Below are 72,089 nucleotides of genomic sequence, written 5' to 3'. Positions count from 1 at the left end.
CAGGTGTCTTCTTCCTAAATCGCCAAGATCATCCTCCCTAGAGGGCATCCCTGAGTCCTTTTGCTCGTTTAAGTTTACCTAAGTGCCCATTCAGGGCTTTGACTCTGCTATAGGTGAGTTGTGCTTTTAATTCATACCCCCGGGCTACCTACTACTTTCTTATCATAGCCAATCTCCAAACTATCTGGTAAACTACACTGAATCCACAAAACAAGCCTGGACAAGCAGGATTCTTAGACAATGTTCAGAAATCATCATATGTTGCTATAAGTAAATAATTTGCAAGGAAAGTGGTCATTTCTCTGTATCAGCCTTTTTTTTTTTTTTTCCACTCCGTAGGATACAGCTGTGCTATTAGTAGATACCAACTAGCAGATATCAGTTCTAGAAACTTCTGTTCTGCAGATTCAGAGAGATGCCTTTCAGAGATAATGGCTTATCTGCCATTATCTGCCACTTCAAACTAGCTAACTAGCAGTTTTAAATGTAAATAGGTCATCAGTGACCTTAGATATGATTGTACAGACACTTCAGGTGAATGTCAGCATTGGCTGCTAGAAGAGGAGTACTACCACCCACCCCCTCTTAGCAGTGAGCCTCCCTCCTGCTGCTGTGGCTGCTGTGGGGTACACAAGCACAACATGCCACTGTCCAAGTGCTCGTGTTGTCACATGGGAGGTAACGGCCTTATGTCATTAGATTGACAGGAAAGAGTCAAACCTCCCCTCTGGTGACCCTGATTTTGTCCAAGTGAAGGGACCATGCAATGATTACAGACATCAGATGTGACATAGCAGCAGCAAAATCCAAGGGAATCTGCAGGTTAAAAGCAGATGGTCAGTTATAACACCTGTAAGGAAAGTGTCTAGGAATGAATGTTAGTCAACCTTATTTTACAAGGATTATGTAGATTGTGACAGGCTTTCAAGTCAGCATCTTTGCTAAATCCACCAATTTTAGTATTCTGGAGTGATGTGAAATTTAGTTTCAAAATGATCTTCCTCAAACAAACCTCTTTCGATGCCAGTGAGGATCAAAAAGGAACATTCTGAGCAGATGATTTCTCTCTGTCTCATGAAGTGTCTATCATGGTGATGACAGTTCTGTAAGAAACATGGCTATAGTTAATGAAAGTGCACTGGAAATTTCTGCACTTCTGGCCCAGTCGAGTCCCATCATTCAATAACTCACAAGAGACTTGCTGCTCATAATTTGACAATATCTGAAAAATATGTCGGCTCTCATGTAACTGTTGTGAGTGAAACAAAACTATCATTACACCCCAGGGCAAACCCACATTGACAGTAAGAGCCAGAAAAATAGTATTTCTAGGTGGAGAAGTTTCACAAAACCACCACACCATTTCCAAGCTTTCTGTCCTCTTCCCCCAGGAGCCTTTAAAACACTTTCAGAAGAGAAGAAGCATTAAAAAAAATGACCTTGGTAAGGCCGTAACTTTGGCAGGAAATGCAAATGTGTGCCAACTCCACAGCTGTGTTACCTGTTTTGATCATGTCAAATCCCAAGATGTGCAAGCCACAGAGAAATTTGCTACTGACACACTGCAGCAGGAAGGTGTTAACGCTCTCGTACATGTGAGATGTGAAGAGAGACGGTACAGTATCTCTACTTTGCTTTTCTGAAGAACTAGTACTGGTTACTAAAGATCTTGTGGCAAATTTGATACATACAGCTTGATGCTATTTTTAGCCTCCTGGTTTCCTGGCAATATTCCAGTTCTGGTAATTACACATTTTTGTTGAAAATATTCCTGCATTTTCTCCTGGATCTTCCATTCCTAGTGTATCCTGTTACCTTTACGACATTTCAGCATAGTAACATTATCCTTATGACTAATGAAAGGATTAGTTTTGTTTGTATCACATATTACTCAATTGAAAGCTAGAAACAGTATTATGAATCAGTAAGTAACAATAAGAGCTTTTACTAACGCTTTTTAAAATTTTTCCAGTGGAAGAACTGAGCTCATGGTTAGCTCTTTAGAAGCATTACTGCTAAAGAGGTTCCTGTCCCTGCAATACCTTTGCATAAGACTTTCGTCACAAGGTGAATCAAATGGGGAAACTGATCTACCTGATAAGTAATCCAGAAAGAAAAATCCATGAGATTTTGCAACCAAGTTAAGTTCTTTCCTTCATTCCAGACACAAACACTAAGTAAGCTTCTATAGATACACATTTGTCATTATACTTTTAGATATAATGCTGTTTAGATTAACTGAAAATAAACATCCTTGTAATTGAGAAAGAAAACTGGGAATATTTACATAATATTACCAGTGAGCAGTGTTTTATTTTACAGAAAACTTTGCTGCCATGTTCTGCTGCGTGCAGAACAGGTTTATGCTAACATAATGAGTGCACATTTAAGCATATTCTAGTCCTGCAGTAGGCAGCATGGCTGGAAACCGTTACAGCTATACGTAACGTAAAGACTCTGCAGTATCAGTCATCTCTGATTAACTCTGATACCTGATGCTGTTTGTGTTTATTAGCTGGGCTGTTACACAAATTTCTCTGCAAAGTCAATAATACAGGCACACCTCACAGTTTTTATAAGCTTTGCCGACACACAAACACAAGAACGCTAACGTTTATTATCAGTGATAGTCCTGCAAACTCCTACTACAGCTGTGTCTTCCTGTCCTGGAATACGTCTTCTTAACAAATCTACACCTCATCACAGTGTAGTCTGCCTAACAAAAATACTTAAACCCTACACAGGACTCTTCAGTTTATCAAGTTCACAAAAACCTTCCAGTCACACAAAAAGAAAACCCCAAACTGTAAGGATTAGCAAACAAGAGTGGACTTAAATTGCTTGCTTTTCAGTCCGAAAGCAGGAAACTTACCTGCTGTGAGCTTTACCTCAGTTTGATGGTCCAAAAATCTCTCAGACCTCAACAAGCAATATTATTACTGTACAACACAAATTGTACAAGCCGTATTAGTGCAGTTATTTTAAAAGTTATAGGATTTTATTAAGTGTTGAAATTGTAAACTCGGCTAGGCTCATTCCTTTTTTTTTTTTTTTTTAGCGTTAGGTAAGACTACTTTATAAAACTGGTATTAAAAGCACTGTACGCAGCCAAAATGACTGAGATGGCCACCTCTGTCCTCTGCCACTTCCTTAAGCTTTACCAACTCACGCACACCGACCAAAGAAACCGCTGCCAGGACGGGTGGCTTGTATCCCTAAATAACTTGTGGTGGCACGTCTGTTTCCGGAGACCATCCGAGACGCTGCTTATTCCCCTCTGGGGATGAATTTATGGCCGGGGACCGTATCAATCGTTCAGGCGCTGCCCAGCACGGGGCTCTGCACCCTCTTTCAGTAGGGAAGCGCCTCCGTCCAGCGGGACGCTCTCCCAGGGCTCGGTGCCCGCCTGCAGAATCAGCCCCGCAGCAACGCGTCCGGCTGCGCGACAGCCGCTCCGGCCGCTGGTCCACACCGGCCGCGCCGCAAGGCAGGGTCGCTCGCGGCCTCCTCCGCGCCGCTGCTCGGAGGCGGAGCGCGGCCGGGCACCGACCCGCTCCCCGGCTCCCCACCTCGCAGCCCGACTGCCGTCAGCCCAGCGACCGGGCGAGCTCCGAGCCGGAGACGTGACCGCGCCGGGTCTCGCCGAGTCAGGCTTCCCCAACGCCGAGACACCCTGCCACGACCCCGCGCGTGCACGGCCCCCGGCGGCCGAAGACCCCCGCCCCGCTCGGTGGCGCAGCCGCCGCCATTTCCTCCCCGAGCGGAGCGGGGTGAGTTGAGGCGAGGTAAGCCGAGGTCAGGGAGGCGCAGCGCGCACTGCGCCTGCGCGGGCGCCCCCGTGCCCAGTTGCCGCCGGCCCGGCCGGCTCCCTGCGGGAGGGCGCGCATGCGCGGAGAAGCGGGTGGAGAGGGGATCCCCACCCCGGCCGCCGCTGCCGCGTTTGCGCATGCGCGGCGGCAGCGGCCCCGCGCGAGGGGCCGGGGAGCTGCGGGTTGCAGTGCGCCTCAGCGCACGCGCGGTGGCGCGAGGCGCCGCGGCTGCCGGCGGCGGGCTCGGGCGGCGCAGGCGCGGCCGGCGGGAGGGACTCCCGGGCCCGGCTGCTGGTGCTGCCGCTGGAAGAGGCTCTGTGCCGGCGGCGGCGGGCTCGGGGCTGCGCGCAGGGAGCGGCTCTCGCCGGGAGAGGTCGGGCGGGCAGCGGCCGTGCGGTGCAGGGTAAGGAGCGCGCGGGGCGGGGCGGCCGGCTCCGCCAGGCCCGGCTGCGGCGGCGGCAGCGGCGGCGGCGGCGGCGGGGGGGAGCGGGGACGGCGCGGAGACGGCGCGGGGGGGAGTCGGTAAAGTTTGACAGCGCCGGCGGGTCCCCCGCCGTCAGGGCAGTGGCGGCGCGCGGGGCGGGCAGCAGCTGCCCTTGGGCAGGGCGCGGGCGGGGGTGGCCGGGGGCGGGGGGCGCTCGCGGGGCACCCGCTAGGCCCGGTGACCCACTTTGCTCCTGTCACAACTCCTGGGCACGTTTGGAGCCCTGCCCGCCTGGCCCAGCGCCCGCCCGCGCCGCTCCCGCCCCCTCCGCCCGGGCTGCGCGCAGGCAGGGCTGCCGCGGCACTGCCCGGCATCCCCCGCCGCCGGGCCGAGCCGTGCCGAGCCGCTGCCGCCGGCCCCTCGGCCGTGGGGCGGGTAGAGCCGCGGGCGGCGCCTCCCCTCGGGGCACGTCCGCCGCCGCTCCCCTCCGTGGGCCGGCTCGTCTGGCGGGTGCCGGAGGGGCACGGCAGCCCCCGCTGCCCCACGCGTGGGGGAGCTTCTCCACGGCGGCTCCACACAGCGCAGTGAGCGGGGGGGGGGGGGGGGGGGGGGCGGTGTTTACGCGGCAGGCAGGAGGGGGCCGCGGCGGTAGGTGCCCGCCCGGCGGCTGGGCCGTGAGGAGACGGCCGGGCCCTCCCCGCGGCGGGACGGCTATGTGGGGCCCGGGGCTCCGGGCGCTTGGAGGGTGCCCGGCGCTCCTGCGGCGCCCAATCTCCCTGCGGCAGGTGGACTGGAGCTGCGGGATACGGGCTTGAATACGCGCTTCGTGCACTTATTTTGTTTTTTCCTACCGATAACTTTATTGCGGTGCCTACAATGCGTTCGTGCTCCTAAACGTGAGGACTTTCGGGTAGCCCCCGGTCCTCTCCTGGCTTACGTGCATCCTTAAAATGTGTCAGATACTCCATGCGTGTGTGAAATATGACCAAGTGAGCGACTGGAAATCCGTGGTACTTCATTTTTGTGTTTCTGTTAAGGCAGATTGGGATTTTCGGTTGGCTTCACTTTCAAATTCCTGGTACTTCAGGCGTGGATATAAATTCGAATTTTTTTTTTTTTTTCATGAGGAGTGCTTGTAAACGAATCAAATGTATTTGTAGGGAGATTTTTATAAGGCTGTTGTTTTCATGTACATGTTAAAAGCTGACCTACTAAAAGTCAAAAAGAAAGTCAGATATAGTTCTAACTGGGATTTGAAGTGGCATTTAGAAGCGGAGTGACTGATCAGAGATCCTGATCCTTTAAATCCTTAAAGTAAGTGTTTTTTTGATGACATAGTTTGACAAGCAGTGCTTTTGGTGGTGGTGTTGACTTAAACAGGCCTGACTGTTCCTTGCTCCCAGCTCTCACCTCTTTGCTGCCACCCTCGGCTGTGCCAACACAAGGTCCATGGAACCTTGTGCCACAACTGGGTTGGGGAAATGGTCCAGGTTAAAATTAACTACTTTTTTTTTTTTTATGTAGTTATATTTAACCTAGATCATTTCTCTGGGTGACAGGTGTGCCAGAAGGCAAAAGGATTGTATAAGCAAATACTCTGATAAAAGAAGTACTTGAGAAATACACCTCAACTGTGGTAGCTCTGGCAAAGTTCAATATGAGCAGTTGCAGTTTTTTCATACTGTTCAATCTTACAGGAATAAAGTTGATTTTGTCTATGAATACCTGTGGGGTTTGGCCTGTTATTTGAAATTAGACACTATTTGATTTGTTATAATAAATCTACTTGACAGGACAAGTAACTGCAAATATTTTCTTTAATAAACTACTAATTTTCATATATATTTGTTTAAGATACTTTCTCAAAACTGTTACAGACAGTGCTTTCAGATTACCAAGCATTACATGTTTGGGTTGGGGTTTTTTTTGGTTCAATGTGGGTGTTAGTGTTTTTAAGGTCTGGGAATTTTGTTGGTTAGGCAAGAGTTACCCCTTCTTAAGAAACAGTCCAAACAGGAAAAAAATAACTTCTGGGTTGATATTTAATAGTTTAAGATGTCATTCAGCCATGTCTTGTTCTTTATTTCTTCCGCTTTGTGTTCTTGCATAGAAAAACTTAGCACACATGGGTAAGTTAAAAGGATGCAAGGAAAGCAGAATTTGTGTTCTTTAATAATGCTCTAAGGACTCCATAAACTCTCTGTTGTAGCTAATTTTACTATTTTTGTACTCAGCAATTTAAAAACTGAGTGGTAATTACTTTAAATTTAATTTGTAATGTTGGTTAATTATCTTGTTAGTATAGAATTTCACCGAAGTCATGAATCTTCATGGATGGATTGGTCTTACCAAGGAAGTTGCTGCTTTCAAGATCTTTGAGCCTTTGCTATTTTTTTTGGCCCTATTCTAAATTTGTGTGAAAAGTTGAAGATATAAATTAGTAGTAGAGATATCGACTCCCATCTTCCCCACATGTTCTTTATATGAAATGTTTCTATCAACTTGAAAAGTTGTGAATTTTTTACTAAAAATAATGGACTTGTGTTGAGAATAGTTGTGAATTTCTTCTCTAGGTAATTTCATTATTTGAAAACAGTTCCTTTTTTAGCTATGCATCCCTTCAGGAGATACATATAATTTTCTGTCTAAAGCCTCACAGCTTCAGCCCAATATTGCAGATTGAAGAATATGGATAGTTCTTCTCTTAGAACAGAAAATTAGTACCCTAATACAGTTTTTAATACAAAACACATAATATAATTGGGAAGAAGTGGAATTACAGCTAATGTGCCTTCCTTTTCATTGCATTGTAATGAGTTAGTTTTTCTTGAGGAAAAGACTTTGGTAGATGTTTGAAGAAAAGTGCATTTTAGTGTTTCAGCCTAAGTACTAGTTTCCATATGACTGCTAGAAATTGTAAAGGCTGGATGATAAAGCAGATCTAGAAATGTTTCTGAGGATAAATTGTATTAGTAGACAGTTATGTAGCAGATAGTAGTAGTTGTTCATGCCATTCTTCTATTTATTTATTCTGCAAAGTGTTTTTAACCTTTCTACATTAATTGAGCTGGTTCATCCTTGTAAAAAGCTATACTGGCACAAGAAGGGGTGGCACAAGAACAGTAGAGAGTCACCAGTCTGCTGGGAGAGCAGTAGCTGCTTTAAGGTAGCTTTATCTCCGGAAGGGAAAAAAATATCTGAGACTACAGAGTGGCCAAACCATTCAACTCTCTCTCTCATTTTCTACTAATACTGAATTATTAGAAGTATTTGCATTATTATTTTGCATTTAGTGGTCTTTCAGAATAAAGAGATACAGGAAACACACCTTCAGTCACCTAGCCGAGTCTGAAATGAAAGATTCCAGCGTCTCAATGTAACTGGCACAAGCAAATTCAGCTATATCCATGGGGAGGGTATCTCATTCACATCTGTGTGTGGTCCACCTGGGGAAAACACCTTATTACTGCAGTTGGTTATTTTAACTCAGTTAATGAGGGTCTGTAATAGTTTGAAACTATTTGTTGCACATTCCCCTGTTCATTTCTTGCAGGAGTTAAAGATGTGAAATGCAAAATCACGGAAGAGGAAGGAGACTCATGGTTAATGCAGCTGTGTGCTGCCCTGAAGGATTGAATTCTCAACCCCTACTGCTGCCACAAAATTCCTTTGTAATGCAAAAGCCACTTTAATTTTGGCATACCTCATCCCTGAGTGTTTAATTTTATAGTCTTAATATTCTCTTACCGTACTTTCTGTGTATAATATAAATTCTTAAGTATAGCTGCTTTCAGAATATGTAATCATATGTCAAATGTTTCAGTGCTCTGTGGTTGTCGTATATTTTTTATTATGTGGAAGCAACAAGGCTTCTCAGATTCTTTCAGCAGTTTAGTGTTGCACACTTTGGACTCTTTCCAGCTGTTACATTTTGCCATTAAAATCACTGAAATAGTTTACTTATTTTGCACTGATGTTCTGAGGAGCATTGCAGAATACGTCATAAAATCGTCATTATTAGTATTAATATTTTATTTAATACAGATCCTTAAAAATTAGATATACCTATGAGACTGAAGACAAATAAAGACATATTTAGAGAGTGAAATTTATAAAGTTTAATAGATACTATGGGCATTACTCATCTTCATGATAAAAATGTAGCAAATTAGACATAAATGTGCCTACTTAAATGCTTAAAAGTATGTGAGAAAGCTTTGGATTTGAAGCTAGTATCCTTTTACCCATAATGACAGCCTGGAACCACAAGATAAATGGTGCTAGACTATTATGCTTACGTTGAAACAGAAGAAAACAGTTCCTGGAGTAAGATCAATTTAAAGTGGATTTTTAAAATAAATATATGTGGCCTTGTTCTTCTATAGACGTCCTTTTAGAGTTCCATTAAAAAGGATATCTGCAGTATCTCTGAGAAGGTTTCTGATGTATGTTATTTTGATGTTATATGGCCAGATCCATAGAATAATAGAGGAGTCAAAACTGTGATTTACATGGATTTTGGGTGTCTAGCCCCAGTTAAAATTGTCACTATATGTTGACTAAATTTTACAGGCCTCTAGGTTTTCACTAGTAAAGTTTTCCAAGTGTCTTAAAGTTTTGTTCTTACTCGGATCTTCTGTAATCTTGTCACAACTGAACATCTTGGCATCTAAATCTGTTTACTATTCATAAATTAGGCAATCTGTAGATTAGGCATTTGGTTGTCCAAAGGCATGTTCAAACCACACCTCAGGCACACCTATGGAATTGGGCTGAGATCAAAACCCTGTGGTGACTCTCCCTTTTGTTCAGAAACACAAAGGGGTGAGAAGGAAGAGGCTTTGTTGATGTCTTCTTTAAAAAAACCCCAAGCCCTAAAAATCCACTTTTCCTTTTGTGTGAGATGATTAATGTCTAACTGGGCCAAAGAGAGACACTAGGCCGGTTATTGGAGAAAAAGGAGGCGAGTACCTGTGTTCTGGCCTGTGATCCAAAAACTATTTCGTATTTTCTTCCATTTAAAATTTTAAATGCCATTAGGGAACTGGAAAGCAGGACTCTTGTCTCTCATTTGGGTGCCCTTCTCCCTAGAGAAGCATGCACACTGCTGGTTCTGCTCTGCTTTTTTTTTTTTTTCTCCCCCTGCTCTGAAGATTGCCACTGAAATTAGAAATTATGAGTGGATCCATCTTCCCAGTGCAGCATGGAGCCTGCTGAGAGATTATGGTTTGGACCCCTTCTGGCAGACTATAGATTGGCTTCCAGATTTCTCTGTTCCAGTTTACTGTGCTGTAACCCTGTGCTGCTGGACAAAATGAGAGCACATCTGTGTCCTTCTGCTGGCATGTTAAAAGAATGTATTACTGCTGTTTTGATGGAAAAAGCTTAGTTGTGTATGTCAAGTACAGGGACCAGGATTGTGAGGACTAATGTTGCTTGTGTCGTAGGCCTTCAGAAACAGATGAAGGTATAATATTGTGTTCACTGGTTACCTTTATGTTTTTCATCTCTACTAACTTTTTCAAAAGTCTTGCTGAGCAGTTCAACTCTCCCTGGCTTTGGTACTTTAGCATTGTGGATCCTGTTGTATGAAATCCCCTTTTTGTGCCATGCTGATAATCTGTTTTAGTGAAGACTATACTTTGGGGTAGTATTGCCTATTACAGCCAGAGCAGGCAGCAGAACTTAATTGCTAACTCATTGCATGGTAGTGGTGTTGCTGTGGGACATTTGGAAGAGAAGGAGTAACTGGGAACAGACTGATCATCCAAGCATGATGTCTGAATTTTAAGTGCTTTATAGGAGGATATAGTGTTGCTAACAGCATTCTCTACAAGAGTTTTTAGTTTGCAGCTCCGCAGGTTTGTGAGTATATCTCAACCTATCCTGCAGAAGGATGATCTCAGATCCCATACGCATTTCATTATCTGCTGAACTGGTAGATATCCAGAAAGTTACAGCACTTTCTTTTAAGTATCATCAGGGCAAGCTTTTGTGAACGTAAGAAGAGGCAGGCCAGCCTGTAGCAAGTGGCTCTTGTAGGAGGGAGGAAAGTTAATGTGTGAATTTCCTAACATGTACATTAAAAGTCTTGAGGAAATATTTATTCTTACATATTAAATTATGATCTTAGAGAATGAGAGTACGAGATACTAAGCTACCTAATAAAAAAGAATACTTCGAAGTAAATTGTGTTAATATAGCTGATTTTGTATTTCCAATTTTGAGAATGCTGCTGCTGTTGTAAATAAAGCATAAGTCACCATTTTTACGTTTGACTAAAGTTTTTAATGACACAGTAAATACTAGTTTCTGGCATTTAAGAGCATTCGATGTGTTTGGCTATTTCATTGCATGTTTAATATAATTAAACATGCCAGAGTTTAAAAAAAATATGAATCCAGATACTGTCTTTTGCCTTTTGAGTTGTGGCTGTTACTGACATGTACCCTGACAGAATAATACTTTATCAGTTTGGTATCTGCTGGTGAGAAGGTAGTTGTGAATTCAGAGGGGGTAAACTCCTGCTGGTGTGGTAAAGTAGAAGGTTTGTAAATTTTCTAATGAATGTTGTTAGGAAAGTGTCAAAGGTTTGGATTTTCATCAGTCATCCAAAAGCTTCAAGATAGATTAGGGGGAGTAACTTTCCTAGTCCTTAGTCCGCTAAAGATATATTTGAAACCTAAGTGTGAAGTTGTAAAAAGTCACAGAAATTGGAAAATGTTTTGCCAAAATCTGCTTATTTCCCTTGGCTCAGTAAACAACCATGACATTTTCTCCATTAAAAGCTGTAGAGAGTTGCCTTTTTTAAGCCTGATTTCCTAAGAAAACGTGATTTATGCTTTTTCCCTTGTTTTCTCTCATTCTTTCCTTACGTATTCGCCAGTAGCTTTTGAAATCATTGACCAATTGCGACCACATTTGTAGGAGGGATAGAAATCTCAAAGACTCTAATGTTCCTACAGGTTTTGGGAAAATAGACAAACTGGGTAGAGAGAAACATGTGTCACTATGCTTTCTTCAGAGAGAGAGAGAATGCAATGTGAGTTTGATACTGACCTGTTTTTTTCAGCACATGCTGGGTCTGTGTTGGATAGGACAACAGGACATGGTTGGATGTGCCAGCGGGGCTTGAGGAGACAGGCAGAACATTGGACTGTTTTGGAAGGGGCTGGGGACTAAGAGTATTGTGTGAGTCAGCCGGATGACAGGAGGGAAGTTGGCTTCTCATGGTGGGAGAGAGGAAAGCTATCAGGAATGTGCTTTACTGCCCACTGAAGAACTTGCTAATGACAAGCTGATAAAAGATATTTTGACCATTAATTAGGGAATTACTGTCCTGATTGGAATTAGATGATACTATATTTTGCTGACTGCAGGGTTGCCTGACTCTTAGTTTGGTTTAGTATGTAAAATAAATCCTGAAGTTAAAAGAATAGCTTTAAGCTGTGATTTAATATTTTCCCGTTGTTATGGAGAAAAAAAATGCTTTCGGTGTATGTCTTTGAAAAGACTAGAACTTAGACCTGGCTTTCAGTAGTAAAGAGTAAAAGAAATTATAATTTAAGCTTAAGAAATTGGACTTTTCCTTTTAAAGGCCATGGTGAGTAAGTGTTTTTAAATAGTGAAGAGATAAAGCTGAAAGGGTGCCATCTAAAGATTTCTGTTTATACCAGTTACTGTATGAAATATGTCCACTAATAGCCAAAGAATAAGATTTTTCTCTCATCATAAGAACAAAAGATGGTATCTCCTGTAAGCTCACTCCTCTCTCTTGTAACATGGAGTTATTAATTAAAAAGCAGGAGGAGCTGGACTTCTGTCTAGAATGACATTTCTCTGTTCCTTTCCTGTCTTGCCTATATTTGTGTTACCTGTTAGTTGTGATAAACATCAGACTGAAATTTGCCTCATTATGTTCAACTTGTAAGATTTTATCAACTCTCCGTGGGGAATTGTGGTGTGTCTTGCTGATAGGTTTAGAGAAACTTCCCATAGACTTAGTAATGGTGAAAGTGAAGAAACTTCACTAGCTTGCTACTTTTGTTTCTGGAGAATTCCTTACTTAATAACATCAAATATACTTTTCAAGCCTTCAGTAACCAACATAATCAACACGTTACAGTAATCAGAAATTTTCATTTATTAACTTCAAGTATTAAAATACTTCATGTTTAAAATACCATAATGGGCTGCAAAATACTTAGGTGACTTTGACTTGTGCTTATTTTAAAGTAGTTTTCATAGTAACAACAAATATTCTAAAGGAAACAGGATTTTCCTCTGACTGTGAGTAGAAAAGCAAGTAGCAGCATGAATCACAGCTTCCAAGAACTGTCAGAATAGGAATGCAGATTCTCCCACACACACATACACACTTTCCTTGCTGCCAATTTTAATGTAGTAATGTGATTTAATAGTTTTTCTTGCCATCCACAGGAGCAACATTCATTATATGTAATCAAGCTACTACTAGCAGTTGCATGGTTGAGGATGAAACTAGAGTTTGGAGCTAGTATGGTAGTTCCAATGATAACTCTCTATCTAACATCTCAGCATTTTTGCTTAAAATATGTTTTCTGAACATGTTTTTGTTGTTAAAATACTGTACTTCAGTGTTTTTCTTTTTTTTTTTTCCATCTCAGAAGCATTAGTTAAACATGTTGTGCTGCACTAAAGCTTTTCATGCTGTTTCATAGATAATAAGATACAGTTCCAGCCTTGAAGAGCTTATGATCTGAATTTCACTGACACAGAAAATGAGAATGACCTCAGAAAGGGGGACAAGGATTCAAATGAATAAGTGAGTCATAGTGATTGAGTTAAACAAGTTGTCATTTCTAAGAACAGAATAAGGTAATCAGCAAGGAAGAAGATGAGAATATGGAAGCGAAAGACAGCACAAAGGAAGTCCAAATAGTATAGGGATTTGAAGGAAAAGAGGGAAAATTTGTTACTTTGCAGGATCTGGAAAGCATCATAAAATCAGAGTAGTCTGAATCAAGGTGAAGAGTAACTAGAAGGTGTTAGAAAATGGAGCAGGAAACAGATATGTAGAAACTTACAAATTATGTTGGTGGGTTTCGCTTTTATGAAAGATGAGACAGGAAAAGTATTTGAGAATGTGCTGGTTTGATTGGTTTGACAGGATAATCAGGACACAAATTCTAGTACTGAGAAATTTTTTTAACCCCTTAAGAAATTTAGCTGTTGATTTAACTTACTTTTAAAGGCAAAACAACAGGCAACTGTAGCTGAAAATTCAGTCTCAGGCATTCCTGTTGCTTTGTTGCTACCCCCTATTACAACCAGTTTCTGTATAAACTGGAGGATTCTTTATGAGCTTCAGCACAATAGAGGTGGGGCTATAGAAGCCTCCAACATCAGAGGTAATTGAGCTACTACCACTTTAAGTCAAAAAGATCACAAACTTTTTTGCATTAAAATAACTGAAATTGCTTTTCTGAAGTATTTTAGTTAAGCTAATACCTTTACATGGATAATTAAATTTGCCGTTGATTTGTATTATGTTTATCTCTGTATTGCTGGCATAAGAAATGAAAAATAATCTCTCATAAACTTCTATATTGCTTTTTAAAATGGCACCTAGACACTTTTGCTGCTCCATAGAGTATAGTTTGCAATTTCTTATCTATATACTAGTATTTCATTCAAACCTTTCATTTCTAACATCAGGATAGTTCATTTCACTGTATAGAAAAATAGAGAAGTAGATGATAGCGGTCTCCCTTTCTTATCCCAGTTAGGCTTGTCCAGTAGACCACCTTCAAACATTGGCATTCTTCTTCCCCAGCTTGACAGCTGCTTCTTTCTATGTTGTATTACTGAGGGACAAGGTGGTAAAGGACAGGGGTTTTGAAGTTCCTTTTTAAAAATTATCTTATGTCAAAGGAAATCTTAACTATCCTTGCATATGATTTATGGAAATAGATTTATGTATACCTTAAAAGGTTATACTTTGCCACATGGCAGTACTGAATAGAAAATATTAACAGTGATAACTAGCAGTAGTTTTCTCAGTAGGATTGTCATCAATGAGATTATATGACCAAAATGATACATGTGTATTTAACACACAGCACAGTATGTAGCAATACAGAATTTGTGATCTGTGCTAGATGGGGAGCTATTTTTTTGTGGCGTAAGTAGGGTGTTTGTGTATAGAGATTTCTGTTGTATAGTTAGTTTCTGCTCAGTACTGTTTACTGAAATTAGTTTTTCATTAGTGAGGGGAAGATGTTTGTCTGTCTTATGCTGTTGTGTGCCGTGTTCTCTGAGAGTTTTAAACTGTGTTCTGAGGTAGATCATGTGTCCTGTCTGAACCATAATATACACACAGAGTTATGATTGTACTGGTGTATTTTCTTTCCAGAAATTTGCTTGGTGTACTATTGATGTTCTGCAGGGTCATAATATACTCCAAAGCAATTGTAATATGATAATTGTAATGTTAACGTTTTGTAGGCAGTGTTAGAATTGTAATTTTGATGTTACCATTAGGCTGTTGCATTTGTCTTTTTTTAAGTGTGAGAGATAAGTAAAAGGTGGTATGCAGTTTCGAAGTTCTCCTTCATATATATTTGCTTCATTATGCTGAATAGAGGAATTGGAAAGAGAAATTGTGGACGGTTTAGGGATGGAAAAAAAGTGACTGAAATGGCAAGAGAGAAAACAGAGTAGCAATCAAGGGCTCACCTCTGAAAGTTGTTTTGAATGGATTAATCTTTAGAACTGTGGGGATTTTTTGTTGTTGTTTTTCAGAAGACTGTGCCAAAGAAGACTTGCTCAGATGACATCACATTTGGACTACTAATGCTGTCCACCCACTCTACAAGGCACAATGCATTTCTAGGTAATTTAAGTAAGTATGTAGATTTTATTGCTACTAGAAGAGTAATGCTTTAAACAGAAGCATCTCTTTTTCAACCTCAGGCAAGGTAGACATTCCACTTCAATTTGAGATTGAAATTAATGTTGTGTGGGGGCAAGAATAAACTTAAGCTTTTAATAAACTTTCATCCATGGAGCATGGAATGAAACAATTGAACTAACTGTACCTGAGCTGCCTTGGAAAGTAGAAGGGGAAAAAAAAAAAAAAAAAAAAAAAGAGCCGTGATGGCACTGTCCCCAGCAATGAAGTGTACTAATTTGGCCTTGTGGTTTCTGGAGACTGAGTTAATCTCTCTTCTAGGGATGTGTTGCAGTGAATGAGCCATGCTCACAGCTTTTTTGGATGGGTGGGTTGGTTTTTTTTTTTTTTGCAGATGCTCTTGTTAAAGTGGAGATGATCTTAACACCCCATTAATGTAAGAACATATAGAAAGCAAAAGAATGCATCTTAGTTCAAGTAGCAATATCTCTGTTCATATGTCATCTTATTTGTGAAAGAGTTGCAACTCCCCACTTCCTTGATTGGACATTATATACTATCCAGCTGAAGAAGGGCCAGGAGGTGCAAATTTTCATCTTTGCAAGATTTTTTCATGTCTTATCTTACAGTAAGGTTACGGATTGCTTTGTAAAAAAATGGCTGGATGGCCAGACCCAAAGAGTGGTGGTGAACGGAGTTAAATCCAGTTGGCAGCTGGTCACGAGTGGTGTCCCCCAGGGCTCAGTTTTGGGGCCACTCATGTTTAACATCTTTATTGATTATCCAGATGAGGGGATCGAGTGCACCCTCAGTCAGTTTGCAGATGACACCCAGTTGGGTGGGAGTGTTGATCTGCTCGAGGGTAGGGAGGCTCTGCAGAGACCTGGACAGGCTGGAGCGATGGGATGAGGCCAACTGCCGGAGGCTGCCCTTGGACCACAACAACCCCCGGCAGCGCTACAGGCTTGGAGAGGAGTGGCTGGCAAGCTGCCAGTCAGAGAGGGACCTGGGTGTGCTGATTGACAGCAGGCTGAACAGGAGCCAGCAGTGTGCCCAGGTGGCCAAGAAGGCCAGTGGCATCCTGGCTTGTGTCAGCAACAGCGCGGCCAGCAGGGACAGGGAAGGGATCTTACCCCTGTACTCGGCACTGGTGAGGCTGCACCTCGATTCCTGTGTTCAGTTTTTGGCCCCTCACTACAAAAAGGACATTGAATGACTCGAGCGTGTCCAGAGAAGGGCAACAAAGCTGGTGCAGGGTCTGGAGCACAGGTCGTACAGGGAGCGGCTGAGGGAACTGGGGGTGTTTAGTCTGGAGAAGAGGAGGCTGAGGGGAGACCTCATCGCTCTCTACAGCTGCCTGAAAGGAGGTTGCAGAGAGCTGGGGGTGAGCCTCTTTAACAAAGTAACAAGTGATAGGACAAGAGGTAATGGCCTCAAGTTGCTCCAGGGAAGGTTTAGACTAGATATTGGGAAGTATTTCTTTACAGAACAGGTTGTTAGGTGTTGGAATGGGCTACCCAGGGGGGTGGTGGAGTCCCCATCCCTGGAGGTGTTTAAGAGTCGGGTCATCGTAGAGCTTAGGGATCTGGTGTAGTTGGGAACTGTCAGTCTTAGGTTAATGGTTGGACTGGATGGTCTTCAAGGTCTTTTCCAACCTTGATGATTCTGTACATCCATGGTCATGCAAAGAGAAGCACTGAACAGACAGGATAGTTTGTTTAAGGTTTGTCTTATGCATGACAAAGGGATTTTGATTCGATATATCATGAGGATCTGGCCATGGCCTTCTGTAGCCTCCATGCATGTATTTATATGCTTTCTAAGTAGATATTATTGTTAAACTTTTTCAGTTGTTCTGTTGGGTTTTTTTACTGGGTCAAAAAAACCACCAAGAAACTGATCTGTTTATGTAGATCAGCCATTGTGCCAATCTTACTGAAGCTGGATTATTTTGTCTTGCTGGCAGAAAAGCTTCCTATATTCCTAATGGCTTATCATGCATTGGAGGTGTTTGAGCGTGCATGAAGTTTGGTCGTAAATAGTGTTAGTGGTAGCAGTGCTGGAAGTTAATGATGCTTGACACTTTCTATTCCAAGACCCTTGTTTTAGTTGCTTATAATTTAGCAAGACTTAAATCACTGAAGAGTAATTCTTTGCGTTGTATATCTGCTTCAGCCAAAATTTTACTGGAAGTCAGCCTCTGTCTGAGAATGAGATGAGGGGGAGGAATGTACTATTTTCTTGATGCAATGAAATGCAATGAAAATCTTAGCACTGGAAGGATAAAGCACCTGCATATGTTAGAGCAAGCACTCAAGGTTTTAGGAGAAAACTTAAACTGTTATGCTGCACAACGAGGCTGCTTTTTTTTTTTTTTTTTTTTTGTGGTGACATCCCAAACTCTTATGTCAGGTGGCATGATATATTTCTGAAAATATGGTTTGTGTGAGTTCAGTGACTTGCCTGAATCCATTTCATCTGTCCAAATCAGATGAGCTAGATATATTCCAAATCCTTTTAGTCATAACCAGACAGAGCTACTGAGCATGTTCTAGCTGGACCGAGAGAGGTAAACAGGCCTGATCTCTTCTACTGCATTGTAAGGTCAAGTATGAACACTGAATAAGGAGACTTCTCCCCTCCATGTGCTTTTCCTGAACTCCACCCTCCTCCACTATTGATGCAGTTCTTCAAATGTTGCTTCAGTAGCATATTTACATAACTGTTGTGCTTTTTTGATTGAACTTGTCTATATTCTTTGAATTTTCTTTTTTGTTGTTGCTCTTGTGTTCAGAGCAGATCATAATGAAATAGATTGTTTAGAACAATGTATACTGTGTGTGGTTAAAAGTTATAGAAGACTTCATTTTGAGCATCCTCAAAACTTATGCATGGTCTGCATCTTTGGTGTTACTTTTCAAGTAACCTTTTTAGACCATGAGGACCTGCTTTTTTTTTTTTTTTTAGTTAAGAATTGTGTTCTCCAGGGCACACTTGACCTTTATTTACTGCTTGTCTCTCCATGGGCTGTTTTCTTTCACCTATACATTTTCAGTAGTCCTTTTACTTGTGTTTCTGCCTCAGAGCTCTTTTTTTTTTTTTTTTTTTTTTTAACTTGTGCTGAAAATCCTTAGTTTAAAACTGCTCTTAAGTTACAAACCTTTTGTATTTACTTATATGAAAAAATCTTTTTATGCATCTTTTTCTTAATGTTCTTTATAGAAGTGTGAAAAGTAAATAACTAAATAGAGAGAAAATACTTCTGACACTGATCTGTAGAACTAGAAGAGAAATTTGACAGTTGTTGCACTCTCACTGACTTGTGTGCACGTGTGCGTGCTTGCAGTAGTGGCTCTGTGCTTCTCTGGAAACATGCCCATGTCACTATGTGCAAAAACACATTTACTCGGGAGAACAGTGAAGCCAAACCACTGTCTTACTCTGATTTGTTCTTGTACACCAGCTGTAGAAGTGCAATGAATGAGGAGTAGCAGCAGCACAGTCAGAGCCCATCCACAAGGAGTGGGAAATCGTAGGGCAGTTAGTTATCTTGGTTGTAATTACTGGGGCTGCTCTGCCTATCACAGTAAAGAAAATTGCAACTCATTAAATCAAAATTTGTTTAATAGGGTATAGAGAGCTAATGATCTGAGAATGATCTCTTGGTTCCTAACTGAGATTTAAGGGGAAAAAGAGAATGTTTCTGAGCAAACTGAGAGATTATCCTAGGTTTTACATTTGGATCAGAGGAGTTGACTTAAATTAATGAAATAAAGTAGTGGAGTTGCTGACCAAAGCAAAGGTATGCCCTGGGCCAGGCAGAGGTCCTCTGTGGGAGAAGTCACCACCCTATTTGTCTAAAGATTCAAATTAGAAGACAGATTTACAAGACAGGTTGGGGACTTCTAGTCCTACTTACTTTTGCTGAAACTAGAATTTATAGTGTGGAGGTAACATTTCCACCTCTGCCTTTTGCTTATTGTAGGACTTGCACTGAACTTCAAATATTTTGGGGTTTTTGTGTTGAAGTGACACAAGAGCATCTGGTGTTTGTGAGTTATAGGAAGACAAAATCTGTGTTCAGTATAGGAGTAAATGGAATGATTTATTGCTTCTTAGATTTTTATGGATTAAAAATGTAGTATTGAGTTAATCTTTAAATTCTGTAATTGCTTAATAGAGTTTAAAAATATTGATGGAATAAGTTGTATTTAATGTTGATGAAAATTGCTGCAAACTGATTTTTGTTATTAAAACCAGAATTACTTACAAATTGGGTTTTGCTTTGAAGCCCAGGTCCACACAGAATGAAGCTTCTGAAATGAAAAAGATAATATTTAGATGAAATAATGAATAGGATTATACTTAAAATTTTCGATTTGTGTACATGTGAAAGTTTGTATAATGTTGTTTTGTAGTTTGTTTTCTGTTTTTCTTAAAAGGCAGTTTTTCTTTAGGAATTGCTTTAAAGAGATCTGATTTTCTTTTAATCTAAATTTTAGCAAATGCCGAGTGAAGCCCATTCTTTCATTAGCAAAAATCCTCTGGAAAATTGCTTGGATGTTGTATATTGAATGTCAGTGAAACTAGGTGAGTCTCTGAATATTTTGATTGTTTTAAGCAGCTAACGAGTTAATTGTGTGTGGCAAAATCCTGTTTATAATTTACAATGTTAAGAGAAAATCTGGCATTTAACCTAAAATCTAGATTAAATTATTATATAAACAAATGACATCGCTCAGAAAGGAAAAAGAAAAAGGCAAAGATTAAGCAGTATATTCCTGGCTTTACTCCTAAGGTAAAAAGTTGTGTATATGCAAAAAATATTTTTATTTAGTGTTTCTGTAATTAAGTGTTTCCATAATATAAATTGCTTTTTAGTTTCCCATAGCATTTTTGTGTTCTGTGTTCCTGCGACTGTTCTCTGAGATGATGTTTAGAACCAGGCTAATTTCAGTCTTACAGTAGACTAATATTCCTGTGTCATTAATCTGATTTTTCTCAATTCACATAGCTGCTTAGCACTGGATTTAGGTATCAATTTGAATGATTGAAGCAAACACATGTTCATCTTTAGCCCTTTTAAATTTTGTTTGAGTTAGGGCAAGTTAAATCATAGTGGTAGTGCCTACATGTCTGTCTCAGTCTGCACCATCAGAATTTCCAAATAAAAACCAATGCTGACAGCTCTGTCTGAAAGTTCAGAGATGTCTGAATCCTCAGTTTTCTCTTGCTGTATTTAATAGCACAGGTAATGGGAGGAAATAAATAAATGAGACAAAAATCTGAAAGAAATAAGGAGCAAACAAGAAAAGAAATAAAATATTAAAAGGGAAAGGACATAAAAGATGAAGAAATGAAGAAGAGAGAAATGTAGCCAAAGTGACGGACATACCCAGTTTTATGTCTTCTGCTGAATTCTGGAACAGGGAAAATAAATTATTTTTGTGATCTATTCCTTTTTTTTTTTTTTTTTTTATTATTGTGATGAGGAGTTATGAAGAAAAGCTTACAGAATTCTTCTAGAGTCTTTCAGTGCCTTCAAATATTCTGTTTTGAGAAATTACACCTGCTTTGGTTAGTCTGGTTTGGAAAGGTAGAATAGTTTCAGTGTATGCTTTACCATTTTGATTTGGATCATTAGTACTGTTTTGTGGAAAATCTCTCCATTATCGCTCCTTACCACATACTTGTTCAGGGTGTTTGAATTGCATTCCTTTTCCAGAAAACTAGTTTGTAAGTTCTGCTGCAGGTACGAAGTGCTTTTCTGTCTCTACTGGGGACATACAGGTCTGAATTAATTATTAAATCCCTGTAAGACTTTGAATGGCCTGTGTGATGGTTGTGTTTGCTTCTGGAGACCAGATGAAATCTAATCCAAAATAAACCCTCTTGAACAGATAGCATAGGAGTGTCAGCACCATCTGCTTTGGTCTACTGATCCATTTCTACTGTTCCAGATTACTTGCTAATGGAGACGTAGCCAAAAGTGTTTACTTTGGTTATAGGTCATCTACTGGCCTATAACCATATAGCTTTAACTATAACCATATAGCTACAACCATATAACTATATCTATCACATCTGTGATAGATATCTACTCTACAAATGCAGTTGTAAGTTTCAGTGATGATAATATGCACAACTTTCTAAGTGGCAGGAATGTTCTTTGCAACTTTCTTTTATACAAACTAAGAAACATAAATACTACAAGTGACAGTGAATCAAATGACTACATTGTAACTGCCTTTTGAAATGTTGATTGTTTAGTCTGTTTTTCTTCCCTGCTTATATTCTTAAATTGTTAAAAATTAGTCTTCTGATTGCTTTCATTTCCTAATTTTTATATAGAATTCTAAAATTTGTATACTTCCCACTCCAAGTGTTTTGCTTGAGCTGCTCATCTGCATTGGAAAAAACCCAGGTCCAGTGTTTTATTGCAGTCATTAAGTAGGAGCAAGACAAAAAATGAAAAAGAGATTGTCTTCACTGGTGTTTGCAGTTATTACCATCTTTCTGTGCATTGAACTGTCATGAATCAAGACAGATATTTTTTTTTCCTCCGGACTGAATTCCTCAATTTGAGGTTGTAGATGGCAGTTGTTAATATTTTGAAAATTTAAGTAATATTTAGTTGCCAATATTAAATATTTTTTTCTTAAAGTAACAGTTGTAAGAATTTTCATCTGCCCTGTGAAATACGAAGTTCAGAGATTCCCATGAATTTTGCACACATACTGCTAGTTTAACATCCTGCGTGTCTAAGCCAATGGTTAGGGCTAAACTCAGTTATATTTCTTGTTAATTAGATCTTTGCAGAGTCTAGCTTTTGGCATTTTTTTCCCACAAAATCTCCAAGATTCAAGTAAGAGTTCTGTTGATAGGGGTATTTAAATCAACCGTCCTTTAATTTAATCATTAAAAAACCCCACAAATCTAAGGTTGTAGCAGTACAAGTATCAGCAGTGTTTTGGAGAACTTTTTTTTTTTTAAATCAGTGATTTATTTTTTTTTTCCAAACCAAGGTATTTGCAGTGTTATTTAAATTGTTTTTATTCAGTCTATTCCCTCATGTTGTAACTATCATAAGCATATAGAAGTTAACATATTTTATTCTTCTAGACTTAAGCATCCCTCTGTTCAACTTGTATAATCCTTTCTAAAAGAGTGGTTATTACTGCCACATGTGTATGTAGCACTTCAGCCCAGAGAAGTGATTGAGTCACCATTCCTGGACATATTTAAAAGATGTGTAGATGTGATGCTTAGGGGCATGGTATAGTGGTGGTCTTAATGATCTTAAAGGTCTTTTCCAACCTAATTTTTTCTATTCTAAAAAAAATGCATGTATTAAGTAAAAATTTTAGTATTTACGTGCTTCATATAGCAGCTTTCGGAGGGGAACTCACTGAGGCAGGTACAAGTCTCAATTTAAAATGAAGAAAAGTGTTGAGGGTCAAAAGTGTTGAGAACTGTAAGCCAGCAAGTTATGAAGAGTCCTTGTTATTTTAAGAAATGTTGCCTTATGAATATTGCACTGTTGTGTTGAAGTGTATAGTTCATTCTCACTCTATTTGCATATTTGTTAGTCTGTTAGGCTTAACTAAACTGTTTCAAGCCTTAATCTATGCTTAAATACAATACATCTGTCTTCATCAGCTTGTTAATGCTTAAATACAATACAGTGTCTTCATCAGCCTCTTAGCATGTGTCCTAAACATATAATTTATATTAGTCTCAAGATTTCCTGTGAACAGCTTTTGGGATCCCATGCCTTGATACCAGTATTAGTCTACTAGGAAGATCCTAGGTCCTTGAAACTATGTACACAATGTTCTGTGCAGAAAAGAATTGTTATTGAAAATAAAACCTGAATGTAGTTTTACTTTTGGTAACATATATTAATTGAAAATTGGAATAGCTATAATGCCTTTAAAAATACTTTTTTAATGTTACTTTTCAGGACTTAAGTACTGGATGATCTAAGTCAGATTCTGTTAATAAAGTGGGAGAAGAGCCTATAAGGGGTGAATTACCACCTTTGTTTTGATTTAAAATATTAGTTGTAAAACACATGTAGTGTAACGATTTTTAACTAGACCCTACTAGTTAGTTGAAGTGACAGTCTTTTAAGCAATGCTAATTTTATCATCTTCAGTAACAACCTGGAAGGGAAGGTTCTAAATGTTTGCAAATGTAAAATATGGTGATACTAATTTGAGAGGTGTTGAGAACTTGAGAGTGCAGAGAAGGCTTTGAGGGGCAAGAATTGAGCATACCAAGATACATTTTGGTAGATAGAAATACTGTGGTCTGATGATTCTGTGAAATAAAAGCTTGAGAAGTGGTAAAAGAGAAAAAGAAAAAAGGTGAGGAAAATACTCTAAAGTTATGCAAATGTATTTAAGTATGGTGCCAAGTAGTTGATTTTGTGTTGAATTTTGTAGATGGTAAAAAGGACTAATAGTTCTCACACAAATAACTTGGAAGACTCATTTGAAACTTTTTAAAGTTTATATGGAATTACTGAGACAGAATCTGAAATTCCCAAAATCTGAAATTCCAAAGAGGAGCTAAATTTGTGACCTTTTATTTTCCCATAACCTAATCCTGAAAATTCTAGTCTCAAATATGGTAGCAGCAAGGCTTAAAAAAGCTTAGCTTAGAAATTTCTGTTATATTATGCTTTATGTCTTTCAGTCAATAAAATCTTAAAATATTTTTGTAAGAGATGGAAAAATGGGAAATAATTAGTATAATATTTGCTATGACTGTTGAATCAGTCTGCATGGTCCCAAAAGCCTTCATTAAAAAAATTCCCAATCCTTGAAGAGTAATATTGTCATCACAATTAAACAACTTAATTTACAATTAAATAGACTGGGCCCACCATTTTGAAGATCATACACATCTGTTGGAACAAGGAATTAGTTGGTCATCTTTTGCTGCTTCTCTGGTGGCCCTCAAAAGGTGAATTTGGTAGATTTTCTGGATGGACTTAGCACAAGCTCTGAAAATTACTGCTTATGTCAGTAGCAAGCCAAAAAGCAGGAATGCGTGCTGCTGCTGCTCAGGAGAATGAAGAAAGAATTTGAGCAAATTTGGTATCTGCATAAATTGATAATGATTTAGAAACACAGCATGCTAAAAACCAGTTGGTTAAATGTTAGTGCTACTTCAAGCTATAATTTTCCTTTGAATAATGTTTACTGAACATTCAGAAGTTCAGTTGTGTTATTTGAATACTTAAGTAAAGATGTTCTTCCTTTTTTATTTCTGTATATATAAGAATATACATGCAGAATGATTACAGTAAAGTAACATGAGAGTTTACTTTATATGTTTTTTTCCTATTCCTGCATTGCTATTTCTGCTTAGTTCATGCAGTACTATCCCTTTTGTTAAAATAATGCACCATCTTTCCTGCCTGAGCAAGTCCAGTTATTGACTAAATGTTGGTTGCTGCTCCATTGCCTTTTGATTCTTGTTTATAGCAGGGCGGCTAAAAGATACCCAACGTCTACCCCCAAAGTGGTTACAAACTGATTTGCAAAGGGTTTTGAGGAAAAGTTTTTCTGCCCTGGTTTTGTCCGTTCGTTAGTCAAGACAACAATTAAGACATTTCCTCTCTGTAACAATTGCAAAGCTTTTTTATTTTTTATGTTTTCCCTTTCCTGTTGAGGACTTCTTGCCTTTGTAATATGAAGTACTTGTCCTGTATCTCAGGTTTTGCAATCACGGTAATTCCAGTTCAGCATGGATTGTTATATTGAAAATTCTGACAAAAGAGTACTCTTGTGTTTTGTTTAATGGAGATAAGGAGCAGTGCAATGTGGGGGTTTGGAATTCTGTAACTATAGCACTGAGTTTTTATTTAATGTATAAAATTTCTCTTTCTATAACAGGTAGTTGTACTGGGGCAAAACCTCAAGAATCCACTGGCAGACACCAGAATTTTAGAAAACTAAGTCTTTACTTTTGTTAGTCTTGTTAGTCTTATGAATGTAATAGTAAGCATGCTAATACAGAAATGTATTTCGGCACATCTTTTTGAATATGTTGAAGTTAGCATCCCCTGGTGTTTGCCTTACTTTGTTTTGTTCTCTTTTTCTGTTACATCATTCTGTGTTCTTTTACCACTTTGTGGTCTCCAGGATAAGGTGCAGGACTTCTAGGGGAAGGGGATGGGGGAAGGCAGGGAGAAGGAGCTACCCGTTTGGTAATTTTTGACTTGGACTGTGCTTCAGTTTTGGAGCCTAAAATGTTCCTACTCTCATTTTATGGAAGCATGAATGTGAAGTGTCACTTATTTCTTTTTGAAGAAGCTTTCCAGTGAAGTGCACTGCCTACTCCTTTCTTCAGGCAGTCAAGCAGTCCACTCTTCACAGAAGCTTTACAGAATAATTTAGCTGTGCGTGAGTCACCCACGCTGGGAAGTTTAAGCATCAGAAGCACTTCCACAGCTGCACAAATCGAGGATTGTGCAATCAACTTGGAAAAAAAAATGATGCCCATCACTGAATATTTTTAAAGTGTTTTATTTACATGTTTGCATTTCTTCATGAGATGGATAATTAAGTTTCAGATTAAATATTAGCCTTGTAAAATGTCACTTGTTCTTGGGTGTTGCTGTTAGTAACTATAATAATTTTTTAAATATGTCCATTTGGTACACTTGTACAGTTCTAAGAGTTACAAATAGCTGCTGTAGGTATAAATCATTCTTTCACTGAATTTTCTTAGTTTCATATTATTCATTTAGGTGAATACCCTTGTATAAGTGTCTGTACTGAGGATCATCTTAAAACAGACACAATTCATGCTAATTAACATGTTACTTGATAGATAGGTTGATAACTACTTAGCGATGCATCAGGTATGTATACTCCTGTACTTTACATTTTGTTTGAGCTTCCCATTGACTCTAAGGCTGAGTTTTGGGTTTGTTTTCATATCCAGAAGCTGATCCATGAGTTTGGATCAGTGTATACAAAGAAACATCATTCTGTCCAGTAATTTCGTTTGTCATGGGTTGCCACATGAGATGCAGCAATGCATGGGAGAGTACAGATGTTTCATTTAAATATGAAGCAGACTTCTCAAGTAGTAGCTACAATGCTCATTTCTTTGAGCACAAATCTGAATCTCATTTTTCCTAATTTTGTTCTATGGCTGTAATTTAACACATGGTGTAGGTCAGCATGAAATGGCATTGTTGCCAAAAGAGTCTAACCTGGTGATTCACTGCTTCTCCTTCCCCTGTGCCAACATAGCTTTTGAGCAGCCATATGGTGAAACAAATGTAGTTGATTTAGCTGAATGAAACAATATTTGGGTTAGTTTGGGGCTGGACTGGTTTTAGGCTGTGTTGACTGTGTGATCACAGATACTAATGCTAGCAGAAGAGAGGGAATTTAATATGCACGTGGAAAAGAGTGATCAGAGTAACAATCAGAGGCTAAATTCTAAATTTAATTCTAAATTTAAACATGAGTTTATATCAACACCAAGCAGAAATTTTGTATGGAATAAAAGAAGAATTTACGTGGTATTATCTTCCTTTGAATATGTAATAATTATGTCTGTTGGATTTGATAATGAAATTTCTCCAAGGCAGCTTTCAAAAATCAGTTTACTTTCTATATCTAGACATTCTTCCCTCTTATTGTTGGGGCAGAAGAAAAACAGAGTTTTACTCTTTGATCTGTCTCATTTCATGGTGAATTTTCATGTATTTTTTCAGTATAGTAATAAAGTATTTAATTTTTTTCTCTTTGGCTAGATTTATTAGTATTCTTGCTATTGTTTATGCTCTGAGGAAAATGTGACAAACCATTTTAGACAAATGGTTGTTTACACTAACATCTGTATCTGATACAAAACATTTAAAATTGTTAATGTTCCATTTCATAAATATGCATATTTTTAATTAGATTAGTCATTTCACAGTGTTGTTAACTCCAGGATAGATATCTTGGGTACTCTATTTTAAAGTTTTTTTGAAATCAAGTGAAGAACTTTGTCTGGTAACTTTATTCTGTAGAAAATCATTGTTTCATACATAGCAGATAATTATCCCAGAAAATTAGTAATATTCAGTGGGAATTTAAACTTTTGATCATATGTGTGTGGTATTTTTTCCCCTTTTGAACTTTTTCCTCTTTTGAACCTACCTTCTCAGTTCCATTTAAGAGGCTGGAAGAAGGAAGCTGGAATCTTATTTGTTCATTGTAAAATATACCAAGTTTAGATGCCTCCTGTGAGAGAGAATAGCAGGCTCTCCAGATTTTACACCATCTACAGAACTTTTGTATTTTAGATGTGCAAATGCAATGCATACTCTTAAGTCTAACCCGTGGTTCCCTGTTATAGATCCAGCAGTGGCAGATGTAGTTAAGAGGTTCCTGCTCCTCTTTTTAGAGGGACACTGTTCCTCAGCTGTGCCAGTGTTCAAAGGTACATGAAGCCACACTTTTTAATAAGAACAAAATAATAAAGATTGTATTTAAAACTGTGTGATATGAGGATTTTTTTAGACACATCACAAATCTGCTTCATTGTGTGGCCAGAGCTGAAGGCGTGCACACCTCCAGTGAGAGCCAAGGAAGGGTGGCAAGAAGCAGGGTGGAGCCTTATAAAAATGGGTGCAAGCGGAATCCTAACATGTAGCCGCGATCTTTCTCTTGTACAGACTAGTTGCACAGGATTTACAAGCGTTATTTCTGCCACACTTACTGCTTTGTTATTGAAGGAAGGGGATCTCCAGTAAGGAACTGTGAATACAAAGGACTGAGAAAATATTTTAAATGAGAATACAGAAGAAGAGCAATTGTTTCTGATGGCCAGGTCATTAAACACTGCCTTTCAAATTTATCTTATAAACTTAGTTAGGTTTGTATTCTTTTTTTTTTTTTTAATCCTTTATGATTTTCTGGAACAGGGAGCATGTTCACTGACAAACTCTGAAAATCAGTATTACCACCACTTTCTTCTAATATCTTTATTATTAATATGAAGGGAGCATATAAACCACACCTCAGGTATCTCCCAATGTAGTTAATTTGGATCCTAGAAAGCAGAGATAATACAGGCAGCCTAGAAAGGGATGGAGGGGAGAAAAGCCTGGTAAGTGCTTCAGCAACCCAGAACCAAGGAGCAGTTATTAGAAGCCTGGAAACCTGCTGAGCGCTTTCCTGGTCACTCTCAGGGAGCTGGAGGGGCAGGCTGCTCCCATGGCAGGGCAGGCAGGGGCCCAGATCACCAGCAAGTTCCTGGTGAGCAGACAAGTCTGAGGATGAGTCAAGAAGTCAAATCAGAGTCAGAAAACAGATCAGTGGGGTATGTAGCCCAGGCAAAGAGTCTGAGAATTCTTATGGCTTTTTTGCACATATCTTCGCCGCAGTCTGAAAGAGAATCAGAGAGCTGCACTGTAATGAGATGGGAGCTTTGGGCCCATCTCTCTGGTGAGGAAGGGGAAGGACATGCACACTCCAGAGAGGAGTGGAAGAGTGGCAGCAGAACAGAGAAGTGATGGGCAGGACTGTTTTCTTTAACCATGAGCCAGAGAGATGGAAATTGCAAACTACATTCAGTCCCAAGACAGAGCAAAGTTCTCTCCTCATGGCAGGACAGTCTAATACATAAAGAACACAGGAGAGAATTTATTTTTCCTCTAATCCTCATCATCTGTGTTTCTATGAGATATTATTTACTGTGATGTTTAGCCAGACTTGTCAGACAGCTTGCTTAGGTCCATTACCTTTGCAGGGAGTAGACAAGGACACGTATGTGTGACAAACCTTTTCTAAGAACTTAACCTCTTTTTACCTCAGTGGTTGCTATGTTGTCTCCCACTCAGTGACCTGTAGGCTCTTTCAAATGCTGTTGTTTCTTTGGACTATATACAAATAGGTCTGTGGGCAAATAGTATGCACTCTTTCAAGTGCCATTATAACTCAGCTGAATATGTGCTATCTCAGACCACTACCACAACAGGTCTCCTGTCAGGCAATAGTTCTCTCTGCTTGGACTTACTCTCTTTCCCAAAAGTCCCTCAGGAACTGACTTGAGAGTGGATGAGGACAGTGGCAACCCACACCACCAGTTATTTGTCTGGTGTGCACAGATGTGTCCTTGTCTATTCCCTGCAAAAGTAATGGACCTAAGCAAGCTGCTCTGCCAGAGTAGGCTACTCATGTCCACTCACAAATTTTCTTGTTAAAAGGCTATCTTGGATCAAGATGGATCAATGGATCAATGTGGATGTCTGTGCTAGAAGCAGCCCTCTCCTACTCTGTTTTCCTGTGAAACAGGTGAAGATGTATACCTGCTGTTACAGCATGTTTATGTACAGAAAATGACACTTCTGGGATGTGTCAGCATTTCTGCACAAGTACAGACTAAGATTACAGTTGATTTGTTGCTATGGTAGAGAAAAGGTTGCAATATATGACTATTCCCAGCTACTAGAATAAGCTTTTCATCTGAAAGGTTTGTACAGAATTTCTTGAAATTTTGTTCAGCCCTGTTTTCTGATGGTTTTGTTTGTTTTGCCTTTTTTTTTAATTATTATTTTGAGGTAGAAAATGATACATGTGTCAGTTTTAAAACCATATCATTTTAACAGATAACCTTTGATTAGCAAGAAGGGATCAAACAGTCATTATCCTAATTTGCTATCTTGTTGGTGTGTGTGTATACCATTGCAAGCAAGGGAGCATGTATCTCAAAACCTGCTAGCTTGTTCTATAACTATGTCTGATTAGAGACCAGGTTTTGGTTTACCTTCCTAAAGATCTCTTGCTCTCTACAAAAGTCTGTGGTTACTGAGAGGAATTAAACAAAGCCAGTTCTTCCCTTTCTCTCCCTCTCTACTCCACCTCCAAAAAAGAAAAAGCTGAATAGAAAAATGGTTGGGCTGGAGGTAAACCTATGAAGCAAAGAGCAAAATGGAAAACATGAGTGATCATGATGTGCTTCTCTGGGCACAAGATTATAGATGGATCTCTGCTTGACCATTATGGTGTAATGTCCTAATAGAGTAAAATGCCAGAAGTTCATAATCCAGGTTATCAGGAGCAAAAGCTTCTTTGCTCCTGGAAAAGAGTATCAAGAAGGTTTATAATTATCCTCAGAATCTGTATAATGAATAGGGCTTTTGGTGAGGTGCTTACATTGGCAGTCAGGTTCTGGCTCAGCTATTTGCTCACAGTGTGATTTTTCTGCTCCTTGGCATGCTTACCCTGGTACATAACTAGTGTTAGAGTTATGCTGGGGCCATCAAGTGCTATGGAGGTGCAGACTGGTGTGCTGTGATTTTGATTCTTTAAACAAGATCTTCTCTAAAGCTAACCCTCAGTGATTATAACTAGTTTGTTCTCCTGGTAAAATAGGATTATGGCACAGAGATCAGGTTGTATTAAAGAAGTTAATCTGTTTCTGTTCGAAGAAACTGTAGTGTTGGAAAACTGTATTTTTTTCCTGTATTTTTCCTGTGATCTTTCCTGGGTGAAATTATTTGTCTTAATACATGTCATATCACATCAATTCTGTCTGAGGACTGTAATCTGTAAAGTCATGAAAATATTACTTATGAAGTCAAGACATTTATATTAAATATTTTTTACAATATAAGGGCAATTCTGATTCTTCCTAAAAATACGTAGCAATGTTACCGTTAAGGTGAAGTGCTGGACATGTAGGGGTTTCAGTCACTGACTATATGCAAAATTAAGTACAAGCAACACATTGACTATTGTCCCATCTGTTTTTTCAGCCCAGTCCTGACAGAACATCTATCATGAGCAAGACTGTAGTGTAATTTCGCAGTTTATTCAATCTTTGAATTTGTTTCTAATATTTAATATCGTCAACATGCATACCAGTATTGATGATAAAATTGGACTAAAGTTACTGAAATCCTTTGTCTGACATGGAATGTTTTGTCAGATGGTGTGAACTTATCACTATTACCTTAGGTTAGATTGTGGCTTTTTACCCTATGACTTATTCAGAACCTTGTTTCTTTGGCCAAGCGATAACTTGGCACCCAGTAACGTATTTCCTCTCCATGAGTGGTAAGTCAGTGTAGTGTAGAAGTTGCAGTATTGCTAGTTTTTGTGATTTTGCTACAGATTGAGTAATGTTGTGTATTAATAGTTCGTTTATCCATGGCAGCAGCTAAGGTTTTTGATTGAGGGCCTCAGCTTTCTTAAAGATAGTAAGTTTCTAGCCTTTTTGGTTGCAGAAAAGTTTGAAAACATGCACCGAATGTGTACAAAATACATAGTATCTAGAGACAAATACACATAATTCATTGTATTTTAAAAAACCCTCATGAATTGTGGAGACAGACCCATGACCTTTGAACACGAGGCTGACAGTGCTGGTGTGTAGGTGTCAGCCTTTCTGCTGGCTTTCACATGCATGCCATTTCTACTGAGTTAGATAGAGATCTATGTGGTTTTGGTTACAAAAGCACTGTGATTAACTTTCGTTTTGGTCTCGTTTAAACTTGCTTATGTTCATTATGACATAAACATATTCCTTTCCTCCTCATCTTAAAATTCCTTTTTGAAATAACCTTAAAAACTTCTTTTTTTAAAATTCTGTTTTAGGCATTATCAAATATGGTTTTGCGCTTAAGTCCTGTGGTGTTTAAGTGTTTAATTGTGATTTTTTTTAAAAAATACACCTCTACATACTGCAGAGATGTGGTCTGAAATTTTCCTCATTAGAACTCTAATGGGAGCTGGGTGAGAGTTGGCAGAGTTGTTTGACTCCAAGCAGTTTAAAAACACAGGTTTCATGTTGCAGTCTCTGTAACCTAGACTTCCATGGGACTCTTTGTCACTATTAATGTTTGCACTTGTCAAACGGAACAAATCAGAATAGGAGAGGAGGCTGTAAGCACCTAAAAAAGTAGGTCAATGGGCCAGCAGGTTATTTGGCCAGACAAGAATGAGTGGCTTCATTGAATCATGCTGTAATTGTTTTTCTCCTGTTGGCAGATTGTTCTGCTGTGCTTTAACTTCCTATGTTAATACTTGCATCTGTATTTTAACCACTTAAGAGCCTCTGCTAGGTGCAGGGGAGGAGAAAATTTTTCTAATCAAATAAGAGATAATTCTGGTGTTTTCCGTAAAATCCATTAATCCATTAAGAGTAGCATAAATTTAGTTTTTAGATCCCAGCTACCTTTTTTAGAATTTAATATGGTTTAAAATATTTTTTTTCAGAAGTGGTACAAGTACATTGTATAATGAATACATTTTATTTTAAGAACACTAAACAAGGCAGATAGAAATGGGATAAAGATGAGAGAAAAAACTGATTTCATGTAACTTTAAAATGTGGAAAGTAGCATGGTTTAAGAGAAGAAACTCTGTAACTGAAATGTAACCATATAAAGAGACTAGAACTTGGTGATCACTTATGCTGGAGTTTTTTTATAGAAAAAGTGGATTTGTGAGGTTAAGTTTGGAATACATTCTTGAAAGTGTTTCTGAAGTGGGTTTTGAAAGAAGGGGTTAATGGCTGTGTCTGAGGGAGAAGCAGTAATGCAGCTGGGCAACTTTGCTAGTTGCCAGCAGCAGCATTCTACACATTCTGGAGTCCTGAGAGTGGCAATTTTGGAGACTTGGAGAGGAGAAGGCGTAACTGAAGAAGCCAGGAGAGAACCAAGTAAGAAAGAGAAGGTGTTTACATAATGATACAAAGATATTCTTTGAAGGTAGTGGAAGGGAAGATTTAGATAGTGTGGGTGATAGCAATTTCAAAAGTAAAAATGACATCAAGATTGAAGGTAGGCATAAAGTGATATCTTAAAGCAGAGATGAAACTGTCAGAATATCCTACTTACCATGGAGAAGAGCAAGGTGAATTTGGATAGTGAAATACTTGGGATATTTTTAATAAGCAGAATATTGCATTTATAAATTACTTGTCTTGAAATTATTATTTCTCTTATTTAAAAAGTGATCATTTTAAAACTCATTGATTTTAAAACTCTCCTTTTTTATTTTTTTTACAGTTCAGAATTTAATGCTTTTCTGCAGAAGAGGATACATTTAACTCCACATTGTTCTTCAGAGGAACCAGATTTCGCCCCTAAACCTCATACTTTAACAAGTCCCAAAGTATAAAAGGTAAAACAGTATTCTTATAATTAATAAAGTTTCTTTGGCTTTCAGTTATCGACACTGAAGGTCTGAGTAGCAGTGTTAAGTGGTGTCCTTTGTTCACAGAACATGACTGAATTTGAATCTTTGAAATAAACGTAGTCCTCAATATCTGTAGTGCTTCCTTTAGACTTGACTGGTTTCATTAGAATTATCTCTGCAGTCTTATGCATTTGCATGTATAAGCACTGAGAATGTTGAGGATCTTGCAAATTTGGATGCAAAGACAGAAGGTTCAGACCTTGAAAAGTGAGGAAGAAATGCACTACAGGTGCATTTCCTGTAGTCTTTAAGTTCTTTTAACTATTTGTCTTGGATACCAAATCTAAGTTGCCGGTTCCAACTTAGGATCTGTGTACTATAACAAGTGAATGATTTTGTTGAATTCTATAAATTGGGTGCTTTGTTAAAGTGAAAATAGTGACTTTTAAATTCTGATTCTGCATAATGATGATGTCAGTTATGTCACGGTGAAAGTTTTCTGTATTTAGCTGTACATGTATTTTTCTTTTGCAGATCAAGGAAACTGTATATCGTTTGTCCTACAGAATTTCATATTACTCTTGATCCCTATAATGTTAGGTACCAAATTAGTTTAAAAATTAACACACAGCTAAAAGTGTAATTAGTGCCTACCTGTAGTAGTGCATACTATGTAAGCTAAATGAAAACAAGCTGCTAATTGGTGTCTTGATTTTAAACATGCCAGTGATGATAGTTTGCTTTTACTGCTGAGCAACCTGTCTGTTTTTATGTGCTTTTGACAGCAATTCAAACACTTGTAATTTACTTGCCTTGTGCCATTTCTGGCTGGTTTTCAAATAGTGCAACTCTATTACTTTCTAAAACTTGACCAACTACTTTGGGAATTTGTCAGTATGACCAGTGCAATAGTTACTTTGAAGAATAGGAGTGAAGGAATGGTTTGCTTCCAGCGTGTCTTCATAGCACTAGATTTTGGAGAATAAATACAAGGTGAAGTTGGGATGTATTAATTGAGGAAGTGGATAAGAGAGCTCATGGGGTATATGGGCAAAACCTCATGCAGACCTTGTGATGCTCCTTGAAAGTGATTATGCTGCAACACAGCTCTCCCATTTACTTTCCTGCTGCACTCATGAAAATTTGTGGGGAAAATACTAGTCTTGTGAAGCAAATGTGCATTGTATGTGGCTGTTGTAGACTCTTGAGACAGTTGGGTTGAAACATAAGCTTTCTTCCTCAGTTTCCCCATATATTAAAAAAACAGGATAAGATTTTCCTGGAACATTTTGCAGACTGTCTGGATCATGGAGTTGCTGCCATATTTCTTGTGGTATTAACACTGCAAGTTCCACTGGATTTGGCATTCTCAGAAAAAAACCCAAAACCTTCCTTCTCAGAAACTCTGAGTCACTAAAGTGACTAAAACCAGCTCCTTTGAAATAAATACAACGCATTTTTACTATTGAGTTTGTAACATGTAAAATTTCCTGAAGATCTGTAAGTTCAGCTCATATAAATGTTCTTGTTGCATGCAGTTGTTCCTTAATCACTGACAGTGTTATAATCTTGCTGCTCCTTTTGAGCAGCCTCTGACAACTGACTTTTCTATATCAGAGAAAAATGTTGGATTGCATTGATTTATGTTTGACTTTCAGCCTTTCCATAAGCCCTGTGATTCTGTAGTTTTTGGGTACCTAAAAGTTGGTCCTTGTTGAATTAAATACTTATTTTAATTTTATATTCCTTCTCTCACTATTAATATTTCATTCATATTCTTTATTCAAAATCGTATGTACAACTGGAAAACCAAAACATTCCTGCTGAAACTTTGTAATGAATAAGTGACTCCTTTAAGAAATGGCTATGTTAACTAACTTTCTCACAGTATGGAGATCACATTCTAATAGGTATAATTTCATGTTATGGTTTCATATCTATCTATTATAACAATGTGCTCAACAAAAAAAATATAGTAAGAAATAAATTATATGTGTAAAATACTATATTGCAAATGTTTTCTGTTTGCACAGTTTCTAAGAAGAATGTATTACTGAGGAGCATTTTACATGTGTTCAGCCTTCAAAATTATGACAGTCTTTTAGGTAAAAGTTAAAATAAAAATCTATATCTGAATTCAGAGTCAGAAAAGGGTTTTTATTGGTTTAGTCCAGACTTATTATTGTAGCATTTAATAAAACAATGTTCTCTTGAACTCTCTATCATGTAAAATGAGATATTAAAGTCCAGATTATGGTGATAATCAAGACTGCATTAGAGAAGGTGGGAGGGCAGAGCTGAAGGTTGGAAGAGAGGGGAAGATTAAGAGCAGCTTATAGAGCAAATGAAAACTTTAGTATGCCCTAATGAAGAACATGTCTGTTCCTCCAGAGTCACATTTTGATATTTTTTCTTCTCTTACAGGCAAACGTACAAATGTCTACCACAAGACTAAAGTGTGATATGTTACGTTTTTTACCATAAGCACCCATAAAATGAGCTCCATTGCAGACAGGTATGTTAATAGATACTGAGAGTTTTGTAGGAATTACTGTTCAATGCTTTCTTTAATAATCTTTTTCTTATGGTTAATAGATAGAGAATATTAATTTATGAAAAAAATAAGAGGAGTGAGTTTTTGGCTATTTTTGACAGTTATTTTTGTAGCTGTTAGAAGTGTTGTTTTTTAGTCACTGGAAATAGTGATTTTTATTGTTTGAGATGAATCTTAAAATATATTACTTGTTTTCAACCATGGAACAGCATCTGTGCAAGTTGAGCTCATTTTTAATGTTTACTTGAATTTTTTTTAGTACCTCAATATTTGATTAAGGAAAACAAATACATTTAAATGATTAGTGATGCTGCAGACAATAGTAGAGTGACCTGCTAACCTATTTCAAGGGAAAAGTAATAGCTGAGACATATTTTCTACTTGATTCCTTGAGCTGGACTTTCTTAGCAGCTTAGGTGAACATCTGTCCTTAATATTCTGTGTATTACCATTTTTGAGACTTAGTGAAATGACACGCATCAAATTTACAGAAGGTTAAACCTGATTGAAATAAATTATAAAAGCAAATGGTAAAACTTTTAGAATGCTTGTCTGACTTGTCAGTTTTAGTGAAGTTTTGTGGCATTTCCCTGAAACTTCAGACTTTTGAATATACAAATTCCTTTTTAAAGCTTTATTTTTGTGTAGTAGCGTACAAAATAATTACTTCCTAACATCAGTGCTTATCATCATTTACAATTGCTTGATGTTTTATCTGTTATAAATCAGAGAGATGAGGTAAACTCTTTAGAAAGACGGTTACTTGCTTTAAGGGAAGAAAACATTGGGACAAAAAAACTTAGGGTAGATACACAGTGGACAGCTCTACATAGACTGAAAGCAGACAGAAGAATTTAGGGGAATAAAATATGAATACGGCAGTTTTGGAAAACAGAAGAACAGTTTTGATTTGACTTTTAAAACAAGGAAACAAAGGTGTTGTATGAAGTATACCGAGGCAAAGTATACTTTTCAAAGGAAAACACATTCTCATTTTGATATTTTAATACATCTTCAGCAGTACATGGACAGTTGTCAAGGTGAGGAAAAGTTACGTGATACCTGGTGAGAAAGCAAATGAGATGATAATTGTTGTTACTGTTTAATGTTGATATTAATTCTATATTTATAAAATTACATACGTGGATGAAGTATAGCATATTCCTCAGCCCTCTTCCATTAATAATACTTCAGTATTTTAGCAAAAATGTACTTTATTACTATAAATATTTGGAATAGAAGTTGCCAGAAAGTAAAAATAAATTATATATGTCCTCTCATCTTTTCAAAAGGGTATGGTAATGCAAATAATCTAGAAAAAAAATTAAGTAGTGTTCATTTAAGTGTTTGCATAGGGTTGTAAGTTCTCATTAGAAGTAGTCTGAAAATCTGAGTTGTGTCAGAAATGTAAGGTTTTTTGCTTTTCTTTAAATGTCCTACAAGGAGAACTTACATCAGACTTGGCTTCAGGTTATTGATGAAGGTCCTTGTGAGACATCACAGTAAAACAGTAATTCGGTTTCTTGAAGTAATGGAGAAGGCAAATAATGAGTTCTTCATCCCTTCATTGTGATTGGACTTCACAAGAGAGCAATTTTACATTCCAACATTTATTTTTGTTTTTTTCAGAAATGATGGAAGCATTTTTGATGGGCTGGTGGAAGAGGATGATAAAGATAAAGCAAAAAGGTAAGTTTTTAAGTTACTTAAAGCTAAGATATGTCCTATATTTGTACACTCGAATTTACCATGGTGATTTCTAAACAATAAAAATGTAATTCTTTTATAAATAACAATATTACTCAACAGCATTTCTTTCACTGTTTTTCTTCAGATATGTTGTGTATTTATAACTATGCTTCAGTGATTCGTATTTTTGTAAAAGGGTGCTTACTTCCAAAGGCTTAGCTGCACCCCTCTGTGAGAAGGAGGAAGCCACTCTTCAAAAATTGTGTCTGAGATACAGAGTAGGTGGTTTTGTGACAGTTTTCACAGCAGAAATTCTTAAGGGGCTGTTTGCATCAGGAACCTGTCAGTAGTATGCAGCTTATTATAAGAAAGTTTCATAGTTGTTATAGAACATTTTCTGTTTTGTTTTTCAGAGTGTCTAGAAACAAGTCTGAAAAGAAACGTCGAGATCAGTTCAATGTACTTATCAAAGAGCTGGGTTCCATGCTTCCAGGTAATGCTCGGAAGATGGATAAATCCACTGTACTGCAGAAGAGCATTGACTTTTTACGGAAGCACAAAGGTAATTACTTGAGCAATAAAAAAATATTTGTAAATTCTTAATTTTTTAAAATGATACTCAGTACATAAAATGTTAGCGATTTTGCAGCTCCTTTAAGGAAATTAAATGTAAAGAGCTTATGAAAAAACATATTCTTAAGACCATAATTTAGGTATCAGAGATATGTTTTTGATAATATTTTGCAAAAGCCAGTACTGGTTTTTTTTTTGTCTCATAGTTGTCAGAGAAGTCTGTTTCATAAAGAGAAGCATTTTTTTAATAACCTTGAAATTCTTTGCTAGAATATAGTTCATAAGGTTCATAAGGTGCAAGTTGTCAAAGTTTTACTTCACAGAAAAACTGCTGATCCATTTCAGTGGAAGTACTTGCTGGAAGTACTTATTTTGATATTTAGATAAGACTGGTTTGAACAGTTGGTTTGTCTTTCCATGTTTCCTGTAATGCAAGATAAATTACTGAAGAAGCTAGTCCAAGGGAACTTAATGCTCCTTCTCTTCATGTCAGGTATCTACTCAACTGGCTGCTTTAACAAAGCAGATAAAGCAGTAAGGGTATTTTGGTCTCCAACAAGTGTTATTGGGTAGGTTGTTTAATGAGAGAGGGTGTCATGCAGTGGCCATACAGACCAGGATTATGGGCATTTTCTTTTTTCATTTTAGCTGGAAAAAATCCCCAGAAAAACTATAAATATTTTTAGCTGAACTTTCTAATTTTAAAGACGAATTCACTGATGTATAAGCCAATGAGTGTGTGTTTGTTGTTTTGTAAACCATCATGTGAAATGTCAAAACAATTAGTGTCTTTGAACATTCTTGCTATGTTTTCTTTCTCTGGTCGTTTGCATCAGTTGATGGTGGGATGTACCCAGATATGTTGTACTGAAGTTCATTACAGATCACTGTTTCTGTCATGAGAAAAATTCTTCCACCAAGCGTACACGTATTTATGGTTATGTGTATAAAGAATCCCTCCTCCTGATTCTACACTTGTTCTTAATATGGCACCTTATGGTTCACACTGCCAAAAAAAAGATTAAAAATTCAAGAAAGCGAACTCTTTCGCTAGTTAACCCACTTCCTGAGTAGTTTCTGAGCATGCATACAAACTAGAAAACAGTAGGGACAAAAGAAGCAGCTATAAGATTATAAAATAAAATAAGATATTGAGTGGATTAATAGGTATGTAGTTATCAACAGTATGTGTGTCAATTTAAGGTATGATAAATATTTTTTCATGCCCTAGCATGACTCTTTCATTAGTGTTATAGTTCAGGTAGCACCAGATGTATACTGAATAGTGCTATTAAAAGGGTAAACATAACAAGTAAAATTGAAAGGGAGGGGGGAATAATTCATGTGAGAATTCGTAGGCCTGGGGTTTTTTTTGCCAATTAAATATTGATTATGCTGTTGTTATTCTCTGTGACATGTGTCTCATGACAAAAAGAAAAGCAGTATGAAGGCTTCTTTTCTGTAAGACAGTTCTGTAGGTTCTAAGGCCTTTGTGAAAATTGGTTGTTTCAAAATCACTTTATCTGATACTGATGATTCCTGTCATAAAATATAGAGTAGAATGAACATGTGTGTCAGCCAGCCAGCAGCACCAGTCATACTTTTTTCTTCAAAGTGCTTTCTGAGATTATATTTTTAAATTATTATTGTTATTATTCAATATTTTTTTTAGGGGAAAAAAGCAGCTCTGGAGAGGGATGCCTTTTAGGGCATGGCACTTTTGTCTTTCACCTGGTGGGACAAGAGTGCAGCTTTGTGTGACTGCACTGAATGTATTAAGGACTCTAAAGCTCTGGCTGCCAGTGCTTACTAGCATTGCTCTGCACTGGTTTACATTAAAATGTTTTGGACAAAATGTTGGCAAGGTCAGGAGCATATTCTGCTTCCTGAGGTGCTTGGATCTGTTATAATAAAGCAGAGTTACCCTAGTAATAAGTGAATTGTTCAGCACTGATTAGCTGCTTTATTGTTGAAAATCCTACTGTGTTCAGCCACCGGGTTTTGATTAACTCTGCTTCTGGTTCTTTCTGGACCATTTCAACATTGACCAGGCTTGGTACTCTGGAAGCATCTCCAGATGAATTATCTGAGCTGATTACTGGCCAGTGTGGATTCTTTTTCTCATTGGGAAAAAACAGCAGGCTAAACACACTGAAATTATATTACTGAGAGCTTCTCCTTGGATAATATTGCCTATCATCTTCCTTTGAATTTGTAAACAGGAAGTTTTTGAAAATTATGAAATACTGAAGAATTTCGCTGCTTATAATTACAGCTGATAGACTGATACTCATACAACCCACAGATAAATGCTACAGATCTTGGCCCAGCTGGTAATTTCTTCCGAGGATGCTCTGCAACTCGGAAGCTGAGTTGTTTCAGATCCAGGCTTTGAAGACTGAAGTTCAATGTGCAAGTTTGGTTATGGTCCTCTGTCTGGTGTCTAGCTCAGGAATGTCACCTCAGTGCTATTTATCTTTGGATGCAATCTTCTGCCAGAATTTTTAGGCATTTCTCTGAAGTTACCAAAGGAAACAAGTTCTTTCCATGTTACTTTGGCTCTAGTTTTCAATATCATATTTGTTGTTCTAATTACGGGAAACATAAAAGAACACCTGTACTTGTGGTAAGATAATTCAGAATGGTTCATTAAAGGCATGAACTTCAGCTTTTATTTAGTATAAATCCTTTCTACTACAGAAGCCTGACTGACTTTTTTATTTTTTTAAATTCTGAAGTAGGATGGTTATATGGACCAGAATGAGCCAATGAATCAGACTTGACCAGTTCTAAAGTGGAGATTATCTGTGTCCTGTGGACTGAATGCATTAAGTTCCTTGAATTTTGCCTCTACTTTGGTGGTAGAGCTTTTTGTTTCTGTGTCCTTTGCCTCTCAGCGTTCATTATATTTGTTCTGACTGAAAATGCTTTGTGATACTGTTTTAAAACAGATAGCACAAGCCTGATGTCTTCTGTGAGATCTGATCATTGGAAATTCTGGTCCATCTGATTTGTTGATTTCCCCCACCCCCACCCCTTGCAGCTCTCCACTTCTTGCCAGTTTCTTGCATGATGTTGCTGTTGTTTACTGTTCTTCTAGTTAAGTCTAAAGCTCTTTCATAAAGTTTTCTGCCTTCAGTCTGGGAACCAAAATTCTGAACTGTTTCAGCCCTTTGCATATTTAACTCAATTCCAGGTTTTCTCTGCTCTTTGAGCCATCTGAACTGACAAACTAGTTTACAGCCTTTGTACAGACTTATCCTTTAGAAATCAAAAGCTTTAAAGACATGGTTTGGTTCTTTCAGTAAGTCTCGATACTTGATTCATGATTACTTGTTCAAGGTTGTTCTTACAACTAGTACTTCTGTAATGCCCTTGTTACTCATAAAAACTGAAGTACTGCATGTTCTTGCCGCTTCTTGTTTCAGTTATCAGTTGATAGGGAAGCATCAGCTTTCAGAACCTGGGGTCTGGTTTTGCTTAGCAGCTGTTGTTTCTCTCACCTATGTATAGTAAGTTAATCTTAAGTCCTACAGGAATCTCTGTTCAAAATTTGTCTCTGTGTATGAATCAGACAGTAATTCTGCAGTGGAGTCTGTCATACAGCTCTTACAGCTCTTAAGAGTCTTTGTTGAGAACCTACTTCTTTTTTAATGTTTTACACTCTTTACAGAAAAGAGCGGAGGGAAAGGACAGTGACAATTCTTAGTGCAAAGGTTAGAATGATCAGGATTGACCGAGATACTTGAGGGTTAGGCATTTTGATGACCTAAACTGATCAGGAATTTTGGCTTTCTAAATCTTTAAAAACAACACTCTCAATAAAACGTTTTATTATAGTCTCAGAGGAAAGAGTATTCTTCCATTGTCAAAATCCATTACTTAATGTCATTAACTTCAGCATTACCTTGAAGGTACTGGGAACATTGCAGGACTGTAGCACAAACTGGTAGAAGGAAAGAGAAGGGGGAAAAGACATTTATTTTCTTTCTAAGGAACAACATCTATGTGTAATGAGTGAACAACAGAGGAGACTGGAGAACCTTCCACTATTTCCTACTGAGCATGTGTAGCTCAGTGGGAAAATAATGGCTTTTGGAATGTGAATCCTCATATTGTATATATGTTTGATTGTAGAAATTACTGCACAATCAGATGCCAGTGAGATTCGACAGGACTGGAAACCGACATTCCTTAGTAATGAAGAGTTCACACAGTTAATGTTGGAGGTATATTGTTTCTGTTTTTCTCGGAGTAGAATATTTCCTCACAGGGAGTCATTCCATGATGAAATTTTTCAGTTTGATGACATAACTTTTTATTTTCATATTTTAATTGCAATTATATATTTTCATGAAGATAAACAGAATTCCTGTGTATGCAGTATAAACTACATTTTCTGTTAAATAAAACATTATAACAGAGAAAGTCCACAAATGAACATATTTACTATCAAAGTGAATATTTTAAATTCTCGACACAGGGAAAGTGCTAGTTAACTAAAGAATTTTTATGCATAAATTAAAATATTAATTATAAAAAAGGCTCAACACATCCATGTACCTTGTGAGCAATAAAGTCTTTAATTTCTTTGCTTGTTATGCTTTCCAAAAATAGTGTGTGAGCATTACTTTGCTAAAGAAGGTTACATAAATAGTTGGATTGCTACTAGAAATAAACTTTCAGTATAAGCTATCATTTCCTTGGAAATGAGGATCAGTCACTTGTACCTTGTTCGTGAAACAATTTCTAGTAATAGTTAAATGAAAAATATTAAAGTAAATGAATAAGCAGCTTTTGTTTTCATTCCATAGTTAAACCTTTTCTTTGAGGCACAGATTTAAAAATAAAAAGTTCTCCTGTACTTAAAAAAATTTTTAAAAAATCCTCTGCAGCAAATTTGCCTATGTTTTTCAACAAGTTAGTGAAATAGTTGCTTATGTTTTTCAATGTTTTTTGTAGATGTTTTTAGTGTTTCTCAAGTCCTCTTACAAAATAAGTGTCCACAACTAGTGACTCTAGAGCTAGAACAATATGATATAAGAAATTTTTTCAAAGTTGTGAGCTTTAAAAAATGTCATGCTTTATATGTTTGGTAGCATTCAACGTAAACATAGTTGTATTATGTTTAGTAGAAATAAGTTTGAGTTAAGCAGTAGATAAGGCAGCCAGAACTGTATCTCATGGTTTTCAAGTCTCAATAAAATCTTCTTTCTTTTGTCTCTAGCTCATTTTTCTGAGTGTTCTAATGTTTAAAATGATGATGAAATTAAAAATAACAGGCAGGCAGAGTAGAAGATGGGGTAAACAGTGGCTAGCTGTACATGGACTTGCTTCTGCAACCAAGAACAGAAGAGTATGGGAATTGTAATGCTCATAGTGTAAAAGCAAGACTAAAAAGTTTTAGCACTGAAAGGCATTCTCATTTTTATAATAAACTAAACAGAAATTGATCTAAATTATTTTCCATGTTGAACATAGCTTAACAGTTTTAATATGCTCTGTTTCTTTAACTGCCCATTATGTTTAATTTCAGGCTCTTGATGGTTTTTTTTTAGCAATTATGACAGATGGAAACATAATATATGTGTCTGAAAGTATAACTCCCTTACTTGAACATTTGCCAGTAAGTACAAATTGCTTTCAGTAACATATCAGTTTGTCTATGGATGGTGTTCTGCTATGAGTACTAATTAATCGTTAGCCTTTTGGGCATTATAGAACAGATGCATGTTTTGTTCTAATGCTTCTGCTTTTGCTTCAGCACGACTCCTTCCTACTGGTCTGTCTCCTATATTAAACATTTCCTTTGGAAATACAGAATGCAGTTGGCACTCTTTTAGGCAGGGTTATGATGTGCCAGACTACCATCAGTTTCTCTTCAACGTATCTGAAATAACACAGTTGACTGCGGGAGACCCTTTAGAGTTCACACCTGTGACAGCCTCTACATTAAGTCAGAAGAGTATTGCTAGAGAGCTATATCTCTGGAATATTTTTAAACTACTTTTTTATTCCTTTCTCGCCAAAGAACTCTCATAAGAAACACATTGCTGCTGGTTCTGCTCTTTGAGCTAGGTATATACTTTGGGTTTTATCACATTCATTCATCTTTAATGTTGGTGGCATTGCTCACTGGTAAATTTAACATTCTAGATTTTAAAGTTTCCTTTGAATAATTTATTCTGAAATGAGGCAAATTAGTACTCAAAAATGCAAACAACTGATGAGTAAAACAGTGAGTTCTTTTCTAGAAGAGAAAGGGTAGTTGTCTTACTGTGGTAAGAGTATTTTGTAAAACTTGGAGTGGCATATTTAAAAAAAAATTCTGCAAAACACAAATTCCTCTAACGTATGCATATTATCAGCCTGAGATTTTTGAAAAATGTACAGATAATTCTCATTTAAAAAAAAAATAGTTGAATTCACCAAGTTCTCAGAGGCATATTTTTTCTTTGCTTTTAAGTGTGATTTATGTTCTAAACATACATTCTGTGACCCCTCTTTTCTGAATACTTAATAAAATGTATTTATGTATATAATCAGTTATTCAGTTTTATTGCATTCATCTCTTTTGTTCACAGTTTTGTGTACATAGTTGCGGAACTAATTATAAAATGTATTCATAAAATCAATTGCAATTGGATATAATTATTGGTAACATAATAACCTATATGTCATAGGGAGGGGCTGTCTTTTGTTCCAAGATACCATTTCAATGTTTTGGATGCCACCAACAGGTTACGTTGCCCTAGAACTACACCCTATAATTTCTAATTAAAATGCTTCTTTACTTGGACTTGTTGCATTTCAGAGAGGTTAATACAAGCTCCATTGTACTTTAACATGTATGTATATCTGCTGCATTTGTGGTGTTTTTCATTAAATGGTTCGCAGTGTCAAAATTACGCCAGATCAAAGCGAGATTTTTTTCTTGCAAAATATTCATGTGTATTCCAGCAGGTGGCTTTGTTGAGTCAGTAATGTTCTTCCGAACTGTGGAATTGTTTTGCACTACAATAGTAGGCTTTGTGACATTGTACATCTTGCATTAGTTTAATGCTTATTAAATCTTTTTCTTCCAGTCTGATCTTGTGGATCAGAGTGTATTTAATTTTATCCCAGAGGGGGAACATTCAGAAATTTATAAAATATTGTCTTCTCATCTGCTGGAAAGTGATTCATTGACACCAGAATACTTAAAATGTAAGTAGTTATTGTGGGCTAACCCTGGTAGGCAGCTCAGCCCCACACAGCTGCTCTCTCACTCCCCGAAGTGGGATGGGGAAAGAATCAGGAGGGTAAAAGTGAGAGGACTCTTGGGTTGCAATAAAGACAGTTTAATAGGTAAAGCAAAAGCTATGTGCAGAAGCAAAGTGAAATAAGGAATTAATTTGCCGTTTCCAGGAAAGCAGGGCTCCAGCACATGTAGTGATTTCTTGGGAAGACAAATGCCATAAGCACAAATGTCTCCCCCTTCCTCCCTCTTTCCCCAGCTTTTATTGTTGAGCACAATGCCATATGGGATGGGATATCCCTTAGGTCCACTGTCCCGGCTGTGTCCCCTTCTAGCTTCTTACACACTCCCAGCCTACTTGCTGGTGGGGTGGTGTGAGAAACAGAAAAGGCCTTTGCACTGTGTAAGCACTGCTCAGCAATAACTAAAACATTCTGGTGTTATCAGTGCTGGTTTAGTCACACATCCAAAACACAGCACCATATGAGCTGCTACGAAGAAAATTAACTCTATCCCATATGAAATCAGTATGGTAGTTGTGTTAAAAATAATCTGCTTTGTATCATATGTGATCAGTACTTTTCTTCCAGTGTTATTTAAGCAGAAACATGGGTGAGCCTTGAAGTACAGTAGCACTTCTTTGTGGGTTTGTGGGTTTTTCCCCCCTGAAGAGTAAAATTTTCAGTGTTGCATTGTATTTCACTCTGACTTTCCCATGTATAAGAAAAGTTCGTGTTGTAGTGGTTGGCAAGAATAAAAACATGGCAGCCTAAGGGGTTTTGGAAGTGCATGTTTAAGTTTAGGACAGCAGCTTCTTTAAAATAGCTCTAGTTTTCAGGGGTTTTCTGTATCATTAGTATTCAGACCCTTCATGCACAAATTCTAAAGGAATTTTCTTTAGGTTAGTTAGTATCACGCTGGTTAAAAGCAGAGGCTGTAGCCATTTGTAGTCAACACTTACAGTATCTTAATAAGTATGCAGCTTAATTATTCTTGCTTTCCATTTCATGTTGCCTGTGTGCTTCATCAAGCATGTAGCCTATTAATTTGTTTATTCTTTTCTCAGCAAAAAATCAACTAGAATTCTGTTGCCATATGCTACGAGGAACGATAGATCCAAAAGAGCAACCTACATATGAATATGTAAAATTTATAGGAAATTTCAAGTGTTTGAATAATGGTAAGTAATTTCAGTGATGTTAGAGTGGAATACTTAGGCAGCTTCACAGCTAAACAGGCTTTGGACCATTGTGTAAAACTTAATGATGAACTAATATCAGTCTTTCAAAAGAAGCAAAGTTACCACTTCTACATTGTTTTAATGAAAAAGAAGAAAAACTGCCTATCAGGTATTACAGGTCTGTGTATTTGAATACAAAATGTAATAATTGTGCTTAATGCTTTCAATTAAAGAAAACTAGTGTCTTGTAAAACATTTTTTAAAAGAATGTAGGAGAAATTTAAGCAAATGCTTTAAAATAAAGAGCCTGAATTTAGTTAAGCATAATCCATACTTAAGCAGGTGACTAAGTAACTTGAAGATCAGTGGTACTGAGTACTTGCAGTTCTCATTATGCAGTGAGTTTGGAAGTGAAATGTAGGTTTTCCCCCCATTTGAACTCTGTGCTTTCACTGACAGGAGTTACCACGCAGATGGGTGGATGGGCTAGTATAATTTTTCACACTGAGTTCCTTCTCCTTTCCATTGAAGATATTTTTATTAGTTACATACTACATTATTTCTCTGTACTACATCTCTAATCTGTTTGTCCAGCCTCTGCTGACTATTTACTTGAAAGGCATGTTAATTTGGTCAGCCAGCCAAATGGGTTGTGCAGTGTGGTCAGTAGCAGATATTCATAAAGATCACCCCCCACAAATATTGTCAAAACCAGTATCTTGTAAATAAACGTATGCATTTTTATGTGATACCAGTATTTTTCTCATAAAATGGGGATAGGTTGAGTCTTAGTGCCAAATGCAGGTATGTAATATCATAGGAAGGTCTGAAGAAACGGGTCTGAAAAGTCCAAATATGGTGCTAGTCTTGGAAAGAGGAGGATTTGGGAAACTGCAGACCTATAGCCTGCAATTCAGTATTGGGAAATATTCCAGAACAAATAACTAAACTATATGTGAGCTCCAGAAGGCTAACAAGGAATTGAATAGCAACCATTGTGGATTTTTCAGGTAGAAATACCATCAAATCAATTCAGTTTCCTCCACCAAAGAGTAACACACTGTGTGGATAAAAGGATAAAGCGTAAATGATGATGGACTTCTTTAATATGCTTTTGACCGCTACCATATTCTGGTCTCACAAACATGTAAGGGAAGCACATAGTAGTTGAAACTGCTGGAAAGTGGCTGCAGAAATTGGTTGGAAAGGTTACTGGTTCACCAAAATGCAGTTTTAATGGACTTCTGGATTTGATCAGTATTTTCATTAATGTTATGAGTATGGAATGTAGGTTGCAGTCATGAAATGATGAAAGAATGCTAAAAACAGAATAAGAATTCAGCCCCAAATTTAGAAAATAAATTATTTTGGGGAAAAAAATAAAACAGAAAAATTGACTAAGAACAAATGCAAGTTACTACATTTAGGAATAGCAAACTATATGAACCAGGGGAAAAGGTTACAGTCAGCTAGATATCAGTCTTTTAGTAAAAGGAGTTACTGTGGAATGTAAGCTGAATATGACCAAATCATCATGACCAATCACCAAATTGTGAAAATACAAAAGCCTGTCTAAAATATAGTCTAAACCACATGAAGTAATCCCTCTGCACTTCTTAGAACCCATATGTCCTCATCCAGTTTCTGACACTATTTCTTGGGAGTAAGTAAAGCAGTTGGAGTAGAGCAATGAAAGCAATCAAAAATTTTAAAATCTGACTTACAAGACAAGATAAATTCTGAAGAACAGAGGATAAGGGATAAAATTAAGAGGAAGGAAATTATCTGTTTTCTTTCTGATGTAAAGAGCAAGGAGCTGTAAGCTGAAATTGCATGAAGAAGCTTCGGGGGAAATTCTAATCTAGAGTTCAACTAAAACCAGTTAGGCTTGGAAGAGCCTGACAGTGTTTTGGAGTCACCATCATTAGAGCTTAGTAAAGATAAACTAATTTGATATCTGCTGCAAATGAAAGATAAGGTTAATCTGTTTTGAGGTCTAGTCCATCCTTTTCCCCCTTATGATTCCATCCACCTCTGTGATTCAGTAAGTGGAATTTGTTTGTTCTCAGCTTGGTGTCCTGATTCTTTCATGTACATAATTGTGCCTTTGATTGTTGTGTTACTCAGTATGTCTTCACCTTGTGTTGTCGGAATGTGATGGAAGCCTAGAAAATAAATACTTACCTCAAAGTTCAAAAGAAAAAGTTAGCAAAACCTAATACACAAGAGAAACTTTAAAGATATTTTTGAAGAAGGTGTATTCCAGTCATTTTTAGTAGTTATGAACAAGGATTAGAATTTTTACTAATTTTTTAAAACTGCTTTGCTGGATAATATTATATTAACTGTAACAAGTCTTAGTTATTTGAGAAAGTTACTTGATGGTTATGTTCCCATTATTACTGTACAACTACTATTCCTGTACATATATGTGTATATATTATATGTAGCATATTTCTTAATGTGTGTTAAGTTATAAGCAAACCACATTAGATAAATATTATCTATAAATATATTAGATAAATAATATGGGCCGCTTTCCTCCATGCTTATATTGTAATCTAGATGTGTTGACCTCTTTTCTATCTTCCCTCAGTTCCCAACTCGGCGCACAATGGTTTTGAAGGAACTATTCAGCGATCACACCGGCCTTCTTATGAAGACAAAGTTTGCTTCGTAGCCACAGTTAGATTAGCTACACCTCAATTTATCAAGGTATGTGCAAATAAAATTATTTTTGGTATCATTTTTAAATGTACTCTGAATAGGAAAACTTCAGAGAGAATGTACACAACATTTCAAGGATTATTAATGAAAACCATAAGGAATTTTATAGGAAACTGAAAGTGTCTGTTTCTTAATTCACACACAAATAGGTTAAATGTTATGCAAAGCATCAATGAAGTTGTTATGGTGAGTGCCATTTCTAAATAGTCGTATAAAAGACTAATATGCAAGAAATAGATTTAGAAGTCTGTAGGAATGTAATTTAGCAAATTAAACAAAATGAAAGATAACATTGAGATTCCACTTTCATTGGAGAAATGAATAGTTTTAGTTGACACTTGAATGTGAATTTTATGTTGCTGATGGTCTTGCTGTAGTTTGACGCAGGTAAATCTGGTAGGGCTTAATGAAACCTTACATTACTTGTCAGTAACTGAGAGTTGGGTTTGAGGTAGTAGAACTCTTTTGTTTTGTTTCAGTTCTGTTATTCAGTAACTTGGTTGTTTAAAGAGAATATTTTGCTTAACTGCTAATGAAGTTATCTTTCCAAGTTTAGGATTGGATGTGAATGAAATTTGTAGTTTACTAAGTATAATCCTGTTCCTCGCCAAAATCAGTCAAAATAAATACTCAGGATACAGCACAGGATAGTCTGTGATTGTGATTCAGAACACAGTACAGGATAGTTTACTATCTAACATTGTTCTTGCAATTCAGTTGTAAAAAAAAATGCTGTGAAATGTATATGGCACATGGTTAGGATGCTGTCATGCAGAACTCTGAACATTTAAATATTACGCCTGAAAGTTTGAATGCACTGGTGTCTTAAACTGAAGATTGGTGGTGGTAGCCTCTGAAGATATTATCTATATACTTTACACTTTGAAAGCATAGTAGGGAGCCTGTGGAGAAATTATATAAACTTCTTCAGTTCTGTCAGGCTGAATAGGAGTTGGATCTCGCCAGACTGCGTGCCAGAGAGAGTTTGTTGTTTATTTTTCCTGAAGCCATGGAAATCTTCCATCTGACACTTCTCTTTCTATGCGGGTCTAAATAATGTGCTTCCTGTTGTGCCTACAGTTAGTAGACATGTTAAAAGTGTGATTATTTCTACATAAAATACTGGGAAAGAAGACCAACCTGTCAGTATTTGCAAATATTTCTGTCTTTTAAAGTCTGAGAGTTTAGAATGTACTGTAGTAAAACTTCTGTGTTTCCTATCTCTGGAACAGGACATTTGGAAGTTGAAGAACATTCATTTGTGATCTTTTAGGTGTTACGGTCTCCTAGAGCAAAAGCCTTACTCTGGCCAAAATTTCATTTCTCTACCTGAACTTCTGGGCCCCTAGTGTCTAAGGAAGCTTTCATGTACAGAGATTTTAAGATCCTCTTAAGGGTTTCAACTGGTGCTGTTCATCTGGGAAATATTGTGAAGAAGACTAACATTAGAATGAAGACTTTTAATCTGACAATACTTGTTTATACTCTTTTGATACCTTCTGTTGCTATTGAGGCTAGCATTGACTAGACTCTAGAAAAGAAGTGTTATGTCAGGAACTTTACCATCCCAGTAACTTTTCTAACAGATGCATGATGCAGCCAGTAATGAGATGTGTAGTTTAGTACTGGATTGCCTTATTTAATGTAGAATCTGTCTGCCCATCTGCCACTTTTTATTTCAGAAGCTATATGGTTCTGGATTTTTTTTTAACCTAGAATGTAATTTCTCCAGGATATACAGAGTATTCATGAGAATAATCTCTGAAAGTTCACATTTTTATTTTTTGCATATGACTCTACCACTTTTGTAAAAAACTAAGGCACAAATTTTGCCTCACCAGTGAAGGGATTCGGCTCTACACATTCTTTAAAATATTTGTCTTGCATTTTGGCTGGTAAATGACTGAATCTTATCAAGAAGACAGGATTAATTCATCCAGAAGGATTCTACCAGAATACTTTTTGTTACAAATGAAAGTCCTTTCTTAATGCCTTGTTGAACAAGATAGCTTCTTCCCAGGAGTATTTTACAGTGGAATACTGCAAATCGTTGATATAAATGCATTGAGTAATCAGATACTAACCTACTCTCAGCTCCTCTCCTAACAATGATGTTTTTACTGTGATTTTACTGCCTGCACTTAAGTTATTTTTACTTTTGTTTTGAGTTGTGACAAAATAATTACATTTAAAAAACCAAGAAACCAAAAGTATATCTCAAGGATATACACTTGCTCTGTCATTTCTTGTACTTTGCTATGAGTAGTGCTTTATTACATGCTGTAATCTTAGGAAAGTAGATGAACTTTGGGTTTTAGGAGTAGTTTCAATTTTAAGCTTATGTCTTGCTGACTGGAAGTCACACCAAGAGTCATAAATTTGACTCATTTTCTAGTCACGGTCTTTGGATTTTACAGTGATGAAGATGAGGAAAAACATTGCCTGGACATGTTCAGTTTTTTCTTTCATTGAAAGAAAACTTAGAAATATCTATTTAAAGAACTGCAAAATATCCATATAAACTTTGTATTATAACCTGCAAGAATGAAAAGGAAGGTGGTCTTTTTTGTAGGAACAACAGTTAGTCTTCTACTGTATTTTTCTGCAGGAATATTTTAGTTATAGGTGTTTGCAGAGCAGCAGTGTGCTTGTCTGTCCATGTCTGTTGTGAATATTATGTCAGTGCAGCAGCAGTTTCCGTATTTTAGTCTTTAGGAAACTGTTGTGGTACCTGATCATCAATAGTCTGCTGCATTCCTGGCAGTGGGAATACCATTGCAAGCTCCAACAAGTGTGGCAAACATCTGCAGGTGTCCAAAAAAGGAAGATTTACTGATCTCTATTTTTATTGTAATTCTTTGAGGGGTGTATTTGTATGTATTCCATCATCCATCTTTCTTCTTGTAAGGCAGTACTAGAGGAGTTTGCAGAAGAACCAACTAGCTTGGGGTACTTAGCTTCCTTACTGTCTCAGCATGAGGCACGGTACTTGTGGGGCATCTTTACCTCTCTGGAAGGGGACAATAGAAACTGACTGACAAGCACTGATTTCACATATGTCTGAGCAGAATACATTTTAAATTATGAACAAAATACCTTGAGGATTTGTTGTAATAGTGGAAATACAATTATTCTCTTACTTTTAATGAGTTCTAAACATAAGAATAGTGTGTTATTTGTAGTACGTGTCCATGCCCTTAAGACAAAGTGATTTAAAATACTCTGTATTCAATAAAAGGAAGAAACCTGTTCCTAAACTCAAAATAACTTGCCCATCTTGCTGGTGTTGGTTTTTACCCATTGGAAACATATACTGTAATCAGTGTCTGATGAGAGTGTTTCATCTCTTTTGCTTGTTACAAGTTAAAAGTGTAACTGCAGGAACTATTGATTTCTGCCTTTCTGGTATCTGTGTTAGTAGATACTGAGCCTGAGTTTAATCACACACTGGAGTTGTTCCATTTAAATCAACTGAGTGTCAGCCTGACACAGCTGAGATTAGATTCTACCTCGCATCTAAACAAGCAAAACCAATGAAACTGTCTAAAAATAACGTTAAAACTATTGTGGAGTTTACTACCTTCTGTAAGTCTGAATTTCAAGAGTTTATGAATTAGAATAGAGCAGTTTTGAGAGAGTTTTTTTTTTTTTTTTACTTTTTAGGAAATGTGCAGTGTTGAAGAACCCAATGAAGAGTTCACATCTAGACATAGCTTAGAATGGAAGTTCCTATTCTTGGATCACAGGTGCAATTCCTTCTATGTATAGCAGCAATAATAGCTGAATCCCAGTGGTGGCTATAATATTTAGAGTTAACTAATCAGCATTACCTACTCATAGCTTGTGTTGGATTTAATTTTAGATTTTTTTCAGAGCACATACTGTAAACAAGAAAACATATAATGAAATAACTTTTGGAGGGTTTTTTGTGTAAAAATAAATTGACATTGATTTTTGTATTATTTAGGGCACCTCCGATAATAGGTTATCTTCCATTTGAAGTTTTGGGAACATCAGGGTATGATTATTATCATGTGGATGATCTAGATAATCTGGCAAAATGTCATGAGCATTGTGAGTATGACTAGATTGCTAAAACAAGCAAGTTTGCTTTATAGATGTTTGCTTTAAAGTTTGTTAAATTGTACAACTGTTGTACTGAAATTTTGTGATATATTTGAGTGAAGCATCTTTACTCCCATTCATTTGACATTATTGAGCTGCTGATCTTCATCTTTTTAATTTTGATCCAGAAGTACAAAACAGATTTAACTTTATCTTATAATTTAGAGTTTTCACTATGGTAAATTGGAGTGCACAGTACTATGATTAATATTTCTGCAGTTCTTCCAATAGCATTTAAAAGGCTCTGTGATGTTTAATAAATGCAAAAAATGTTTAAACATGTAATAGAATAAGATTTCTGTTTAGCTATGTTTTTCTTTATACAACTGCATTTAATTTTTTTGCACATAAATTTTTCACAATATATATTTTTCATATATATAAAACCCCACAAGAATGGAAGTTTGAGTTCTGCAGTTCTCTGAAAAATGCAGTGTAAATATTTTTTGGTAGAAAGCTCCAGTTTTAAACCTGTTCTTAGTCATTGTCATAATACTGGATTTAGACATGGGCTTTTGCATATGAATCTGGAAAATAATGTTTATTATGTAATTGCAATATTTACAGACTGGAAAGATGGTAAACTTTATTTTTCACTTTTACAGTAATGCAGTATGGGAAAGGGAAGTCATGTTACTACAGATTCCTTACAAAGGGACAGCAATGGATTTGGCTGCAAACACATTACTATATCACGTATCATCAGTGGAATTCTAGGCCAGAGTTTATTGTTTGTACGCACACTGTTGTAAGGTAAGTTAGTTTTTAAAAATCTGTATTAGAGAAATTCTAATGGTATGGGACCTGTATTGCTGGGTTTTTTGGAGGTAGAGAAATCATAGCAGTTTAAAGACTCATTGGGAAACTTCCAAGATACTTTGTAAGCAAGGTAGCTCTGAGGAGTTTGCTTTCTGAGGTATGTGTTTTAAATCATCCAAGAATACAGTAGTCATATTTGGTTTGTTCTTCTAGTTATGCAGAAGTTAGGGCAGAAAGACGACGAGAACTTGGTATTGAGGAGTCTCTTCCAGAGTTAACAGCAGATAAAGTGAGTGTCTTACACAATTTTATTTTACCTCTTCTTTATTTCATACTAAAAATAATATGTAAGCAAATATACAGCAGCAAAAAGTGGTTTGTAATTAAGTCATGATAGTAATTATTTTCATCTCTAAATAATACGACTATTTAAAATGATCAAAGAAGTAGTCTAGGAAGGGTGTTTGTTTAACTGTATTCTGCCCTAAACACTTACCCTCCTCTCTTCAGGAGTTCACGTGCATGTAGTTATAACATAGCAACATCCATAAGTCCTTATTAAGATCTGATTCCTGCAGAGTTTGATTCATAAATAAATGTTCTTCCTTACTGGAAGCACCCATAATCTGAAAAAACAAGGTCAACACACAAAAATGACTTAAAGAAAATTCACAAGATGAAAGCAAGATCTGTTCCTTTGTGTGACTCAGTCCCACTTCTTAGAAGTATACAAAATTAATTTTGAATTAATATCCTTGGAAGCAAAGTGAGTCTTAGATAAGCCAACTTGTGCAAGTTCTCTGTCGTGTTTTCCCCTGGCAGTTCAGAAATGTTTTCCCTTGACAGTTCAGCAAGTTTCATCTGATAGTGCTCCTTCTAGTGGAATTAACTCATCCTTTCTCAAAAGAATAATCAGTCGACTCATTACGCTGGTGTTGTGAATTGAGTTGCTAGGGAAGGAGGTCAGCTCAGCAGTGAGTTTGTGGCCTATGTCTGCATGCATTTTGGTTTCTAGGCTTATACAGCTTTGGTTTGGTTTCTTTTCCAAGGATAAATACCACAAATGGAAACTGAGCTTACAGATACCAAACAGGCCACTACTTCTGCAATCACCTGTATAATGGGGTTGATTAGACACAGCATGGTCTTAGGTATTTACTAACAGAAATATACATTGTGTACTGAATCAGATAAAATAATTGTTTGTGTGTGTCTCTTCAGAATCAGGACTCTGGGTCTGACAATCACATAAACACAGTAAGTCTCAAAGAAGCACTGGAAAGGTTTGATACCAGCCCCACACCTTCTGCTTCCTCCAGGAGTTCAAGAAAATCTTCACATACTGCAGTATCAGATCATTCATGTAAGCACCAACTGTTGAAAATATAATTGTGTTCCTAGTGAAGGCCTTCTCTACTTACTTCCTTTAATTAAATGCATACTAGCAGTTAATCATAATTTCATGAAAAGTGCACAAATGAAAACGTCCTTTTTGATGGTTCAGAGATCTGATGACCACTCAGATTTTCAGAGGTTGTATAGTGTATTCTACTTCTCAAAGTACACTAGCAGACCCTAGAACACGCTGTTTTAGTCCATTAGATTGCATTATTGTTCTATCCAACAATAGGGTAAAAAAACAAGTCCAAGCCCAAAGGGTGTTTTTATACATTAAAAGCTTACTGTGATTTGGTTATTGGATTGCAGAATTGAGATTACTATTAATGTGTCTCTTTCTGTTGTAACTCTGAACATTGTCAGCAACACCAACTAAAATGACGGTGGACACTAGCACTCCTCCAAGGCAAAGCTTATCTGGTCATGAAAAGACTGCACAAAGAAGATCATCTCTGAGTAGTCAGGTAACTCTTCAGAGAAGAATTTTGTACTTAATCAGTGTAATTCACCTTTAAAAGCTATTAATAAATCCATATAACCTTTGTTTCATTTCTTCTGAAAACACATTTAAACTGTAACAGTTTCACTTGGAATACATGACTATCAGAATTGTATCATCAATGTGCAACTTCGGTGTATGACATTTTAAGAGAATGCAGTAATTAAACATATAAGTATTTTTGGCATTAGGGTTTGCAAGATTGTGTATGAATCTCTGCTTTCACTCACACGTAACTTCTTTCTATGATTCTGCATTTTTAATACATGTATGTTTATAAGCAATTATATAAATATAAATATATATATATATATATATATAAAATTGCCAACATAATGCTCTGTGTGTCCCTGTAGAGAATTCATATACACTTATGACTCTAAGAATATTAGTGAATACTTTCATATAGTTTCTGAAATCTTGGTAACATGAGAAGATGTCATGCTTCATGTACTTGGTGCTCATGTTCCAGTTGAACTAATACATTCACTTTAAAAACAGAATGCTTATTAAAATATGTATTTTTTTAATTATTACTTTAAGAATAAATCAAAGATGTCAACTTCCAAACTTGTTGAAAAAGTTTTTCCCTTACTACAAATAAGAGTTTTAAAACAGTTGTGATTTTAATTTCTGTTTTTCCTGGTTTATACCTGCTACTTCTATATATTTTTAGCAGTGGAAAAATTTTATATATATATAAAATGTATATAATCAATTGCTCTTGTGTTCTTAATTCTCCGGTACTTAAGGTTAGATATTTCGGGAAACATTTACTTGTTTCTATCATATGTTTATATGATGCTATTTTGGAATTGGCACTTTATGTAAAGAAATACTTCATGTCAGGTATGAAGTTAATTCTCTTCCAGTTATGGAACAATTTTTTTAATCCTAGTCTTTAAGCTCCCAGTCTCTTGGACAACCAGTAACACAGCCAACAGTGTCTCAGCCAGCAACTTTACAGCTCCAGTCTGGCATGTCCCAGGTATGGATTAAGTTGGTTTATTGTATATTATTTTTTTAATCAGTCTTGTTCTGAATGTAAGGTTAATTTCTGTTTCAGAAATTATGTTCTTTGGTGCCAAAGTCACCTTTAACATTACTTTCTTGAAATGATCAAATTCCCCAAATTTGACACTTTTCCTTTATTTTTTTTTCTTCCCATTATTTGTGTGGATATAGTTTTAAGCTTTGGCCATTAGAAACATAGATATAAACACAATTTAAGGTAAAATATTTTAGGACATGAATTTAAAAATCCATCAACTGTGCTGGTACTTTCCCCACATATGCTTGTAGCACAAGGCAACTTAGTCTGTGAAACACTTTTGTGAAATAAGAACAGTGGTATCAGGTTCAACCACAGATTTATGTCCTGTAGATAGGATATAAGTATCAAAAGGTTATATTGACTTGTGGCCTGTAGCAGATGTCTAGGGAAGAACAAAAGTGCCAAACATAGCTTCTCTGTGGGCTCAGCCTTCAACAGTTTGTGACTGAGGGCATTCCCAAGTTATTTTATATGTTTTAGCTCTGGGTGATTTTTTTTTTTCTTTGTAAACTGGTATAATTCTAATTTTTAACCTGAGAGAGCTTTAACATCTGCAGTACCTTGTAAATTACTAAGGCTTTTTGTAGTCTTGGTGATTCAGATACAAGTCAATTTCTTTTGCTATGGATTTTTTTCTTTTAGTTCACCAATTCTGATGGGTCAATTAAATGTGACATCAATTATATGTGAGTTCTGTGACATTTTCATACTAATTAATTTGTCCTCGGATTATGATTATTAGCAGTTTAAAAAGTGCTTGATTTCTTTGCTACTATGGAGGAGTGTATTTACTGCTTGTAAATAAAATGTCATTATTTTTGCTCAGCTTTTAATTTACTCATTGCACTACAGCCTGTGTTTCAGTTTTCAGCTCAATTAGGAGCTATGCAGCATCTAAAGGACCAGCTAGAGCAAAGAACACGAATGATAGAGGCAAATATTCATCGGCAGCAGGAAGAGCTGCGTAAGATTCAAGAGCAGCTTCAAATTGTCCATGGTCAAGGACTCCAGGTAAGTTAGTGTAACTCTTACAGGTTTGATTTGTGGAGAATTTAGACATCTAAAATGAGACTTTGGCACTTAATTCCACAAGGTGATCTTTCCTACCCCCTGTCAGCTGCCATCTGGACCTAATGTGCCTAAAATCCATAGCATCCAAAGCTGTTCTTCCCAAGGTACCTGCCATTTTGCTTCTGAATGTATCTGGAAGTGCCTCAGTGTATCTTTTCAGTGTTGTGAAGCTCGAGCCTAGCTTATGCCTAAACCTAAATATAAAAGGATGCAGTGGTTGTTACTTCTTGCAAAGTTTTACATTAGAATATTAATCCAAAATGTGCAAGATGAGCATTTATTTCCTCTTTAAGCTTGAAGGCGCCAAATTCGTACCTTTTGTTCCTTAAACTGTCCTACTGATGAGGCTGTGGTCTTCCTACACACCCTCCTGGTGAAGTGGTTCTACTTTGCATAGTGTTCTGAAGTAGTTACTGAGCCAGAAAGACAAGAAGTCTAGAGGGTGCATTACTCAGTCTAGCAGCTGACTACCTGATTTCTATATTTTAACCAGTATATTTTTTTCTAATTTTGTCATTCTCTTTTCAGCAGCTATCTTTGGGAGAAAATAATGACCCTATTTGTTTTTTCTAGTTAAAGAAAACCCTCCACTCCACAAAACTAAAAAATACCTTAATAATCTAAATGTTTTTGGTGTGGATTGTGAATAAAGAGTAGAAAAAAAAAATTCCTGGAAGTATTGAGTATGTTACTTAAATTCTGTTGGAAGAGTAGGAGTTTCTGGCATGTGCCATTTTCAGCGTTTTATCATGTCTAGCATAAGCCTGCCAGCAGTAGACTGCCTCAAAAGGAGAAATTCACAGTTCTTTTCCCATGCACTGTGGAGGGACCTCATTCAGGACTGTGGAAACGAGGGGACTTGTAATCTTCGGCATAACCTTTTGTAAAAACTCAAATATGTTTTTGCTGAATTCAGTTTATTGCAAAAATGTTGGAAAGTTCAATACAGTATAGTCATTGTGATTTCTTGATTGCCAAGGAAGATTACATTCTTGGTGCTATGCCTGGATCTATTGATTCTGAGATTTTCTTCATTTGAGTTAGTTTCACTGCTGGAGATCCTACAAATAGAAGTGTGATCTCAAATACATTTTGTCTTTAGACAGTTGTAGACTACATTACAAGTTAGTCTCCAAACAGTGCTTTTTTTTTAAGAACAAATATTAAACCTTAATGTTTATGGCTCTAGAAATCAGGATTCTGATTCTTATCAGTTACAGTAGCATCTCTGAACACTGACCTCATATGGGAGTTGGGCCTTTTGCTCTTGGTGGTTGCAATGCTGTTTCAACACTTCTAATAACTAAGATGAAACTTTATCTTATATTGATTTAAAATAATTAAGTTTAGTTTCTCTAAAACATTCTTGAACAATTAACAGATTTTTCTTAAAAGCTAACTTGTGGAACTTTTTTTAAGATGTTCTTGCAGCAGTCAGCTTCTGGACTCAACTTTGGTTCTGTGCAGCTTGCTTCTGGAAATTCTTCAAATGTTCAGCAGCTTACTCCAATAAACATGCAAAGTCAAGTTGTTCAGACGAATCAGACTCAAAGTGGGGTGAACACAGGCCATATAAGTGCTCCACACATGGTACAGCAACAGCCTTTGCAGACTACTGCAACACAGGTAAAATTCACATTATTGATTTTGCTGGATAGAATATATGCTGAAAACCATAGCTGAAACACAACAATATTTTCCATTACATCCCCCTCACAAATTTTTTTTGAACAACATTCTTTGAGTCATATTAATTTCTTCATGTTCCAGGTTTTACAGTTGAAATACGATGTTCTTGATAATGCAATTTTGTTTTTATTGTAAGACTCAGGCACGTAAATAATTAATAACAAGTAGGGTTTTTGAAAGGCAAATATCAAGAAAACTTTTAGCTTGCCTTTTTTTTGGAATGTCTATGAATTTTCTGTTGACAGAACACATAACATGAGATTTGTACTAGGTGAGTTTGACACCCAGTGTCCAGACAGCAAATAACTAGAAAAGCATAGGAACTGGACAGGCATATGTTGATGCTTCTGCAGTTGGTTTTTCTGCTCTTCAGCAATTTCAGTCAGATGCCATAGGTATGACATCTGTAACGCAATAGCCTTTTTCTTCTCTAAGTTTACTCAGTTTCTTTTGATTCCATGTGAACTTTTGAAATCCACAGTATCTCATAGGGAATTTTGCAGCTTTACTTTCTGTGAAATGTGATTATGTTTGTTTCTTAAACTTGTCACCCAGCTCATATACTTGGAAACACATTGAACAGCTATTAACTTTTCATCTTCTCAGTCATACATGATTTCAAAGTCCCCTGTCACATGTATTCCCACAGAAGCCTGTTCTTCAAGCTGAACACTTCTGGTGGGTTTGACCATTTTTTGTATAAAGTCTCCTTATGCCTCTGATCTCTGTTGTCACCCTCCTCTGTAATGTTATGCAAATTCCATACTTTCTTTTTGAGATTTGTGAAGAGACAGACTGGCAGTGGACGGCATTACCATCTCAGCAGTAAGCTAGTTCCAAATTTTCAAGTAAGAAATTGATTGATGTGAAAAATTCAGGAAAAAAATAACCTGAACAGGAGAAGCGGTTAATCTAAGAAATTTTCAGATGTCCAAGGGCCAGTCCCACCTCCAAATCCTCAGTCAGTAGAAATACCTCTGTACTTTAAATTAAGACTTCATTTGTAATACAAAAACATGGGCAGTTGTGAAGTATGGGCAATAAAAATGAGGAGGACAGCTGTAGTACCTGGCTGTTTTCAAATTACTCTCTCATGAAATATTTTTTCTTTTCAGCATAATCAACAAAATGTACTTAGTGGACATAATCAACAGCCTTCTCTTGCCAGTCAGTCACAGAACACAGTCCCGGCATCTTTGTATAACACTATGGTGATTTCTCAGCCAACAACAGGAAATGTGGTCCAGGTTCCTTCTAGCTTACCACAGAACAATAACCAGAATGCTGCTGCAGTAACCACTTTTACACAGGATAGACAAATCAGGTAAATCTTCAAGACCAATACTCAGATGACTTTCTGTAATTATAGGCTTACATAGCTACAAAAGGAGGTAAAGTAGCACTAAAAAATCACCTCATTTATTATTTAACTATATATGGATGCAACTGTTAAACTAAACTTTGCCCAAACTAACAAGTTCACAGGCTTACCAAAACCCATGTTGTTATAGCAAAGTATGAACCTGACAAACCTGCATTTCTCAAGTGCACATGATGCTTGATTGTTCTTTTTTCCTAAAGGGACTCCAAATGTCTTTTTCTATCAACAGATTTTCTCAAGGTCAACAACTTGTAACAAAACTTGTCACAGCCCCAGTAGCATGTGGAGCAGTAATGGTACCAAGTACAATGTTTATGGGACAGGTGGTGACAGCATATCCCACTTTTGCTACCCAACAGCAGCAGCCACAGACTTTGTCAATAACGCAACAGCAGCAGCAGCAAAGTCAGCAAGACCAGCAGCAGCAGCTCACCACTGTTCAGCAACCAGCTCAGCCACAGCTGACCCAGCACCCCCAGCAGTTCCTACAGGTAATGCAGCATTCTCTACAAATTTTTTAAAGTCCTGACACTTTAAGCATTGCTAGCTTATCCTAGGGGTGCTTTATCTGAAAAAACAGCTTGAATTTTCTTTTCATTCACATATTAATGCAAGAGGTATGAGAGATGATCTCAAACAGAATTGGTTGGGCTGGAAAGCAGTATGCAGACCAAAGCAAGACATGTCCCCATAACTTGAGGCATGAACATCTGTCTAGGCTACAGCAAGTAACCTTGTTAGCAGAGAGTAGATAAGAACTTTATTTTAGTGGCGAAAGAAGAGAGATTGGATCAAAAGAGAAGGAAAGCAAAACCCAAGGAGTTTAGAGATAGGAAATCTCAAAAGGCAAAGAACCAGAAGATAGAAAGAATTGATGAGGAAATCTATTGCCACTTGATGCCAGTTAATCACTGGCACATAAGCTCACTGAGCAGGTGATGGTCATGAGAGAGATACAGTGGTAGCTAGAACACTAGAGAGGAAGTGCCTCCAAGAAGACATGGGTTAAAAAACATATTAATTTGGCCTCTGATGTTGCCTTCTCTAAAGAAAGATAAATTCTATGTAACCATCATGATGGAGTTTGTGCACATTCTTAACATTCTTTAACTACTCTGGGAATGTAAATTTATTTTTTTACTCTTTAAGAGTATACATAATTAAAAGTCCTTATTTTGCAAGTATTTCTCACTATGTGTAGTCTCCCATTCACATTAAATTTGGGATCCTTTGCATAGGTGGAATATATACAAATGCAGTAGGTAATTCGAGGCTTAACCTACATCTATATGCACAAGGAATAGTTACAGTTCTGTTTAGGGCTGAGTAAAATTTTCTTTCACTAGGTCATTGACAGAAAATACTGCCTTGTTGAAAAAACCTCTCATGGAAACATACCGATTTCAGTCATGCATCAGGCAAAGGCTTTTCAGCTGCAAGCTGACTCTCAAAAAGATTGCTGACAAATACCTAGTGATTTGAATTTCAGCACTCATTCATGTAGTGGGAGACTCTTGAACTGAATCAAACCAGAGCACAATTTGAATGTGTTTCCTGACAGGTCAGATAAATGCTGTAACAACAGTGCTGTTTAGCCAGGTTGGTAGTGTCTGTATCTCTGTTTCTAAATTTAAAAGTTTGTACAATTTTGGCTTAATTCTGGTGAAACAGAAGCTTTGTAAAAGATGATGATCTCCAAAGGTCTGTTCCTGCCCAAGAATTTCTTTATAGGCAAAAGTTTAGTGTTTTTAATACAAACCCTTAAAGTGCTAGAATTTGAAGTGAAGCAAATGCTCTTTTAAAGGGGAGAAAAGTGCTTTTCCTCTCTTTGCTCACGGGAGCTTCTTACAGTCTGATTCTGCAGGTGCAGCAGTCGATGTAGTTTACTCTCTGCTGCAGAACACGTTTCGGGATTGAGATGTCCAAGCGCATTTATATCCATTCTTCATGGCTTTTCTTCAGTAACTGTCATCTTTTAGTTCTAAGGAGATGAATATTAAAACTAAATACTATTTCCAGTAGTAATAAATCTCCTTCAAAGTGGATGTTTAAGTCTGCAAATGTGACACTTTCTCTGAATGTTCGTTTTGGCTGTAGGGGATAAATGTGGTTTGTGCCAACTCATGCACTTTTTTTTTTCATTTGACTGCAATGACAGCCACCTGCACTTGTTCAAGTAGATTAAGCCCTGTTACGCTCTTGTGGTTTGAAATGGAGACAAACTGCTATGTGTTCCTACCCACTGTCACAGGAAATTACGAAGACCAGTCACAGTTGCTTTATTAATTGGTCAGATGCTCTAATTAACTTTATTAGGATGAACTAATCTTTGCATTGTTTGCTCAGCTTAAACAACCAAATCAAAAGTTTATTTTGATTGAACCCTTACGAAAAGTTAAAAAGCAGCTTAGGACTATGTTTCTCAGTACATCAGGAAAACCAAACTTTTCTGTTTCCATGTTTTAGACATCCAGGTTACTTCATGGAAATCAGTCAGCTCAGCTTATCCTCTCTGCTGCTTTCCCACTACAACAAAGCACTTTTACTCAGTCCCACCACCAGCAGCATCAGTCTCAGCAGCAGCAGCAGCAACTTGCACGACACAGAACTGACAAGATGTCTGATCCTTCCAAAGTTCAGCCACAATAGTGTGGGGCTCTGCCTCTTTTTAAAGTAAACTGCAAGGAGGGAGCTGGTCCACAAGCAGTTGCACTGAGGCTACAGAGGTAGCAGTACGAAGGCTTTCTAACATGGTGTTGAGATCTACTTCTAACTTCTGGAATCTGTTAAGAAAAGCCACAAGACGATGATGGGACATGGCCAACTTTGATAGTTGCCCCAGTTTCTGTGTTCTAAAGGATTTGCTGCCATGTGTTAATTTGTCCAGGTGAAATCAGAAAATGTGACTGAAATGCTGAAAATATTGGTATTTTTATCAATCCTGTACATTTTTAAAGTATTAAAATGGACATGGAGCAATTGTTTGAATTAGCAGGAAAAAAAAATGCCAGGAATATAGTCCAAAAACCCATCTAATTTTTTTCAGATGATTATGGGACAGTAAATATTTTGAAAATGTTGTGTGAAATCTAGTTCTCTGTTGTACAGATGCTGTAAAATATTGTGTATATGTCTGCATAAAAGGAGAAAGAGCAAAATATTTTATATGATGCATGAAAATGTAATCTGTTATTTGTAGGTTTGAATATGTTTCCTTGAATTCTCACGCCAGACTCAGACTAATGTTTTCCTCTGTTCTACCCTTTCGTTTACAACATGATGCATCATTATTTTCACCCGTAATGTGGGCACAAGTCTCTTGTTTGTGCTTTGTCTGTGATGTCAGGGTTTGTTCGGTGAGGTATAGTGTGTTGGTTAGTTGACTTCTTGAGGTTAAATTATTGATGAAACTGTTTGAACTGGTGATCATGCATCAGGGTTCAGGACATTCAGATTCATAAATATCATCCATCATTTCATAATTAATTCATCATTTTATTTGAAAAATAGGAATTTGCACTGCTTTCTTGCGGATGGTTTGGAATTTTATTCCCCAGAGCTATCTTTTGATATAGTTCATAGTTGGAAATATTTATGTAAAAGGTTTAAAAAAAAAAAGACAGTAATTTTCAAGAATGTTTCAGTTATAGGAGTAATTTGCACAAAAATATATTTACATTTAATAACCTTTTGGGCACTTTTTAACCACTTTGTGGTAAGAATTGTAACTTGTTAAAATATGTTGGAATCTTTTTATTCTCCTTCAAAAATTAGTCAGAACTAATTCAGGGTCATTTTAACAACAACAACAAAACCCATAGTGCCTTGATTTTAATTCAGGTGATAATGTTGAACATCTTGAATTGCAATGTCTTGAATCTGTAACCATTTTCAATTTTGAAGTCTTAGTACATTGTCAACCAAACCTGTGTATTTACTTCATAGATACTTCTGTATTGTGTTGATTTCAATAATGGTCTGAATTGAGACCATGAGCATTTTTGAGTGGTACTCTCCCTCAAACACTAGCCAGAAACAGAGGAGTCTAAAATCTCAGATCTTGAAGGTAATACTCTTAAAAGATCAGAAAATCTAGAAGTACAGAACTCCTTTTGCAGGAGAAGGAATAGTAAGCTGATTTTTTGGGAGCTTTTTCTGATATTTTTTTTTTAATAATTATGGTAGCATTTAAAGTGTGTTTTAGGGGAGATCATGATTGCATTTAACACTACCAGGCTATTGATTTAAGAGATATCACTGAACTAAGACTTCAGAAGGCAACTTCACTTTATAAAGAAAATAAAAAGTTCCAACAGATATGCTATTTTAAGTAAATGTTCAGTAGGTTTTTAGGGTACTAGTTTGTGGAAACCAGAACTTCAGAAGAAAATGAATAAATGCTGATAGATCTGATAATTAAAAACAAAAACAGTTAAAGCAGTTAAAATTAGTACTAGGGAGAGAAAGCTGGGTAAATCTTGAATACTGAGAAGGGAGTTGAGTGAATGTAACTAAATGGTGATGGACTGTTTTGTACTATGAAGCAGTTTGATTGTATTACTGGATGAACCAAACCCACAGGAAGATAATACCAGTTTAGCCAAGCATTGGATACAGTTGGTTACGTTTTGAGGCTAGCCTTTGCCTCTGCACATGTCCCATCATTAGATCTTTGTTGTTCCCCAGTTATAAACCAAGAGTTCGACACCAAAAAGCAGAGTAGTGAACAAGGAAGGAGAGCATGATAAACAGTACCAAAGAGAATCAGATTGCTTCCTGCTCCAGGAAGCCTCTTGCAACCTGGAGCAAGGAGCCAATACCAAACATAGCAAGGAACACTTCCCCTTCTTTAAAGGGATTTCTGGCTTCTCTGGGCTAGAATAATTGTCAGAAACCTGCTTCTGCAAAATTCTCTGTAAAGAAATCCTGCCTTGCTCTACTATCCCTACCACACCATTCCACCTCTTTCTAAATTAAGCTGCGTTGACTAGAGGTCTGTGCTTATCAGTACTTTTGCTTAATGGAAAATAGGTTAGGTAATTTTTTTTTAACCAATTACAATAATAATATAGCACTAAAAAAGAAAACTGGGAGAGCTTTAATAGTGCTGTTAGAACTATTGAATAGTGGTAAAACAGGTTTATTAAGCTATTATGCTGAGAATTACAGAAAATAGAGATACCAGCCAGACGGTTAATGATGCAGCTTTTTATATAAAGCTTCATTTAAACGTCTCTTCCCATTTCCCCCTTCCCAGATACTCTGGTGTGCTGCTACAGGTCTGTCAGTAAAAAGGCTAAACTAGGTGAGGGAGAAATTAGATGATGACAATAGCACAGCTGCTGAAAGAGAACTATAGAAATGTACGCTTTGATCAAGAAACTTTCTGTAACCTCAGAGAGAGGTCATTCAATTACAGAACTACCAGCTATTAGTGAAAGTATAGAAGATGGGAAAATTCAAAGAAACTGGAAAAATACAGCACGTATTCGAAAAATTCCTGCCATGAATCAGGCAAACTTTTTACAAAAGCAAGTATGTAGAACTTGGTCCATATTCTGTGCAAGTATGCAGATGCTTTGTTTCACAGCTAGTGACTAAAAAGTGTATATTTAAAGGGTCTGCAAGCTTCCCCTGTTGCTGAACCAATTGCTGAACTGTCCTTCATTTTTAGTGGGAAGAGGACCAGGCTACTACCTCTTTCTTAATCAGCCTTTTGCTTCTGCCCGACTCATTTACTACAGTTATAGACTTATTTGCAACATCCTAATAAATAGCATGATAATGAATGCTGTGATGCTGCAGGTTCTGGAGTGTAAATGTTACAGAATGACTCTGACAGAAGGGAAGGAGTCTGTTAAGGAGAGGATTGTATTTATGAAGTAACGAGCTGGTGGTACATAATGGAGTGGAAAAGATGGGATAGTTGCATGGAGTTTAGGAGACAGACATTGCCTGCGATGGGTGAGGATTTGAAGAAAAGTTTCTAGGATAACTTCAGAGAAAATGAATATAGCTATTTTTATATTATATTTAATATATATTATATTTGTATATAAATATGAAAGGATTCTAGTAGGAGCTCTCCATATGCCTTCCATTTCATCTAGAAGGTTTACCTTCTGCACTATGGTTCCAGTGTGTCACCACCTTCTGTGGGCATCTTGCCTACTGCCAAACACCAAAATTAGTAACCCAGTATCCTTACAAGAGATAGGTTTCGTTTCAGCTTTATGTAAAAACGAATAAAATAAAGCTATATCAGGCAGTTTTTCACAGAAAAAGAAATTCTTTTAAGATTCAAATAGCACTTTCTTTTTTTTTTTTTTTTTGAGTAATAACAAGCACTTTACTGAAAAGACTATTTGAAAACAGTTTATTTCTTTAGTCACTGAAACTGTTAAAGGGGGAGGGGGCATCAAGGAATAACATGCATAAAACTGTCAAGAGAGACATTTCTGAAAAATGTTTCTTTAATATGGTGATCCTTTGAGGCTCAAAGTGCAAGATTAAAAAGGCTTCTAAAACCAGTTGGCTTTGTGTTTTATATGGCCAGGGGAAGGGATTAATGATGATAGCTTCCTTGGAAGGAGACTTTTTAAGTTGCACAGTTGCCTATGAGAGAGAATCATCTGGAGGCTTCTTTGCCTGCTCAGTAGTTGTAAGTGTCCCTTAGGATTACAATTTGTGTGAAAGTGTTCTGAAGGTTTTAAGATGTGGCCTTTTTCAAATGTTGAAGTTGTTTCAAGAACCATTTATATTTTCAGAGATTTAACCCAGGTATTGTTATGAGTGTTTTAAATGTCGTGGCATCAGGAGATGTCAAACATGTCAGATTTGTAAGTTTCTTTATTTGAAATCATTATTAAAATAAGATGTACAGTCAGAGGGCTGGAAAAACGGTTATTTTGATTAAAAGGGAAAAGAGACTAGTTTTAATAATTAACCTTTTATTTTTTTACTTATCCCAGGTGGAAGAAATTTAAAGAGAATTAAATGAATTGGATTAAAAAAGACATATTTAAACAAATTGTAGTAGATGAGACAACCGTGAGAGGACATTTGAAATTGTTGTCATCCATGAGAATGGATAGTTGCTTTTTCACTGTCATGATTTTTAACACTACATTCCTTGTCTTCTTTTTTTTTTTAACAGGTGATGTTAAGCTCTGCTATGTTTCATGCTATGTCATCTGCATGAACTTTGCCAGCATGATATGCTATATTCAAAGAAAATGTACCTAAATAAAAAGGGGGGGGAAACACAAAACACTGTGTCTGAACAAAATACTGTATGGCCTAATTTAAAGACCCCAGCTAAGACTGAGAGATGCTGCATTAATAGACAATCAATGGGTAATTATTTATGAAACATTTTTGGGAATGGTCTTAAAGATGTTACTGCTTTGAAAGCAGTTGGTGAGTTGTCTTTTTTAACAAGAAAGGTAAAAATTATTTATTTTCAAATATATCAGATTGAATTTTGAGTTTTTAAGCAGTGTTGATTTCACAGTGTCTTGGGTTTCAGTTTTGTATTTTTTTAACTGGCATTGGATTTGTATACATAAAAGAAAACAAACAAAAACCCTAGTGCCGCTCATATTGACGTCAGGAAATGTAGATACAGTTCCCTGGTGTTCATGTGACCATTACTAACTGTCAATTTTTTAACTGAATAAATGTAACTCATTTAAAATTTTGCTTTTTGTAGCTTCTAAGGTTCTAGAAGGTTTTTTTCTGAGTTGCTTGATGTCAGTTTTAGCCCAGTTTCACAGTGAAGCACTCTCTTACCCTTCCCACGACTATAATGAAAGCACTCTTGCTTCCCCACCCACAGAACCGGCTTGTGAGAAGTTGCTTGATGTTGATTTTATTCTCTCTCTCCTACCCGGGCAAATGACTTGTGAGATTTCAGTAAAAACACATACTGTATTTTTTTTCCTTGTCTTATCTCTGTATCTCTTTATAAATTGATGCCCCACTGTAAAGGATAGAGACCTTTTGATTTGTGTATTTACATTACCGCCTTGGAATTTACTCATGCAGCACTTCCTTGAATGTGCACAACTTAAAACTACTTTTATATCTTCATGTGCACAGTCCCTGTTCTCTCCAGATGATGGAGCAGCACTGCAAAGAGTTCGTATGCACATTGGGGTGTTCATCGAGCATAGCCCTTCCCTTACGTTCTGGCATGGGCAAAACACCCATCTTTTAATTCTTTCAACTCCCCTCCCAGGGTATTCCTTCTGCTGGTGAATTGTCAAAGAAGAATATTTTTAAAGGAGTAGAGGTGATCAAAAATTCAGCTGTGCCACTGAAAAAGGAAGCAGAGCCATTTTTAAAGTCTGTAGTTCTTTAGTGTGATATTACACAGATGCCCATGTGAAGAGATTGATCTTTTGCCTTTGGGAATTAAATTATACTTGTCCAAGTTGTATATTACTTCTATATGCCATAAACCCCCTGTGCCCAGGAGTCAAAACAAAATTAGCTATAGAAGTGCTGTAATTGTAGTTAAAAATCTGTCAACACCCACCAGCGATAAGACCAATAGCATGTGACAAACAAGATAATCAGTTTTCTTAAAATTGAACTTTGGAAATATCAATATATTTTTCCATAAACTTATCAAGAAGAAGAGCTGTAATAACTGCTGCCACACCTGAAGCAATGCTGTTCAATGCCTTTTTGTTGTCATGCAAACATAGAAACAAAACCCATGCTTATACGAGAATGCAACTGTTAAGTACTTGTAAAGATTAGCAATCCAAAGGTTAAATTGCACTCCTGAGTCTCAGGCATTAGTGATATAAGTTCCAGAACATTTCAGCTGTTGGAGGGTAACATAGTAAGAATAAAAATTTCCACCAGCTAGTCTTATTAGCATTCTTTGTAGCACACTGTCTATATCACTGTCAGACCCTTTGGCAACTATGTTTTCACTTGGGAAGTAAATTTAAGCAATCCTGAAGAAATACTCATCTATGGTACATGCCACATATAGATGGAAATGTTACAGGTTAAATGTAACCTCTATCTACATTAGCAAAAGGCTGTCGTCATAACTTGCCAAGAGTGCTGACTTCAGAGGCTTGTACAAGGTCATTTGTGGAGAAATGTCATGTCAGTATGGCAAGTGCCATTACATCATTTTTTTCCATGTCTCTGGAAATTAAGGATAATTTGTGTTACATTAGGATGAAACTGCCTGATCCTCTTAATTCAAGACTGGAGATTTTTTTTTTTAGTATACAGTATCTGGGACTAACATGTATAGGCTCAACCACCTTTCTGGAAATGTGTTGTAAATCTGCTCACATGAATACAATGGCAGCATTCCAGCTGCTGCGCAGCCGGCTAGAGGTGCAGCTGAGGTGAGGGGAAGGCTCTGCAGCAGCAACCTGCCTCTTACAGCATTTGGTGAATAGCACCCCTCATTAACTTTCAAGTTCCCAGGCTTGGTATCTGGCTAATAGATCTCAAAGCAGCAAACCCAAGCACCCACCCAGCACATACACACCTGGTAGCATTACCCTAGGAAGAGCAGGCTTGCTTGTGAACTGGACCTACTGTACTTTGGTTCCATAGGTTTCCTTTGAAAAAAACTTTGTCCTGGCAGGGCAGATTAGACGTTTACCTTAATCTTCACTTACTGCACTTTGCCACATACCCTGGAATGAGACAGGTTTTACCTAAGGGTTGGGAATAACAAGCACAAGCTTTTCTCATTTTAAACATCTCAGTTAACTTAAGATTTTTTTTCATCCCAGTAGAGCTGACCATCCTTTTGTTTCTGTTGCCTAGAAATGAGTACCTGCAGGCAGCGTGCACTTTTAAACTCTGCTGTGTGCACATGCAAAGATGCAAAATCCTGCTTTAGAGGCTGCTTTGGAGGCTCCTTTGGCAGCGACTGAAATCAGCTGCATCTCACCCAGCAGGGAGAGCTTGCAGGATGGATGGGAAACCTGTGGTGGACAGTTCCTATGTCCCATGTTGCAGATGCAATGATTTGCAGAGCCTTCCCTTCAACACCTAAACAGGCACTGGCTGCATTTTACATTCTCCAGCTATAAAAGAACAAGAAATTGCATAGGACTGTGGCAAGGTAACTAGCAGAAGTTTTAATTGTTTCTTTCATAAAGTGCAAGGCAACTCTCAAACTTAACCTCCATCTAAAAAGGAAATTACACTTATTTAAACTTTTTTCTATATTCCTGAAAAGCCAGGCCTTGGCTGGCTACTGTACCAGTCAGTTCCTTCCCCAAAAGTACCACTATCTAGGAAAAGTACCACCATCTAGGAAGTGGCTACGTGTAATGCCTCAGGACAGAAGCATGATAAAGTTGCATGGGACATGTTGCCCCACCAGTACAGCATCAAACCTGCGCTGTCATCTTGAACCTTGAGATCTTGCAGTTCCCAGCCCTGAAAATGGCTCCTCCAACCTCCTCAAGACCAGTTCAAACACTGCTACTGCAGGGCTGAACTACAGGTACAGTTCTGTTTCTTCCACAGGAGCATGCTGATACAGCCAAAAGCACTAAACTGCCCTCCCCAAGTGCTTGGCTATGATTTCATAGCTTGAGCATCTCTGCAAACATTTTATCTCCCCTGCTCCCAATCTGACCAGGCACAGATTCTGCTCAGCCTTGGTGCCTGAACATACAGGCTTAGTACTTCTGCAGGTTGGCAAATAACTTGTCAGGACGGTATCTCCGAAGAGAGGAAGCCAGTGCTACAGCTAACTGCTGAAAAGACAAAATAATCCATTCCCATATGCCCAGCTCCACTATTAAACACATTTCAGTTCACTAACAATCTGTTGCAGATGAAGGTATCTCACACGGTTATGATTTAATTCAATT

At 37.3% G+C, this 72,089-nt stretch overlaps 1 protein-coding gene across 4 annotated transcripts; it reads left to right on the top strand.

The window, feature by feature from the left end:
- The first annotated feature begins 12,766 nt into the window (after nucleotides 1–12,766).
- CLOCK (clock circadian regulator) lies at nucleotides 12,767–69,153 on the top strand. Of its 4 annotated transcripts, XM_074904834.1 has the most exons (24): nucleotides 12,767–13,036; nucleotides 15,016–15,115; nucleotides 19,627–19,714; nucleotides 33,156–33,270; nucleotides 35,710–35,800; nucleotides 37,469–37,528; nucleotides 37,942–38,090; nucleotides 42,239–42,330; nucleotides 43,638–43,727; nucleotides 45,187–45,307; nucleotides 46,405–46,518; nucleotides 49,115–49,233; nucleotides 52,909–52,991; nucleotides 53,213–53,319; nucleotides 53,976–54,123; nucleotides 54,343–54,418; nucleotides 55,351–55,492; nucleotides 55,891–55,991; nucleotides 56,925–57,014; nucleotides 57,933–58,091; nucleotides 59,571–59,777; nucleotides 60,956–61,164; nucleotides 61,451–61,712; nucleotides 63,688–69,153. In XM_074904834.1, exons 5-24 carry the CDS (start codon nucleotides 35,781–35,783, stop codon nucleotides 63,868–63,870), a joined length of 2,532 nt encoding a protein of 843 aa, XP_074760935.1. In that variant the 5' UTR covers nucleotides 12,767–13,036; nucleotides 15,016–15,115; nucleotides 19,627–19,714; nucleotides 33,156–33,270; nucleotides 35,710–35,780; the 3' UTR covers nucleotides 63,871–69,153. The 4 variants fall into 4 exon arrangements, with proteins under 4 accessions (XP_074760935.1, XP_074760936.1, XP_074760938.1 ...); XM_074904835.1 differs by lacking the exons at nucleotides 12,767–13,036; nucleotides 15,016–15,115; nucleotides 19,627–19,714 and adding an exon at nucleotides 29,389–29,436; XM_074904837.1 differs by lacking the exons at nucleotides 12,767–13,036; nucleotides 15,016–15,115; nucleotides 19,627–19,714; nucleotides 33,156–33,270 and adding an exon at nucleotides 58,198–58,232 and having other exon boundaries at nucleotides 35,757–35,800; nucleotides 59,549–59,777.
- The last annotated feature ends 2,936 nt before the right edge of the window (nucleotides 69,154–72,089 follow it).

This window comes from Athene noctua, chromosome 4 (genome assembly GCF_965140245.1).
Source record: "Athene noctua chromosome 4, bAthNoc1.hap1.1, whole genome shotgun sequence".
NCBI lineage: Eukaryota > Metazoa > Chordata > Aves > Strigiformes > Strigidae > Athene > Athene noctua.
The sequence above is the reverse complement of the archived record's forward strand: the minus strand, read 5'-3'. Positions and strand labels throughout refer to the sequence as shown.

Excerpts from the sequence above, each read along its gene's own strand:
- CLOCK (XM_074904837.1), top strand. The coding sequence starts at position 35,781 with ATGAGCTCCATTGCAGACAG. Across the intron at positions 52,992-53,212 it reads TTCCTATTCTTGGATCACAG|GGCACCTCCGATAATAGGTT; the intron begins GTGCAATTCCTT and ends TGTATTATTTAG. Across the intron at positions 53,320-53,975 it reads GGCAAAATGTCATGAGCATT|TAATGCAGTATGGGAAAGGG; the intron begins GTGAGTATGACT and ends TCACTTTTACAG.